The sequence below is a fragment of the Salmo salar genome, chromosome ssa02, assembly GCF_905237065.1.
Source record: "Salmo salar chromosome ssa02, Ssal_v3.1, whole genome shotgun sequence".
NCBI lineage: Eukaryota > Metazoa > Chordata > Actinopteri > Salmoniformes > Salmonidae > Salmo > Salmo salar.
Window position 1 is genome coordinate 77622464 of NC_059443.1, and position 72089 is coordinate 77694552.

A 72089-nucleotide genomic window follows, 5' to 3' on the forward strand; every position below is an offset into this window, starting at 1 on the left:
GTCTCCCCAAAGGTGCATCGTGGGTCTGATGCTTTGAGGATGTCCTGAGCTCTGAGGCAACATACATACTACAGAAGTTTACATACACTTAGGTTGGAGTCATTAAAACTGGTTTTTCAACCACTCCACAAATGTATTGTTAACAAACTATAGTTTTGGCAAGCCGGTTAGGACATCTACTTTGTGCATGACGCAATTCATTTTTCCAACAATTGTTTACAGACAGATTATTTCACATATAATTCACTGTTTCACAATTCCAGTTGGTCAGAAGTTACATACACTAAGTTGACTGTGCCTTTAAACAGCTTGGAAAATTCCAGAAGATGATGTCATGGCTTTAGAAGCTTATGATAGGCTAATTGACATCAACTACTACACTACATGTGGATGTAGTTCAAGGCCTACCTTCAAACTCAGTGCCTCTTCGCTTGACATCATGGGAAAATCAAAAGAAATCAGCCAAGACCTCAGAAAAAAAATTGTAGACCTCCACAAGTTCGGTTCACCCTTGGGAGCAATTTCCAAATGTCTGAAGGTATGACATTCATCTGTACAAACATTAGTACGCAAGGATAAATATCATGGGACCACGCAGCCGTCATACCACTCAGGAAGGAGACACATTCTGTCTCCTAGAGATGAACGGACTTTAGTGCAAAAAGTGCAAATCAATCCCAGAACAACAGCAAAGGACCTTGTGAAGATGCTGGAGGAAATAGGTACAAAAGTATCTATATCCACAGTACAACGAGTCCTATATCGATATAACCTGAAAGGCTGCTCAGCAAGGAAGAAGCCACTGATCCAAAACCGCCATAAAAAAGCCAGACTACGGTTTGCAACTGCACATGGGGACAAAGATCATACTTTTTGGAGAAATGTCCTCTGGTCTGATGAAACAAAAATAGAACTGTTTGGCCATAACGACCATCGTTATGTTTGGAGGAAAAAGGAGGACGCTTGCAAGCCGAAGAACACCATCCCAACCGTGGAGCACGGGGCTGGCAGCATCATGTTGTGGGGGGGCTTTGCTGTAGGAAGGACTGGTGCACTTCACAAAATAGATGGCTTCATGAGGAAGGGAAATTACGTGGATATATTGAAGCAACATCTCAAGACATCAGTCAGGAAGTTAAAATAAAGTGGTGATCCGAACTAACCTAAGACACGGCATTTTTATTAGGATTCAATGTCGGGAATTGTGCAAAACTGAGTTTAAATGTATTTGACTAAGGTGTATGTAAACTTCTGACTTCAACTGTACATATTCTCTCTCTCTCTCTGCCTCTCTCTCTCTGCCTCTCTCTCTCTCTGTCTCTGTCTCTCTCTGCCTCTCAGCGGTGCCAGCTGTGCCTGCAGATGTGCCCTGCTAAGCCATCTGCTGTAAGAAGTGAAAGCTGTCCACAGACAGCCAGATAGACTGAGAGCACGTACATCAGGCTTCTCAGACACACTGTCATGACACACCTAGAGCATCTAATACTCTGGATGACTACCAAATGGAACCTTGTTCCACTACTTATTCAACTATTTATGCCACTACTTATTCCACTACTAATTCCACTATGTATTCCACTACTTATTCCACTATGTATTCCACTACATATCCCACTACTTATTCCACTATGTATTGCACTACTTATTCCACTATGTATTCCACTAGTTATTCCACTACGTATTCCACTACTAATTCTACTATTTATTCCAGAATGTATTCCACTACTTATTCCACAACTCATTCTGCTACATATTCCACTACGTATTCCACTACTTATTCCACAACTAAATCTGTTACGTATTCTGCTACGTATTCCACTACATATTCCACTACTTATTCCACTACTTATTCCACTATTTATTCCACTACGTATTCCACTACTTATTCTACTACGTATTCCGCTACTAATTCCACTATTTATTCCATAGCGTATTCCACTACTTATTCCACAACTAATTCCACTACGTATTCCGCTACTTATTCCACTACATATTCCACGACTTATTCCACAACTTATTCCTCTGTCCACTACTAATTCCGCTACGTATTCCGCTACGTATTCAACTACTTATTCCACTATTTATTCCACTACGTATTTCACTACTTATTCTACTACATATTCCGCTACTAATTCCACTATTTATTCCATAGCGTATTCCACTACTTATTCCACAACTAATTCCACTACGTATTCCGCTACTTATTCCACTACATATTCCACGACTTATTCCACAACTTATTCCTCTGTCCACTACTAATTCCGCTACGTATTCCTCTACGTATTCCACTACATATTCCACGACTTATTCCACGACTTATTCCTCTACTAATTCCACTACGTATTCTGCTACGTATTCCACTACTTATTCCACTACTAATTCCGCTACGTATTCCACATGAGTGCCACTTGGGACGCATACACTGTCATCAAGAAGCTTTACAGAATTTTGACAGAGGCTTAACAGAAGCTTGACAGAAGCTTGACAATCCCCTGAGTTGTTGAGTCATTCAAATACAAGACACTGAGAGACATGTTCAGCAACTCTTAGAAGACAATGAAATAGACTTCAATAGGAATACTTGTTTACTGTTTCCTTGGTAACATGTGTTTTTAACAATAAATAAGCAATGTGTGTTTTTAACAATAAACACGTTTTGGTTAAAGAGGAAGAAAGAAGGAATATAAACAACACAGCTTATGGAGGGATTTTCGTCCCCCAAACCCAACAAAGAGTTTTCTACAAAGAACATCCAAGGCCTCTGGAGACTATGAACCAAGTCTACATCCCAAATGGCACCCTTTTCTTTATGGTCCTTGGTCAAAAAGTAGTGCACTATTTAGGAAACAGAGTTCCATTTGGTTCGTAGTCTTCAGAGGCCTTGGGGATGGTTTCTGTAGTTGTTTTGGTATTGAAATGAGACTTAGAGCATTAGAGGAAGTGGGGGGCTTTAGAAACAAACAAGTAACACAGAGCAGCTGTCAATCAAGATTCTAGTTCCTCTGTTCTCAGGTCATCCAGTTGCTCACTGTTCCTACGGTAACTATAGCACTATACTCCGAGTCGATATTCACATAATATTACGGAATTCCCCTCGACCACAACCACAAATTGAGGGAAAACAAACATTCTTTCCCATTCACCCCCAGTGTAAAAGAGCTAACTTTGTTGTGGATTTTACACTGGGGGTGAATGGTGAAATGCTGCTGTGTTGTTCAATGTACATGTATCCAGGTAAAAAATCCCATACCTACAGATCGCAATGCTCCCAAGTAGGGAAATAGCCTGCGAGAAGAGCATTGCGGTTGCCGGATATTCGGCGTGGGAAATGTAGGGACCCGGTGGCCTAGTAGACTACACGTAGCTATGTGTGTGGAAGACATTACATCACAGGTAAGACATTTAACTTGTCTAGTATAGTTCATTCATAACTCCACTCACTGCTTGTAGCTGTATAGTCCATTTGTTTGCTTTGTTAGTCTTGGCTAACTTAATGTTTCTGGTCGGTAGCTAGCTAGCACTCACTCTCTCACGTGGCTGCTAGCTAGCACTCACTCTCTCACGTGGCTGCTAGCTAGCACTCACTCTCTCACGTGGCTGCTAGCGAGCACTCACTCTCTCACGTGGCTGCTAGCTAGCACTCACTCTCTCACGTGGCTGCTAGCTAGCACTCACGTCTCTCACGTGGCTGCTAGCGAGCACTCACTCTCTCACGTGGCTGCTAGCTAGCACTCAATCTCTCACGTGGCTGCTAGCGAGCACTCACTCTCTCACGTGGCTGCTAGCTAGCACTCACTCTCTCACGTGGCTGCTAGCGAGCACTCACTCTCTCACGTGGCTGCTAGCGAGCACCGTCATGAAAAGGGGTATGAGGGGAATAGGGCTCTGGTCAAAGGTAGTGTTCTATATAGGGAATAGGGCTCTGCAATATGATGTTTTTCTAAGTAGTGAGAACGCTCTGGAGCAGGAAATGTTGACCAGTAATATTAAGACATGTGGTATATTTCTTTAATGTAGTTTTGTAATTGACTAAATCAAGCAGACAACAAGAACATTTTGTTTGAAAAAGATCAAGTTGTGAGCCAATGGGGTAACCACAGGTTGTTTTCCCTACAGGCGGACGTTCTATTTAACAATGACTTGGTCTATCGGACTGTTCCTACGGTAACTATAAAACTATAGGACTGTTCCTACAGTAACTACAGAACTACAGGACTAGTTGTGCAAGAGAGAAAATGTACCGCCCAGCAACAATGATGTCAAATGTTTCCCTTAGAATACACATACACACTCACACAAACTCAAACTCAAACTCTCTCTCACACACACACACACACACACACACACACACACACACACACACACACACACACACACACACACACACACACACACACACCCACACAGAGCCCATAGCAAAAATTAGCCTGTGTTTTAAAGACAGCGAGATCAATGGTTGTGTGATTATTTAGTTTCCTAATAACTAGAGACAGGATCGATAGGTGATTCAACTTCCTGTGAAGACGAGCCCTGGAGCCTGGAACCCTAGACCTTAACCTTATTACACCTATATGGAGATAGGTAGGTGTGTGTGTGTGTGTGTGTGTGTGTGTGTGTGTGTGTGTGTGTGTGTGTGTGTGTGTGTGTGTGTGTGTGTGTGTGTGTGTGTGTGTGTGTGTGTGTGTGTGTGTGTGTGTGTGTGTGTGTGCGTGCGGCTTATAGAGAACACCATTAGACAAACAGCAGTAAAGGGTTGTTTTTAACTGTCATTCAGCCCTCCAGACAACATCCTTGTGTCACCCTACGACCTGCTGTAATCCTTTATCTTACCCTTATGAGCTCTTATGCTGCTCTTGTGTCACCCTACGACCTGCTGTAATCCTTTATCTTACCCTTATGAGCTCTTATGCTGCTCTTGTGTCACCCTACGACCTGCTGTAATCCTTTATCTTACCCTTATGAGCTCTTATGCTGCTCTTATGCTGCTCTTATGTCACCCTATGACCTGCCATAAGCCCTTATGTAACCCTTACGAACCCTTACAAACATAGGTGGGTAAACCGTGATCACTGTTAGCGGTGAGTAAAGTAACGCTCCCTATACTTTCAATGGGTTTACCCTCTACTACCCCACTGCTTACAAACTCTTGTGATACGCTTATGTCACCCTACGACCTGCTATAACCCCTTATGTAACCCTTACAAAACCTTTAAGTCACTCTCATGTCATTCGAGTTCTGCAGGAGTCATAACTTACACTGACCCTGTTAATCTCATTAATAACACTCTTTAGGCCCTGTAGTTCACACACACACACACACACACACACACACACACACACACACACACACACACACACACACACCGTGCTAATTAAATCAAAGGTTCAGTGAAGTGGTTAATAGAGGAAGAGAGGTGGAGGAAGATGAAGAGGAGGAGGATGAGGATGAGGAAGAGATGAAGAGAGGAGGAAGAGAGGAAGAGGAAAAGAGAGGAAGACAGGAACAGGAAGAGATGAGGAGGAAGAGAGGACGAGGATGAGGAAGAGAGGAGGAGGAAGAGATGATGAGAAGGAGGAAGAGAAGAGGGCGAAGAGAGGAAGAGAGGAATAGGAAGAGGAAGAGATGAGGAGGAAGAGAGAAAGATGAAGAGGAAGAGAGGAGTAGGAAGAGAAGGGTGAGGAGGAAGTGGAAGATAGGAAGAGAGGGGGTGAGGCGGGAGAAGAAGAGAGGACATGAGGAGGAAGAAGAGAGGAAGAGAGGAAGAGGAAGAGAGGAGGAGAGAAGGAGGAGAGGTGAGGAAGAGGGGAAGAGAGGAAGAGGAAGAGAGAAGGTGGAGGGGGAGAGGAAGTGAGGAGAGGAAGAGAGCAGGAGGAGAGGAAGAGAGGAAGAGAGGAAGAGGAGGAGGGGAGGAGGAGGAGAGGAAGAGGAGGAGAGGAGGAGGACGAAAGGAGGAGGAAGAGAGGAGATGAAGAGGAATAGAGGAGGAGAGAAGGAGGAGATGAAGAGGAATAGAGGAATAGAGGAGGAGAGAAGGAGGAGAGGAGAGGAAGAGGGGAGAGAGGAAGAGCGAAGGAGAGAAGGAGGAGAGGAGAGGAAGAGGGGAGAGAGAAGGAGAGTAGAGGAAGAGGGGAGAGAGGAAGAGGAAGAGAGGAGAGGAGGAGGAAGAGTGGAGTAGAGGAGGAGGAGGAGGAGAGGTCACAATATTCCCCTCAGATCAGATCCTCACTCTAACCCCCTGCAGAGAATAAATACAATAAACAATACAATAATATCTACATGTCACAGTCACACTTGACTGTGAAATGTTTTTGTCTTACCCTACCTTATTTGAATGCACTGACTGTATGTGGCTCTGGATAAGACATCAAACTGACTGTATGTGGCTCTGGATAAGGCATCAAACTACTTCTACGCTCGCTTCGAGGCAAATAACACTGAAGCATGCATAAGAGCACCAGCTGTTCCTGGAAGACTGTGATCAAGCTCTCCGCAGCCGATGTGAGTAAGACCTTTAAACACGTCAACATTTACAAGGTCGCAGGGCCAGATGGATTACCAGGATGTGTACTGCGAGCATGCACTCACAAACTGGCAAGTGTCTTCACTTACATTTTCAACCTCTCTGTCTGAGTCTGTAATACCAACATATTTTAAGCAGACCACCATAGTCCCTGTGCCCAAGATCACTAAGGTAACCTCCCTAAATGACTACCGACCCGTAGCACTCATGTCTGTAGCCATGAAGGGCTTAAAAAGGCTGGTCATGGCTCACATCAACACCATTATCCCAGAAACCCTAGACCCACTCCAATTTGCATACCGCCCAAACAGATCCACAGATGATGCAATCTCTATTGCACTCCACACTGCCCTCTCCCACCTGGACAAAAGGAACACCTATGTGTGAATGCTATTCATTGACTACAGCTCAGCATTCAACACCATAGTGCCCTCAAAGCTCATCAATAAGCTTAGGACCCTGGGACTAAACATCTCCCTCTGCATCTGGATCCTAGACTTCCTGACGGGCCACCCCCAGGTAGTAAGGGTAGGTAACAACACATCCGCCACGCTGATCCTCAAAACAGGGGCCCCTAAGGGGTGTGTGCTCAGTCCCCTCCTATACTCCCTGTTCACTCATGACTGCACGTCCAGGCACGACTCCAACACCATCATTAAGTTTGCCGATGACACAACAGTGGTAGGCCTGATCACCGACAACGATGAGACAGCATATAGGGAGGAGGTCAGAGACCTGGCCGTGTGGTGCCAGGACAACAACCTCTCCGTCAACGTGATCAAGACAAAGGAGATGGTTGTGAACAACCGGAAAAAGAGGACCGAGCACACCCCATTCTCATTGACGGGGCTGTAGTGGTGCAGGTTGAGAGCTTCAAGTTCCTTGGTGTCCACATCACCAACAAACTAACATGGTCCAAGCACACCAAGAAAGTCCTGAAGCAGGCACGACAAAACCTATTCCCCTCTCTGGAGACTGAAAACATTTGGCATGGGTCCTCAGATCCTCAAAAGGTTCTACAGCTGCACCGTCAAGAGCATCCTGAAAGGTTGCATCACTGCCTGGTATGGCAACTGCTCGACCTCCGACCGCAAGGCACTACAGAGGGTAGTGCGTACGGCCCAGTACATCACTGGGGCCAAGCTTCCTGCCATCCAGGACATCTATACCAGTCGATGTCAGTGTAAGGCCATTAAAATTGTCAAAGACTCCAGCCATCCTAGTCATAGACTGTTCTCTCTGCTACCGCACAGCAAGCGGTACCGGAGCGCCAAGTCTAGGTCCAAGAGGCTTCTCAACAGCTTCTACCCCCAACCAATAAGACTCCTGAACATCTAATCAAATGGCTACGCAGACTATTTGCATTGCCCCCCCAACCCTTACACTTCTGCTACTATCTGTTGTTATCATCTATGCATTGTCACTTTAATAACTCTACCTACATGTACATCTTTCCTCAATTACCTCAACTAACCGGTGCCCCCGCACATTGACTCTGTAATGGTACCCCCCCACCCCCCCCCCTGTATATAGTCTCGCTGTTGTTATTTTACTGCTGCTCATCAATTACATGTTACTTGTATTTCTTATTCTAATTCGTATTAAAAAAAAATCCAACTGCATTGTTGGTTAGGGGCTCGTAAGTAAGCATTTCACTGTAAGGTCTACACCTGTTGTATTCAGCGCATTTGACTAATAATATTTGATTTGATTTGAAGGACTTATAAACTCATACATTTCTGTCCTGTATAATAGATGAAGGATTTATAATCTCGTACATTTATTTTTTCTTATTCCATCTAATATTGAGAGCTTTGCTAAAGGTCTGTTTATATGAAGAGGAGAGGAGAAGAGGAGGAGGAGAGTACAGTCATGGCCAAAAGTTTTGAGAATGACATAAATATTAATTTCCACAAAGTTTGCTGCTTCAGGGTCTTTAGATATTTTGTCAGATGTTAGTATGGAATACTGAAGTATAATTACAAGCATTTCATAAGTGTCAAGGGCTTTTATTGACAATTACATGAAGTTGATGCCAAGAGTCAATATTTGCAGTGTTGACCCTTCTTTTTCAAGCCTTTTGCAATCCACCCTGGCATGCCGTCAACTTCTGGGCCACATTGTGAATGATGGCAGCCCATTCTTGTATAATCAATGCTTGGAGTTTGTCAGAATTTGTGGGTTTTTGTTTGTCCACCCGGTTCTTGAGGATTGACCACAAGTTCTCAATGGGATTAAGGTCTGGGAAGTTTCCTGGCCATGGACACAAAATATTAATATTTTTTCCCCCGAGCCACTTAGTTATCACTTTTGCCTTATGGCAAGGTGCTCCATCATGCTGGAAAAGGCATTGTTCATCACCAAACTGTTCCTGGATGGTTGGGAGAAGTTGCTCTCGGAGGATGTGTTGGTACCATTCTTTATTCATGGCTGTGTTCTCAGGCAAAATTGTGAGTGAGCCCACTCCCTTGGCTGAGAAGCAACCCCACACATGAATGGTCTCAGGATGCTTTACTGTTGGCATGACACAGGACTGATGGTAGCGCTCACCTTGTCTTCTCCGGACAAGCTTTTTTCCGAATGCCCCAAACAATCGGAAAAAGGATTCATCAGAGAAAATGACTTTACCCCAGTCCTCAGCAGTCCAATCCCTGTACCTTTTGCAGAACATCAGTCTGTCCCTGATGTTTTTCATGGAGAGAAGTGGCTTCTTTGCTGCCCTTCTTGACACCAGGCTATCCTCCAAAAGTCTTCGCCTCACTGTGCATGCAGATGCACTCACACCTGCCTGCTGCCATTCCTGAGCAAGCTCTGTACTGGTGGTGCCCCGATCCCGCAGCTGAATCAACTTCAGGAGTTGGTCCTGGTGCTTGCTGGACTTTCTTGGGCGCCCTGAAGCCTTCTTCACAACAATTGAACTGCTCTCCTTGAAGTTCTTGATGATCCGAGAAATGGCTGATTTAGGTGCAATCTTACTGGCAGCAATATCCTTGCCTGTGAAGCCCTTTTTGTGCAAAGAAATGATGATGGCACGTGTTTCTTTGCAGGCAACCAGAGCTGATAGAGGAAGAACAATGATTCCAAGCACCACACTCCTTTTGAAGCTTCCAGTCTGTTATTCGAACTCAGTCAGCATGACCCCATTATTTATATTTCTACTTTGCACTTTCTTCCACTACAAATCTACCATTCCAGTGTTTTACTTGCAATATTGTATTTACTTTGCCACCATGGCCTTTTTTGCCTTTACCTTCCTTATCTCACATCATTTGCTCACTTTGTATATAGACTTATTTTTCTACTATATTATTGACTGTATGTTTGTTTTACTCCATGTGTAACTCTGTGTTGTTGTTTGTGTCAAACTGCTTGCTTTATCTTGGCCAGGTTGCAATTGTGAATGAGAAGTTGTTCTCGACTTGCCTACCTGGTTAAATAAAGATGAAATATATATATTTTTTTTAAATGACAGAGTGATCTCCAGCCTTGTCCTCATCAACACTCACACCTGTGTTAACGAGAGAATCACTGACATGATGTCAAGGCGGCTCAAGGAAGCAGGAGGGGTGAAGTCAAGCGCAGGTGACACAAGTCCGTGAACACACGTTTAATAGGTATCCACTCTGTCCCCAAAACTAGGTTGGGCAGGGCGAAAAATACAAAAGCCCAGAATACCAGCCCACACACAATGTAGGGAAGCAGCACACAATAAACTCTGCAAAACCACAGGCAGAGGGAAACACCTGTTCCTCAGACGAAAATCGTTCTGACGTAAAATAATCACGCACAAACAACAAGCCTACATAGCAAGACTAAATACCCCCCCCTAGTAGGCCGACGACCGCCGAGTGCCGCCCGGGCGAGGAGGGGCACTAGCTTCCGTCGATGTCGTGACACATGTCAGCTGGTCCTTTTGTGGCAGGGCTGAAATGCAGTGGAAATGTTTTTTTGAGATTCAGTTCATTTGCATGGCAAAGAGGGACTTTGCAATTAATTGCAATTCATCTGATCAGTATATGCAAATTGCAATCATACAAACTGAGGCAGCAGACTTTGTGTAAATTAATATTTGTGTCACTCTCAAAACTTTTGGCCACGACTGTAGAAGAAGAGAATATAAGAGAAATGAGAGGAGGAGAGGGGAAGGGTGAACACAAGCACACACACAAATGATCACACATAGACTGGCCTCATACAGTATGTCACGTCATGATAAGAATATTCACTTGGGAATCACCTGGTGTGTGTGTGTGTGTGTGTGTGTGTGTGTGTGTGTGTGTGGGCTTGAGACAAATCTTACACATCTGATTTATTCACTTGGCAGTTTGATTGACTGGATCGGATGAAGGCTGTTGAGATGAGAAACATCATGTTCTCTCCTCTCCACATGCACACACACACACACCAACACACACACACGCACATACAGTTTAAGTCAGAAGTTTACATACACCTTAGCCAAATACATTTAAACTCACTATTTCACAATTCCTGACATTTAATCATAGTAATAATTCCATAATTCAGAGACAGAAACAGCAGTGCAGTATAGATTCTACCCAGGCATCTGCTGTCTCCCTGTTCTTAATGCAAAGAAAGAGAGAAAGACAAAGAATTAGGTAGACAACAGAGAAGGAGAGAGAGAACTGAAAAAGAGAGAGAACGAGAGAGAAAATAACAGAGAAAGAGAGAGAATGAAAAACAAAAACAGGGAGAGGGAAGGAGAGAGAGAAAACAGATATGAGTAGAACAACACCAGGTCTGTAAGGGTCCTGTGTGTAGCTGGTGTAGAGAGTCAGGCGCAGGACAGCAGATATGAGTAGAACAACACCAGGTCTGTAAGGGTCCTGTGTGTAGCTGGTGTAGAGAGTCAGGCGCAGGACAGCAGATATGAGTAGAACAACACCAGGTCTGTAAGGGTCCTGTGTGTAGCTGGTGTAGAGAGTCAGGCGCAGGACAGCAGATATGAGTAGAACAACACCAGGTCTGTAAGGGTCCTGTGTGTAGCTGGTGTAGAGATTCAGGCGCAGGACAGCAGATATGAGTAGAACAACACCAGGTCTGTAAGGGTCCTGTGTGTAGCTGGTGTAGAGAGTCAGGCGCAGGACAGCAGATATGAGTAGAACAACACCAGGTCTGTAAGGGTCCTGTGTGTAGCTGGTGTAGAGAGTCAGGCGCAGGACAGCAGATATGAGTAGAACAACACCAGGTCTGTAAGGGTCCTGTGTGTAGCTGGTGTAGAGAGTCAGGCGCAGGACAGCAGATATGAGTAGAACAACACCAGGTCTGTAAGGGTCCTGTGTGTAGCTGGTGTAGAGAGTCAGGCGCAGGACAGCAGATATGAGTAGAACAACACCAGGTCTGTAAGGGTCCTGTGTGTAGCTGGTGTAGAGAGTCAGGCGCAGGACAGCAGATATGAGTAGAACAACACCAGGTCTGTAAGGGTCCTGTGTGTAGCTGGTGTAGAGAGTCAGGCGCAGGACAGCAGATATGAGTAGAACAACACCAGGTCTGTAAGGGTCCTGTGTGTAGCTGGTGTAGAGAGTCAGGCGCAGGACAGCAGATATGAGTAGAACAACACCAGGTCTGTAAGGGTCCTGTGTGTAGCTGGTGTAGAGAGTCAGGCGCAGGACAGCAGATATGAGTAGAACAACACCAGGTCTGTAAGGGTCCTGTGTGTAGCTGGTGTAGAGAGTCAGGCGCAGGACAGCAGATATGAGTAGAACAACACCAGGTCTGTAAGGTCCTGTGTGTAGCTGGTGTAGAGAGTCAGGCGCAGGACAGCAGATATGAGTAGAACAACACCAGGTCTGTAAGGGTCCTGTGTGTAGCTGGTGTAGAGATTCAGGTGCAGGACAGCAGATATGAGTAGAACAACACCAGGTCTGTAAGGGTCCTGTGTGTAGCTGGTGTAGAGAGTCAGGCGCAGGACAGCAGATATGAGTAGAACAACACCAGGTCTGTAAGGGTCCTGTGTGTAGCTGGTGTAGAGAGTCAGGCGCAGGACAGCAGATATGAGTAGAACAACACCAGGTCTGTAAGGGTCCTGTGTGTAGCTGGTGTAGAGAGTCAGGCGCAGGACAGCAGATATGAGTAGAACAACACCAGGTCTGTAAGGGTCCTGTGTGTAGCTGGTGTAGAGATTCAGGCGCAGGACAGCAGATATGAGTAGAACAACACCAGGTCTGTAAGGGTCCTGTGTGTAGCTGGTGTAGAGAGTCAGGCGCAGGACAGCAGATATGAGTAGAACAACACCAGGTCTGTAAGGGTCCTGTGTGTAGCTGGTGTAGAGAGTCAGGCGCAGGACAGCAGATATGAGTAGAACAACACCAGGTCTGTAAGGGTCCTGTGTGTAGCTGGTGTAGAGAGTCAGGCGCAGGACAGCAGATATGAGTAGAACAACACCAGGTCTGTAAGGGTCCTGTGTGTAGCTGGTGTAGAGAGTCAGGCGCAGGACAGCAGATATGAGTAGAACAACACCAGGTCTGTAAGGGTCCTGTGTGTAGCTGGTGTAGAGAGTCAGGCGCAGGACAGCAGATATGAGTAGAACAACACCAGGTCTGTAAGGGTCCTGTGTGTAGCTGGTGTAGAGAGTCAGGCGCAGGACAGCAGATATGAGTAGAACAACACCAGGTCTGTAAGGGTCCTGTGTGTAGCTGGTGTAGAGAGTCAGGCGCAGGACAGCAGATATGAGTAGAACAACACCAGGTCTGTAAGGTCCTGTGTGTAGCTGGTGTAGAGAGTCAGGCGCAGGACAGCAGATATGAGTAGAACAACACCAGGTCTGTAAGGGTCCTGTGTGTAGCTGGTGTAGAGATTCAGGTGCAGGACAGCAGATATGAGTAGAACAACACCAGGTCTGTAAGGGTCCTGTGTGTAGCTGGTGTAGAGAGTCAGGCGCAGGACAGCAGATATGAGTAGAACAACACCAGGTCTGTAAGGGTCCTGTGTGTAGCTGGTGTAGAGAGTCAGGCGCAGGACAGCAGATATGAGTAGAACAACACCAGGTCTGTAAGGGTCCTGTGTGTAGCTGGTGTAGAGAGTCAGGCGCAGGACAGCAGATATGAGTAGAACAACACCAGGTCTGTAAGGGTCCTGTGTGTAGCTGGTGTAGAGATTCAGGCGCAGGACAGCAGATATGAGTAGAACAACACCAGGTCTGTAAGGGTCCTGTGTGTAGCTGGTGTAGAGAGTCAGGCGCAGGACAGCAGATATGAGTAATCAACGTTCTTTACTCAAAAAGACAAATATACAACGTTACATAACGAGCCCACAAAGATGGACCGAAATACAATAAACAATCACTCACAATCACAACATGGGGAACAGAGGGTTAAATAATAAACAATCACTCACAATCACAACATGGAGAACAGAGGGTTAAATAATAAACAATCACTCACAATCACAACATGGGGAACAGAGGGTTAAATAATAAACAATCACTCACAATCACAACATGGAGAACAGAGGGTTAAATAATAAACAATCACTCACAATCACAACATGGGGAACAGAGGGTTAAATAATAAACAATCACTCACAATCACAACATGGAGATCAGAGGGTTAAATAATAAACAATCACTCACAATCACAACATGGGGAACAGAGGGTTAAATAATAAACAATCATTCACAATCACAACATGGAGAACAGAGGGTTAAATAATAAACAATCACTCACAATCACAACATGGAGAACAGAGGGTTAAATAATAAACAATCACAACATGGGGAACAGAGGGTTAAATAATAAACAAGTAATTGGTAGAGTGAAGCCAGGTGTGTAAGACAAAGACAGAACAAATGGAAAATGGATCGGAGGAGGCTAGAAAGCCGGTGACGTCGACCGCCGAATGCCGCCCGAACAAGGAGAGGGACTGACTTCGGCGGAGGTCGTGCCAAAGTTTTCACACACTACTAATCTCTATCTCTCTCTCTCTCTCTCTCTCTCTCTCTCTCTCTCTCTCTCTCTCTCTCTCTCTCTCCATCCTACTGGATGGTGATATTAGTGATGTAGAACCTACTGGATGATGATGTCAGTGTAGTGATGTAGAACCTACTGGATGGTGATATTAGTGATGTAGAACCTACTGGATGGTGATATTAGTGATGTAGAACCTGCTGGATGGTGATATTAGTGATGTAGAACCTACTGGATGATGATGTCAGTGTAGTGATGTAGAACCTACTGGATGGTGATATTAGTGATGTAGAACCTACTGGATGGTGATATTAGTGATGTAGAACCTGCTGGATGGTGATATTAGTGATGTAGAACCTACTGGATGGTGATGTCAGTGTAGTGATGTAGAACCTACTGGATGGTGATATTAGTGATGTAGAACCTACTGGATGGTGATATTAGTGATGTAGAACCTGCTGGATGGTGATATTAGTGATGTAGAACCTACTGGATGATGATGTCAGTGTAGTGATGTAGAACCTACTGGATGGTGATATTAGTGATGTAGAACCTGCTGGATGGTGATATTAGTGATGTAGAACCTACTGGATGGTGATATTAGTGATGTAGAACCTACTGGATGGTGATATTAGTGATGTAGAACCTACTGGATGGGGATATTAGTGATGTAGAACCTACTGGATGGTGATATTAGTGATGTAGAACCTACTGGATGGTGATATTAGTGATGTAGAACCTACTGGATGGTGATATTAGTGTAGTGATGTAGAACCGACTGGGTGGTGATATTAGTGATGTAGAACCTGCTGGGTGGTGATATTAGTGATGTAGAACCTGCTGGATGGTGATATTAGTGATGTAGAACCTACTGGGTGGTGATATTAGTGATGTAGAACCTACTGGATGGTGATATTAGTGATGTAGAACCTGCTGGGTGGTGATATTAGTGATGTAGAACCTACTGGATGGTGATGTCAGTGTAGTGATGTAGAACCTACTGGATGGTGATATTAGTGATGTAGAACCTACTGGATGGTGATATTAGTGATGTAGAACCTGCTGGATGGTGATATTAGTGATGTAGAACCTACTGGATGATGATGTCAGTGTAGTGATGTAGAACCTACTGGATGGTGATATTAGTGATGTAGAACCTACTGGGTGGTGATATTAGTGATGTAGAACCTACTGGATGGTGATATTAGTGATGTAGAACCTACTGGGTGGTGATATTAGTGAATGTAGAACCTACTGGATGGTGATATTAGTGATGTAGAACCTACTGGATGGTGATATTAGTGATGTAGAACCTACTGGATGGTGATATTAGTGATGTAGAACCTGCTGGGTGGTGATGTCAGTGTTGTGATGTAGAACCTACTGGATGGTGATATTAGTGATGTAGAACCTACTGGATGGTGATATTAGTGATGTAGAACCTGCTGGATGGTGATATTAGTGATGTAGAACCTACTGGGTGGTGATATTAGTGATGTAGAACCTGCTGGGTGGTGATATTAGTGATGTAGAACCTGCTGGATGGTGATATTAGTGATGTAGAACCTACTGGATGGTGATATTAGTGATGTAGAACCTGCTGGATGGTGATATTAGTGATGTAGAACCTGCTGGATGGTGATATTAGTGATGAAGAACCTGCTGGATGGTGATATTAGTGTAGTGATGTAGAACCTACTGGATGGTGATATTAGTGATGTAGAACCTACTGGATGGTGATATTAGTGATGTAGAACCTACTGGATGGGGATATTAATGATGTAGAACCTACTGGATGGTGATATTAGTGATGTAGAACCTACTGGATGGTGATGTCAGTGTAGTGATGTAGAACCTACTGGATGGTGATATTAGGGATGTAGAACCTACTGGATGGTGATATTAGTGATGTAGAACCTGCTGGATGATGATATTAGTGATGTAGAACCTACTGGATGGTGATATTAGTGATGTAGAACCTACTCGATGGTGATATTAGTGATATAGAACCTACTGGATGGTGATATTAATGTAGTGATCAATAAATAATAGTGCTATATTAGTGGTCTCCTCTTTGAGCCATAGTCACACAGAATTAATTTGACTTCTTCTTCCGCTTCGGAGAGTAAGTTTTTGGCAATTTGACAAATCAGGTAGCTCTGAAAGGATTTGCAAGGATACATCAACTTCACCAGCGGTGAGTTAGAGGATTTGAAAAATCGTTTTGAAACGATGCCAAGTCAGACCCTCCAGCTTTTACTTGCTCTCTACTTACCTTTAAAGGGTCCACTGGGATTTTCACAGATGTTTAGTTCTTTTCAAATTACGGAGTGGGACTTTAAGTTAACGTTCCACCTCCATCCTCCTACATACTGGCATGGATATATTTGAATAGATGTATTTTAAACGTAGGGCCAGTTTCCTGGACACAGACTACGCCTAGCCCTTAAAAGCACTTTATATGGAGATTGAGCTTCTGTCATTCAGAAGTAAGTTTAGTCCATGTTCAGGAACCTGGCCATTAAAATACTACTTTAGATACAAGGTTCATGTTGATACATTTATTTTGTTGGTATGATACCTCTTTCTCAGCCCCCCTTCTTTAAGGAAAAACTCTTCCTCCCTTCCTCCTTCCATCCCTCATCCATCTAAGATATACTGTACAGTATTTCCCTTTATTGACACTTATTCAGTCTTTTAATATATATGCTATGTATGTGCATATTGACAGTTGACAAAGAACCCATTTGACAGATGTTTCAACAGTGTAATGTAGTGCTCATATTGACAGATGTTTCAACAGTGTAATGTAGTCTTCATATTGACAGATGTTTCAACAGTGTAATGTAGTGCTCATATTGACAGATGTTTCAACAGTGTAATGTAGTGTTCATATTGACAGATGTTTCAACAGTGTAATGTAGTGCTCATATTGACAGATGTTTCAACAGTGTAATGTAGTCTTCATATTGACAGATGTTTCAACAGTGTAATGTAGTCTTCATATTGACAGATGTTTCAACAGTGTAATGTAGTGCTCATATTGACAGATGTTTCAACAGTGTAATGTAGTGTTCATATTGACAGATGTTTCAACAGTGTAATGTAGTGTGCATATTGACAGATGTTTCAATAGTGTAATGTAGTCTTCATATTGACAGATGTTTCAACAGTGTAATGTAGTGTGCATATTGACAGATGTTTCAACAGTGTAATGTAGTGCTCATATTGACAGATGTTTCAACAGTGTAATGTAGTGTGCTTATTGACAGTTGACAAATAACCCATTTCACAGATGTTTCAACAGTCTAATGTGTCTTTCTCAATGACACTGTCTGTAATATTACTTAACATTCTAATAACAATGAAATGAGCCTCGCTTCAACACACACACACACCTTTTTAGGAAGAATATACTCCTCACTTTCAAACACTGGCAATTGCTTCATAGTAATTTCACACTCCCTGAGCTCTTAAGCGATGGCGTGTGTGTGTGTGTGTGTGTGTGTGTGTGTGTGTGTGTGTGTGTGTGTGTGTGTGTGTGTGTGTTGTGTGTGGTGTGGCATGACCTCATTTTCAAGGCACATTCATATAAAGGTTGATACTATAGTTGTGAAGTACATAGCTACTCTAGGAGACAGGCCATGGTAGCTTAAGGCAATTCCTGATTCAAATGAAAAGCTCAATTAAAGAAGAATGTTAGAACACATCTCTTCTTCTGTGTTAGTTCATAAATACCCCTTGTTAAGATGAGCTGTTTTTTAGGTTAATATTCATTTTTATTTATCCTCTCAGCTATGTTGTTGTTGGTGGGGGTGGTGGAGATGGTGGTGATGGAGATTGTGGTGGTGGAGGTGGTGGAGGTGGTGGTGGAGGTGGTGGAGGTGGTGGTGGGTGTGGGACGGTGGTGGTGGTGATGGAGATGGTTGTGGAGGAGGAGGTGGTGGTGGAGTTGGTGGTGGTGATGTGATGGAGGTGGTGGTAGTAGTGGTGGGAGTAGTGGTGATGGAGGTGATTGTGGTGGTGGAGGTGGTGATGGTGGAGGTGTTGGTGGTGGTGAAGGTGGTGGTGGTAGTGTTGATGGTGGTGGTGGTGAAGGTGGTAGTTTGGTGGTGGTAGTGTTGGTGGTGGTGGTGAAGGTGGTGGTGGTGGTGGTGGTGGTGGTGGTTGTTTTGGTGGTGGTGGTGGTGGTAGTGGTGGTAGTGGTGGTAGTGGTGATGGAGGTGATTGTGGTGGTGGAGGTGTTAGTGTTGATGGTGGTGGTGGTGGTGATTGTGGTGGTGGTGGTGGGGGTGGTGGTGGAGGTGGTTGAGGTGGTGGTGATGGTGGTGGTGGTAGTGGTTGTTTTGGTGGTAGTGGTGCTTGTGGAGTTGGCAGTGGTGGTGGTGGTGGTGTTGGTGGTGGTTGTTTTGGTGGTGGTGGTAGTGGTGGTAGTGGTGGTAGTGGTGGGAGTAGTGGTGATGGAGGTGATTGTGGTGGTGGAGGTGGTGGTGGAGGTGTTAGTGGTGGTGGTGGTGGTGAAGGTGGTGGTGGTAGTGTTGGTGGTGGTGAAGGTGGTGGTGGTAGTGTTGATGGTGGTGGTGATTGTGTTGGTGGTGGAGATGGTGGGGGTGGAGGTGGTTGAGGTGGTGGTGATGGTGGTGGAGGTGGAAGTAGTGGTGGAGATGATGGTAGTGGTGGTCAGGGAGGTGGGGGTGGTGCAGGTGGTGGTGATGCTGGAGGTGGTGGAGGTGGTGGTGGTAGTGGTTTTGGTGTTGGTGAAGGTGAAGGTGGTGGTGGTAGTGTTGGTGGTGGTGGTGGTAGTAGTGGTGGTAGTGGTGGGAGTAGTGGTGATGGAGGTGATTGTGGTGGTGGAGGTGGTGGTGGAGGTGGAGGTGGTGGTGGTGGTAGTGGTGTTCGTGGTGATGGTGGTGGTGAAGGTGGTGGTGGTAGTGGTGGTGATTGTGGTGGTGGTGATGCTGGAGGTGGTGGAGGTGGTAGGGATTTTGGTAGTGGTGGTGGTGGTGGTTGTTTTGGTGGTAGTGGTGGTTGTGGAGTTGGTGGTAGTGGTGGTTGTGGAGTTGGTGGTGGTGGTGTTGGTGGTGGTTGTTTTGGTGGTAGTGGTGGTTGTGGAGGTGGTAGTGGTGGTTGTGGTGGTGGTAGTGGTGGTAGTGGTAGTGGTGGTGGTAGTGGTAGTAGTGGTGGTGGTGGTGGTGGTGGTAGTGGTGGTGGTGGGAGTGGTGGTGGTAGTGGTAGTGGTGGTAGTGGTGGTGGTAGTGGTGGTAGTGGTGGTAGTGGTGATGTTGGTAGTAGTGGTGGTGGTAGTGGTAGTAGTGGTGGTCATGGTGGTGGTCGTGGTCATGGTGGTCATGGTAGTGGTAGTGGTGGTTGTGGTCGTGGTAGTGGTGGTGGTAGTGGTGGTAGTAGTAGTGGTGGTAGTAGTGGTGGTGGTAGTGGTGGTGGTAGTGGTGGTAGTGGTGGTAGTAGTGGTAGTAGTGGAGGTGGTCGTGGTGGTGGTAATGGTGGTGGAGGTGATAGTAATGGTGGTGGTGGTGGTGGTGGTAGTGGTGGTAGTAGTGGTAGTCGTTGTGGTAGTCGTGGTGATTGTAGTAGCAGTAATAATGGTGTTGGTAGTAGCAGTGGTGGTAGTAGTGGTTGTAGTGGTGGTAGTGGGGGTGGTGGGTTGAGGTCAAATGAGGCTTGGCTATTTTGTTCGTCCTACTCTCGCATGCACACGCTTCTACACACACAGGGCCTGTATACGTCAATAGGGACATGAGACAGGGAGGGAATAGAGGGAAGATCAGAGATGAGAAATGGAGAGACGATGGAGTGAGAGAGGGAGGGGAGGAGAGGAGTGAAGGGGAAGGAGTGATGTCTGAGAAAGAAAGATGAGAGAGGAACCTAAAGCTGACACTTATTAGTCAAGTGAGGGATGAGAAAAGAGAGGAGGGAAGGGAGGGAGAAGGACAGAGGGAGAGAGAAATGGATGGGAGAAGGGACTGAGGGAGAGCGAAAGGGAGAGAGGAGGGACGGAGGGAGAGAGAAAGGGAGAGAGGAGGGACGGAGGAAGAGAGAAAGGGAGGGACGGAGGGAGGAGGGACGGAGGGAGAAACGGAGGGAGGAGGGACGAAGGGAGAGTGCAATCGATGATAAGTCTAATGAGAGTCTGCCTTTAGGTTTTAGAGGACAAAAACATTCACAAATACATTCACATCTTTATGTAGTAACATTACACTTGCCACACACACACACTCACACACACACTCACACACACACTCACACACACACACACACACACACACACACACACACACACACACACACACACACACACACACACACACACACACACACACTGGTGTAGAGTTCTTAAGTAAAAAGTACTGCTTAAGTAGTTTTTTAGGGTATCTGTATTTTATAAAACTATTTACATTTTTGACTACTTTTACTTCTACTTCACTACATTCCTAAAGAAAATAATGTACTTTTTACTCCCTACATTTTCCCTGACACCTAAAAGTACTAGTTACATTATGAATGCTTAGCAGGACAGGAAAATTGTCAAATTCACGCACTTATCAAGAGAACATCAGTGGTCATCCCTACTGCCTCTGATCTGGCAGACTCACCAAACACAAATGGATCTTTTATAAATGATGTCTGATTGTTGGAGTGTACCCCTGGCAGTCTTACATTTTAAAAACAAGAAAATGGTGCCGCTTGCTTTGCTTAATAGAAGGAATTTTAAATTACTTACACTTTTACTTTTGATACTTAAGTATATTTTAGCAATTACATATACTTTTGATACTTAAGTATAATTATAACCAAATACTTTTAGACTTTTACTAAAGTAGTATTTTACTGGGTGACTTTTACTTTTACTTGAGTAACTTTCTATTAAGGTATCTATACCGCTAACTTTCTGCAATCACCATCTCCTCACCAAGGTCCTCAGGCATGAGGCATTATTCACACTATCGAATTGGGAAATAATAATTGGAAATCGTCAAAAATGTATCTTATTCAATTATTCATTTTCTCAATGTGTCCCTTACAGGCTGAGTTCAAAGGGTCCCACTCACTTTCACTGTAGGCTTATCTATGGGTCCACAGGAAGCTTAACCCAAACACCAGATGGCAGCCTCTAATTTAATATCAGTCCCAAGGCTCAATCCCCCTGTTCTTCTTGTGACCTTGTATTGAAACTTTGGCTTCTTCAAATGACTAAAATCTAGGACTATTAGAGTGCTATCTGGAAGTCACTAATAACATATTACCATTCACATACTGTCAACACTAATTCAATTTGACATCAACTGATAGACCATGTGTCACGCCTTGATCTGTTTCATCTGTCCTTGTGCTTGTCTCCACCCCCCTCCAGGTGTCGCCAATCTTCCCCACTTATCCCCTGGGTATTTATACCTGTGTTTTCTGTCTGCCTGTGCCAGTTCGTCTTGTTTGTTCAAGTCAACCAGCGGTTTATAATTCCTGTTTTTCCCGTCTCTCTTTTTCTCGTCCCCCTGGTTTTGACCCTTGCCCTTCCTGACTCTGAGCCAGCCTACCTGACCACTCTGCCTGCCCCTGAGCCTGCCTGCCGTCCTGTACCTTTGCCGCCACTCTGGATTAACGGCCCCTGCCTGCCTTCACCTGTCGTTTGCCTGCCCCTGTTGTTGCAATAAACATTGTTACTTCAACACAGTCTGCACTTGGGTCTTATCTGAAACGTGATACCATGAGTACCATGAATCTTTCCACATTACTTTTTTTATCACTGGCTTTGTTACTTTCACTTGTCTCCATATCTGTTTCCTTCAACTCAGACCCTTTACTCTTTCCAATAGGAAAGACCCTCTCAATCACTACTGCTAATACACACGGATCACTCTCAAACTACGTTCGGCTTTTACCCCTGTTGTAAGGTTTAAAAACAAACAAAACGAACATGATAACATCTGTTCACCAGGAGGCCATTGTCCCCTTTTACTTTCTCCTTATTGGAAGGCGTTGTTTGTATTTTAGTCTACCCTAATAGTGTTACTGTATATATTTATTACCCATTTCCGTTGGATATTCACTTCCTGCTTCACACTCATTAATTAAATGTCCATTATTTAGAGATTAATTATGTACTGCGCCAAAATTATAAAAATCATTGGCCAATTCAGAAGGGGAGGGATACACGTTGGAGGGAAATTCCTTTTTAAGGTAATGTAGTTTTTGAGACTAGAGTTTCTTTCCAGGATCAACATTCATTATAACTGGGCTAGCACTGTCTATCAGTCCGCTGTCATTGGAGTGCTCTGTCCATAATGAGTCTGGCACCTGAGACAGAATAGACACAGCCAGTTTCCCACTCCGTCTCGGGGAGTGGTTACATTTTGCCTACTCACAAATTGGTTTAAAACTTCTTTGTTGGGGATATCAATGAAAACTCCATCTGCAGTACTATAAATTGAAGCATTAAGTTAAGTTAACCAGTCTCTACCTAGCAAGTTAAACGGGTGAGTAGGTGAATAGAAAAAAATAATGTTCAACATTCATTGGTCCTATTGAAAACAACAGTATTCTATACTGACCCAACAGTATTCTGTACTGGCCCAACAGTATACTGTACTGGCCCAACAGTATACTGTACTGGCCCAACAGTATACTATACTGGCCCAAAAGTATACTATACTGGCCCAAACATATTCTGTACTGGCCCAACAGTATACTATAATGGCCCAACAGTATACCATACTGGCCCAAACATATTCTGTACTGGCCCAACAGTATACTATACTGACCCAACAGTATACTATACTGACCCAACAGTATTCTGTACTGGCCCAACAGTATACCATACTGGCCCAACAGTACACTATACTGGCCCAAAAGTATACCATACTGGCCCAAAGGTATACAATATTGGCCCAACAGTATACTATACTGGCCCAAACGTATTCTGTACTGACCCAACAGTATTCTGTACTGACCCAACAGTATACTATACTGGCCCAACAGTATACTATACTGACCCAACAGTATACTATACTGACTCAACAGTATTCTGTACTGGCCCAACAGTATACCATACTGGCCCAACAGTACACTATACTGGCCCAACAGTATACTATACTGGCCCAAAGGTATACAATATTGGCCCAACAGTATACCATACTGGCCCAAACGTATTCTGTACTGACCCAACAGTATTCTGTACTGACCCAACAGTATACTATACTGGCCCAACAGTATACTATACTGACCCAACAGTACACTATACTGGCCCAACAGTATTCTATACTGGCCCAACAGTATTCTGTACTGGCCCAACAGTATACTATACTGGCCCAAAGGTATACTATACTGGCCCAACAGTATACTATACTGGCCCAAACGTATTCTGTACTGACCCAACAGTATTCTGTACTGACCCAACAGTATACTATACTGGCCCAACAGTATACTATACTTGCCCAACAGTGTACTATACTGGCATAACAGTATACTATACTGACCCAACAGTATTCTGTACTGACCCAACAGTATACTATACTGGCCCAACGGTATTCTATACTGGACCCAACGGTATTCTATACTGGCCCCAACGGTATTCCATACTGGCCCAACGGTATTCCAAACTGGCCCAACACTCTCCACACCTTAGCACACATCGTTAGACCGCTGTGCCACTTGGAAAGTCAATTAGGCTATTCTAAGAATTGGAAGCAGAGAACAATTGAAAGCGGCAGCTCTAGTCGTTTTATTTTACTACACTTCCATTTTTATAATGTTATTTGAGGATTTATTTTAAATCTGGCTTTAGGCTAAAAACAAACTGCTAACTGCTAGCCTCCGGGCCCAAAACCACCTGTCTCTCATGGCTTCGCTCACCCCTGGATGTACCACCTGCCAGTATCTGAGCCAGAGAGTCGCTGAGCTGGAGGGGAGAGTATCTGTCTTGCGCCAGATCAAGGAGGACGAAGAACTCCTGGACTCCATGGTTGCACAAACCACCTCCAAAATCGACGACGTCACCTGCCCCTGGCTCGGCACCTCAACTTTTGGGGAGCCTGTAAAGGAGAAACTCCATTCGGTTTCCTTAAACGAGCCATGGCCCAGGCTAGGAGCTAAACCGAAGGGCCTGGTCTGTTCCACCCCTTCTGCTCCGCCTCAGGATGCCTGGATTGCTGTCCGGGGAGTAAAGCACTCCAGGAAACGGAATCCATCAAATGTTTCGGAGATGCTACAATTGGGGAGAAGATTCGAGGTCCTGGAAGACCTGGAAGTGCATTCCAATCATACTGTACAGGGTCCCTCCGCTACATCTCTACTGCTGCCGTCTCACTCTCAGGTGGAAGTGCCCAAGCATACTCATCTGCGCTCCTTGCCCGCCGCTAGGTCGTCAGACTCAGCTGCTAGCCCCCCTCAACCTGCTAGGAGGCAGATCACCCGGGAGAGGCCCTGTCATTTACCCAGTAAACCCATCTGTAGTCCTTCCGTTCTCGTAGTGGGTTCATCCATGGTCCGAAACGTTTCCATCCGGAAAGCTGAGACCTTCTGCTACCCTGGCGCTAGGATCCCTGACCTAAATTCCATGCTACCGCTACTTATTAGCAAGCACTCCGCCGCTTCAACTGTCATTGTCCATGTTGGGTCTAATGACATTAAACTCCAGCTGTCAGAGAAATTGAGAGACGATTTTAAAACATTGATAAATACGCTGCTGGAATCTGGGAAGCAGTGCGTTGTTTCCGGTCCATTTCCATCCCCACGCTACACGGATATGGTTTTTAGTCGTATACGCCAATTACACACCTGGCTTAAGGGATACTGCTGCACGATGGGAATTCCATTTGTGGATAACTTTGCAGCTTTTACAGACCGACCAGGTCTATTTCTTCGGGACAATTTACATCTTAACAGGTATGGCTCCAGCATCCTCTCCACCAACATGTCTCTTACTCTTGCCTCATGTAGAGCCTCTGATACCTGACGTTGTGTATTTTCGGGGGTTGACTTTTGGGATTGTACGCTCCCCTATCAGACTACGTTCAATGCTCCTCTCCCAGTTTCATTAATTAGTCCCTCAATTGCAAATATGGAACAAACTACAGTTAACAACCTTTCTGCAATTCCTAGATTATTGTCCAATCACCGTATTGCGAATACTACTCACATGCAGAGAGGTATTGTTAGTAGTAATCTTGTCCCCATAAAATTGAGCTCTGTCAATAGCTCGAAAATGGTTTATTGCTCATCCAGTGCAGCTTCAGGTGCTACCTTGGATACTCCATCTGATATGAATTCCTGTATCAATGGCATTGGAATAATTCATTTGAATGCTAGAAGCCTGATACAAAAGTTGGACTTTATTGAAATTTTGGTCTCACAATCAAATGTTGACGTATTGGTTGTATCTGAATCGTGGCTGTGTGATTCTGTGCCTGATTCAGATGTTCAGTTGACAATATTTATAGAGCTGATAGAGTTGGTAGAGGTGGTGGTATCGCGATTTATGTAAAATGCTGCTTAAATGTTTCTGTGTCCATATCAACCTCTGTCCCAAAGCAATATGAATGTCTAGTTTTAAATTTGGTACTTGGTAATAATGCTCGTTTAACTCTAGGAGGGGTATATCGCCCCCCCTCAGCTCCTCCTTGTACTCTATGCAAATGATCTGATATACTGTCTAATTATGCAAACTCTGAATTACTGATTTTGGGAGATTTTAACCTGGATTGGCTTTCACCAGTATCCGATAAATTAAAAGACATTTGTACTGAGCTAAATCTAACTCAGCTGATAACTAAACCAACCCGTCCCAACTTTAAGAACCCAGTAAAATCTACTCTACTAGACATTATTCTAACAAACACCCCCCATAAATACACAGCCAGTGGGGTTTTTGCAAATGATATCAGTGACCACTGCCCTATTGCTTGTATTAGAGATACCAGGCTGAAACACTCTGATCCCTGTATAATCTCTAAGAGAAATGATAAACATTTCTCACAGCAAGCTTTTACCCTTGACTTATATCACTCTGAGTTTTTATCCACTTGCTGCTTTCTGGACCCGGTTTTAGCCCTTGCTTTTTTCTCTTCTATTGTTACCTCTATGTCTGATAAACATGCCCCGCTTAAGAATCACAGAGTAAGAAACCGAACCAGTTCTTGGTTCTCTCCTGAATTGTCAGGTCTTTTCCTGCAAAAGAATCGGGCCTGGGCCTTGGCGAGGAAAACAGGTACTCCAGCTGATTGGCAGTTTTTTAGGCAATTGAGAAATAAATGTACTGCAGCTGTCAAAAAGGCAAAATCAAATTACTTCCTTAATGCTATGACAGATTCTGCAGGAGATCCTGCAAAATTCTGGAAAACCGTTAATTCACTGAAACGGGGTAATTCTGCTGTTTCTCTTCCTAAGCAAATTACCTCAGATTCCTGTATCCTAAGTGAAAAAAATGATATTTGTGATGCTTTTAATAAGCATTTCATCTCTGCTGGTTTTTTATTTGAAAGGAAAAATGGCCATTGTGGTACTGGCCAGTTAGTTGATTTTTTGTCTTGCTTTTCAACCGTTACTCTGAAAAATGGTAACCCTGTTTTTAGTTTCCAGAAAATAACCGAAGCAGAGGTTCTAGCTGCCCTGCGTGCCATTGATACTAAGAAATCCTTAGGCGCTGACAATTTAGACCCATTCTTACTTAAGTGTGCTGCACCTATCATTGCTGGTTCAGTGACACACATTTTTAATCTAACATTAAGCACAGGAATTATCCCTAAGGTGTGGAAAGCAGCTTTTGTTCTGCCATTACATAAGGGAGGTGACGGTAGTGATTTGGATAACTATCGACCCATCTCTAGGCTCCCTTGTCTGGCAAAGATCCTAGAATCTATAGTCAACAAACAGTTACAGTCTTTTCTTTCTGCTAACAGTATTCTTAGCACCAATCAATCTGGTTTTAGATCTAAACACAGTACCACATCGGCCACTATGCTTGTTGTAAATGATATTGCAAATGCCTTAGATGATAGAAAGCACTGTGCTGCGTTGTTTGTAGATTTGTCAAAAGCTTTTGACACTGTAGACCATGCTATCCTTTTGAGTAAGCTGTCATCTATAGGAGTGGGCACTGATGCCTGCCGATGGTTTTATGACTATCTTAAAGATAGAACTCAGGCCGTCATGGTCGACGGGGTCAAGTCTGACTCCTTACAGTTACTTAAAGGGGTGCCTCAGGGTTCAATAATTGGCCCACTATTGTTCTCACTTTATATAAACAACATTGGTGATGATGTCAAATATTGTAAATTCCATTTATATGCAGATGACACAGTGATGTACTCTATTGCTCCAACAGCGGACCAAGCTTTAATGCAGTTGGAGTCTGATTTTAGGATACTACAGGGGTCTCTTTTACAGCTTAAACTTGTTTTAAACGCTAAGAAAACAAATGTCATGTTTTTTTCTAGGTCTAAACTCTCAGTTAGAAACACTTTTGTAATCACTAGCTTGGATGGTACTCAAATCAAACAGGTCTCTGCATATAAATATTTAGGGGTATGGTTAGATGATAGGCTTTCTTTTAAAAAACATGTTACTGAATTGGGAAAAAAGCTCAAATTCAAGATAGGGTTCCTTTACAGAAACAGGGCTTGTCTGTCCTCCGTAAATAGAAAACAAATTGTGCAGGCTACTTTTATGTCCGTTTTAGATTATGGTGATATTATCTATATGCATGCATCGGCAAACACATTAAAACCACTGGATGCTATTTACCATTGTGCACTCAGGTTTATCACGGGTGATAGTTACAAAACTCATCACTGTATCCTATATCAACATGTGGGTTGGGCCTCTCTATCTGTGAGGCGAGAGCAACATGCTCTCTTGTTTATTTATAAAGCGCTTCTTTTAAAACTACCTCCATATATATCATCATTCATTTCCACTAGATATACAAATTTTAAAACCAGATCACAGATGTGGATTACATTAGAGACTCCTGCGGTCTCCACAGAGTTGGGTAGGACTGCCTTTAGTTCCTTTGCACCTTATTTATGGAACAAACTGCAGATCCAACTTAAGTTAGACACTCTGGTGTCCCTTGCCCATTTCAAAAATGTTATGGAGGATCAATATGATGTTGTCTGTGATTGTTTCTGTTGAATTGTGTCTTTGTTTTGTATGTTTGAAATGTTCTTGTCTGTATGCTAAAACTGTACATGTCAACATGTTTACTCAGGGCACTGCCGTAAAAGAGATCCAGGTCTCAGTCTGTTTTCCCTGTTAAAATAAAGATTTAAAAAAATAAAAAATAAATAATAAATTCTATACTGACCCAACGGTATTCTATACTAGACCCAACGGTATTCTATACTGGCCCAACGGTATTCTATACTGACCCAACGGTATTCTATACTGGACCCAATGGTATTCGATACTGACCCAATGGTATTCTATACTGACCCAACGGTATTCTATACTGACCCTACGGTATTCTATACTGGACCCAATGGTATTCTATACTGGCCCAACGGTATTCTATACTGACCCAACGGTATTCTATACTGGACCCAATGGTATTCGATACTGACCCAACGGTATTCTATACTGGACCCAATGGTATTCTATACTGACCGAACGGTATTCGATACTGACCCAATGGTATTCGATACTGACCCAATGGTATTCTATACTGGCCCAATGGTATTCTATACTGACGCCACAGTATTCTATACTAACCCAACAATATCACTAATCTGCAGGGGAGATCTATCACTAATCTGCAGGGGAGATCTATTACTAATCTGCAGGGGAGATCTATCACTAATCTGCAGGGGAGATCTATTACTAATCTGCAGGGGAGATCTATCACTAATCTGCAGGGGAGATCTATTACTAATCTGCAGGGGAGATCTATCACTAATCTGCAGGGGAGATCTATTACTAATCTGCAGGGGAGATCTATCACTAATCTGCAGGGGAGATCTATCACTAATCTGCAGGGGAGATCTATCACTAATCTGCAGGGGAGATCTATCACTAATCTGTAGGGGAGATCTATCACTAATCTGTAGGGGAGATCTATTACTAATCTGCAGGGGAGATCTATCACTAATCTGCAGGGGAGATCTATTACTAATCTGCAGGGGAGATCTATCACTAATCTGCAGGGGAGATCTATCACTAATCTGCAGGGGAGATCTATTACTAATCTGCAGGGGAGATCTATCACTAATCTGCAGGGGAGATCTATTACTAATCTGCAGGGGAGATCTATCACTAATCTGCAGGGGAGATCTATCACTAATCTGCAGGGGAGATCTATCACTAATCTGTAGGGGAGATCTATCACTAATCTGCAGGGGAGATCAATCACTAATCTGCAGGGAAGATCTACCTCTGATTTCACAGGGAAGAACTCAAAGAATAAATGGCTCCATGTCCCTTATATAGTGGGAGGTAAAAATACAATCACATTGATTACACAACAGTTATTTATACAAGCAACAGTTCCAGAACACAATGGCCTTGTGTTAGGGTGCAGACATACCAGGAGTCTATGAAAGGCATAACATCACAGTCCAACACCGAACATATCCCTTGAGAAGTTACAAAAGCTCACCGCAAATCCTGCCACCGCAGGGCAAAGATAAAAATGTGTAGTTATTTAGCTAATGTCATGCTATTCTACACATTTTTCAATGAGGCCTCCAGGGGCCCCAACCCCTGGTACAACTGCTGCTCTCAGTCTCTAGTCAAAGTTTACTACTGTTACAGGCCCCCATAGTCCAGTCGCTGTCTATATAGTATACTACTGTTACAAGCCCCCATAGACTAGTCACTGTCTACAGGTCTATTACTGTTACAAGCCCTCATAGACTAGTCACTGTCTATAAGTCTATTACTGTTACATAGACTAGTCACTGTCTATAAGTCTATTACTGTTACAAGCCCCCATAGACTAGTCACTGTCTATATAGTATACTACTGTTACAAGCCCCCATTGACTAGTCACTGTCTACAGGTCTATTACTGTTACAAGCCCCCATAGACTAGTCACTGTCTATATAGTCTATTACTGTTACAAGCCCCCATAGACTAGTCACTGTCTATAAGTCTATTACTGTTACAAGCCCCCATAGACTAGTCACTGTCTATATAGTATACTACTGTTACAAGCCCCCATAGACTAGTCACTGTCTACAGGTCTATTACTGTTACATAGACTAGTCACTGTCTACAGGTCTATTACTGTTACATAGACTAGTCACTGTCTATATAGTCTACTACTGTTACAAGCCCCCATAGTCTAGTCACCATCTATAAGTCTATCACTGTTACAAGCCCCATAGACTAGTCACTGTCTGTAGGTCTATTAATGTTACAAGCCCTCATAGACTAGTCACTGTCTGTAGGTCTATTACTGTTACAAGCCCCTGTAGACTAGTCACTGTCTGTAGGTCTATTACTGTTACAAGCCCTCATAGACTAGTCACTGTCTGTAGGTCTATTACTGTTACAAGCCCTCATAGACTAATCACTGTCTATTACTGTTACAAGCCCCTGTAGACTAGTTACTGTCTATAAGTCAATTACTGTTACAAGCCCCCCTAGACTAGTCACTGTCTATATAGTCTATTACTGTTACAAGCCCCCGTAGACTAGTCACTGTCTATATAGTCTATTACTGTTACAAGCCCCTGTAGACTAGTCACTGTCTATATAGTCTATTACTGTTACAAGCCCCCATAGACTAGTCACTGTCTATATAGTATACTACTGTTACAAGCCCCCATAGACTAGTCTCTGTCTACAAGTCTACTACTGTTACAAGCCCCCGTAGACTAGTCACTGTCTATATAGTCTATTACTGTTACAAGCCCCTGTAGACTAGTCACTGTCTATATAGTCTATTACTGTTACAAGCCCCCATAGACTAGTCACTGTCTATATAGTATACTACTGTTACAAGCCCCCATAGACTAGTCTCTGTCTACAAGTCTACTACTGTTACAAGCCCCCATAGTTTAACTGCCTCCCTCTCTCTCGACCCCGTTCTCTCGCCCTCTCTCTCTCTCTCTCTCTCTCTCTCTCTCTCTCTCTCTCTCTCTCTCTCTCTCTCTCTATTCTCTCTCTGTCTCTCGCCCCCTCTATCCATCCATCCATCTCTCTATCTCTCCAACCTCTCCTTCTCTCTCTCGTTTTTTCTCTCCCCCCTCTCGCTTTTTCTCCCCCCCACTCTATATCTCTCTCTCTCATTCTCCCCCTTTCCCTCTCTCTTGCTCTCTCCCCACCTCTCTTTCTCGCTCTCTCTCTCTCTCTCTCTCTCTCTCTCTCTCTCTCTCTCTGATCATCGCTGTGAACCAGAAGTCTCTACCAGCAGGTGTTCCATCTCAGCTACAGTAGGTATCTCTATAAAACATGAGACAGTCTGGTTACTACGACTTTAGTCTGCCCACACACAGCCTGTCTTAGTTGGACTCAACTCCTCTTCCTGTTGTCGTCCTCTCCACTCCCTGTGGAATGAACCACACAACAAGACCAAACTATGGACACTCTTCTTCTTCTATATGAAAAGTGGGACTTGCTGGTTAGAACACGACCTTCTTATCTATGGCTGGTTAGATCATTACCTTCTTATCTATGGCTGGTTAGAACATTACCTTCTTGTCTATGGCTGGTTAGAACATTACCTTCTTATCTATGGCTGGTTAGAACATTACCTTCTTATCTATGGCTGGTTAGAACATTACCTTCTTATCTATGGCTGGTTAGAACATTACCTTCTTGTCTATGGCTGGTTAGAACATTACCTTCTTGTCTATGGCTGGTTAGAACATTACCTTCTTGTCTATGGCTGGTTAGAACATAACCTTCTTATCTATGGCTGGTTAGAACATTACCTTCTTATCTATGGCTGGTTAGAACAGTACCTTCTTATCTATGGCTGGTTAGAACAGTACCTTCTTATCTATGGCTGGTTAGAATATTACCTTCTTGTCTATGGCTGGTTAGAATATTACCTTCTCATCTATGGGTGGTTAGAACATCACCTTCTTATCTATGGCTGGTTAGAACATTACCTTCGTATCTATGGCTGTTATTACATTACCTTCTTGTCTATGGCTGGTTAGAACATTACCTTCTTGTCTATGGCTGGTTAGAACATTACCTTCTTATCTATGGCTGGTTAGTGCATGACCTTCTTATCTATGGCTGGTTAGAACATTACCTTCTTATCTATGGCTGGTTAGTACATTACCATCTTATCTATGGCTGGTTAGAACATGACCTTCTTATCTATGGCTGGTTAGAACATGACCTTCTTATCTATGGCTGGTTAGAACATGACCTTCTTATCTATGGCTGGTTAGAACATGACCTTCTTATCTATGGCTGGTTAGAACATGACCTTCTTATCTATGGCTGGTTAGAACATGACCTTCTTATCTATGGCTGGTTAGAACATGACCTTCTTATCTATGGCTGGTTAGAACATGACCTTATCTATAGCTGGTTAGAACTTGACCTAGATAGTTTTAGGTGTTGAGAAACGCCTAGTTAAATAAAGGTAAAATAAATGTATGCCTTTGTCTTATTGTTCCATGTTCAGTCCAGGGTCTACAGGACAAGTCTGATGGTCCCCTGCACTTCTCTCAGCTTCACCCCAAGTGAAGCCCATAGTCGTGTGTGTGTGTGTGTGTGTGTGTGTGTGTGTGTGTGTGTGTGTGTGTGTGTGTGTGTGTGTGTGTGTGTGTGTGTGTGTGTGTGTGTGTGTGTGTGTGTGTGTGTGTGTGTGTGTGTGTGTGTGGTGTGTGTGTGTGTCTTAACTCCACTCCAGGTGAAACCCATGGTTTTCAGTCCTCTACTGTGTACTGCCCGTGTTGTGTCTTCACAGCAGACCTGGGTTCAAATACTATTTGAAATCTTTCAGATACTGTGAGCATTTGCTGTAGCCTGCCTGGAGTGCCAGGTGGGCGGGGTTTGCTGTAGCCTGCCTGGAGTGCCAGGTGGGCGGGGTTTGCTGTAGCCTGCCTGGAGTGCCAGGTGGGCGGGGTTTGCTGTAGCCTGCCTGGAGTGCCAGATGGGCGGGGTTTGCTGTAGCCTGCCTGGAGTGTCAGATGGGCGGGGTTTGCTGTAGCCTGCCTGGAGTGCCAGGTGGGCGGGGTTTGCTGTAGCCTGCCTGGAGTGTCAGATGGGCGGGGTTTGCTGTAGCCTGCCTGGAGTGCCAGGTGGGCGGGGTTTGCTGTAGCCTGCCTGGAGTGTCAGATGGGCGGGGTTTGCTGTAGCCTGCCTGGAGTGCCAGGTGGGCGGGGTTTGCTGTAGCCTGCCTGGAGTGCCAGGTGGGCGGGGTTTGCTGTAGCCTGCCTGGAGTGTCAGATGGGCGGGGTTTGCTGTAGCCTGCCTGGAGTGCCAGATGGGCGGGGTTTGCTGTAGCCTGCCTGGAGTGCCAGGTGGGCGGGGTTTGCTGTAGCCTGCCTGGTGCCAGTGCGGGGTTTGCTGTAGCCTGCCTGGAGTGTCAGATGGGCGGGGTTTGCTTAGCCTGCCTGGAGTGTCAGATGGGCGGGGTTTGCTGTAGCCTGCCTGGAGTGCCAGATGGGCGGGGTTTGCTGTAGCCTGCCTGGAGTGCCAGGTGGGCGGGGTTTGCTGTAGCCTGCCTGGAGTGCCAGGTGGGCGGGGTTTGCTGTAGCCTGCCTGGAGTGCCAGGTGGGCGGGGTTTGCTGTAGCCTGCCTGGAGTGTCAGATGGGCGGGTTTGCAGATTTGATTGGTTCCATGGTCTCAGGCAAGCTCCAGATATAGTATTTGAAGCCACTTCTTGGCTGTGTTCCATAATCAGGACACACTCAAACACGCACTCAAACACACTCACACACAAACACACACACATACACACACACAGACACGCAGACGCACACACAAACACACACAGACTGTGTTTCTCCTTCAGGACACGGCCAAGCTAGATAACTTGTTGGTGTTGTGAAAAGCCTCCACGCTTGAAGGAAACGGTCAAGAGACACTGATATCCAGAGACAGCTGATAAATAACATGTTAGTCAGACTGTAGGGCCTGTAGTTAGAATACAGTACATAAGGCATCTGTACCAGAGGCTGATAACTACTGTAGAGTCAGATCACATCACTACCACCAAGTGGGATGGAAATAAACACCTGCCGAGATGGATAGATGGACCAACCCTAACCCTAACCTCCCGGCCAGGCAATCCAACCCAAACCCAAACCGCCCAGCCAGACAGACCAACCCTAACCCTAACCACCCAGCCAGACGGACCAACCCTAACCCTAACCCTAACCCTAACCCTAACCGCCCAGCCAGCTGGACCAACCCTAATCCTAACCCTAACCACCCAGCCAGACGATCCAACCCTAACCCTAACCACTCAGCCAGACGATCCAACCCTAACCCTTACCCTAACCGCCCAGCCAGCCAGCCAATCCAACCCAAACCCAAACCGCCCAGCCAGACGGACCAACCATAACCCTAACAACCCAGCCAGATGGACCAACCCTAACCCTAACCCTAAACGCCCAGCCAGACGGACCAACCCTAATCCTAACTGCCTGGCCAGACACACGAATCCTAACCCTAACCTCCCGGCCAGACGGACCAACCATAACCCTAACCTCCCGGCGAGACGGACCAACCCTAACCTCCCGGCCAGACGGACCAACCCTAACCCTAACCTCCCGGCCAGAGGGACCAACCCTAACCCTAACCTCCCGGCCAGACGGACCAACCCTAACCCTAACCGCCTGACCGGATGGACCAACCCTAACCGCCTGACCGGATGGACCAACCCTAACCCTAACCGCCTGACCGGATGGACCAACCCTAACCCTAACCGCCTGACCGGATGTACCAACCCTAACCCTAACCTCCTGACCGGATGGACCAACCCTAACCCTAACCGCCTGACCGGATGTACCAACCCTAACCCTAACCGCCTGACCGGATGGACCAACCCCCTCGGATGGACCAAACCTAACCCTAACCTCCTGACCGGATGGACCAACCCTAACCCTAACCTCCTGACCGGATGGACCAACCCTAACCCTAACCGCCTGGCCGGATGGACCAACCCTAACCCTAACCGCCTGACCGGATGGACCAAACCTAACCCTAACCTCCTGACCGGATGGACCAACCCTAACCCTAACCGCCTGACCGGATGGACCAACCCTAACCCTAACCGCCTGGCCGGATGGACCAACCCTAACCCTAACCGCCTGGCCGGATGGACCAACCCTAACCCTAACCGCCTGACCGGATGGACCAAACCTAACCCTAACCTCCTGACCGGATGGACCAACCCTAACCCTAACCGCCTGACCGGATGGACCAACCCTAACCCTAACCTCCCGGCCAGATTAACCCTAACCTCCCGGCCAGATGGACCAACCCTAACCCTAACCTCCCGGCCAGATGGACCAACCCTAACCCTAACCTCCCGGCCAGATGGACCGTACTACTCCTCTGAGTCTGTCTACTGAGTTGAAACCTCCGTTTGTGTGTATGTGTGTGTGTGTGTGTGTGTGTGTGTGTGTGTGTGTGTGTGTGTGTGTGTGTGTGTGTGTGTGTGTGTGTGTGTGTGTGTGTGTGTGTGCATCAATGTGTGCATCAGTGCATCAGGGTAGTAGTGTATCTCCTCTAAATGCTGACGACAGTCTGACATTTCGCCCATAGGTTGCTTACGAAAATAAAAGTGGCCTGTCTGCTATTAACGATATCTGATTGGTCTTCTGGCTGAGAATAACAAGATTTGATTGGCCGTCCCTGGGTGCATCACGGCCACTTTGGCTAATGTGACCTGACTCCACAACGGGGGACCAAGAGTTCCAAACGTCTGAATGTGTGTGTGTGGGTGTCCTCTCTGCTGCACCCAGCCCTCGCAGTCTCACGTCAGAATTACATGTTCATCCATGTTTCTCAATATAACATTTAGAACTGGTTCCAAATGTCAAATCTGTGTCAAAAATAGTGTTTAAGGTTAAGTTTAGACATTAACTCTGAATTTTTAAGGTTAGGGTTAAGTTTAGGAGTTAACTCTGAAATATTAAGGTTAGGTATTAACTCTGAATGGTTGAGGTAATGGTTAAGGTTTGGGATAGGCTTAAAACAAAAACAGCTGCTTACGCACATCCACCATCCCCGTCCACAATGCTGTAGGAAAACCCAAACCTGCTCTCCCCCCTTCTGACACCCAGGTGGCGACACACATCTCTGTGTGCCTGGCAGATATCGCAACTGGGATGTCAGCCCACAACCTCAAGCTCAACCTCCACAAGACGGAGCTGCTCTTACCCCTGGGGACAACCTGCCCGCTCAAAGACCTCTCCATCACGGTTGACAACTCCACAGTGTCGCCCTCCCAGAGTACAAAAAACCTTGGCGTGACCCTTGACAACACCCTGTCATTCTCTGCAAACATCAAAGCAGTGACCCGCTCCTGCAGGTTCATGCTCTACAACATCCGTAGAGTACGACCCTACCTCACACAGGAAGCGGTGCAGGTCCTAATCCAGGGTCTTGTTCTCTCCCGTCTGGACTACTGCAACTCGCTGTTGGCTGTGCTCCCCGCTTGTGCCATCAAACCCCTGCAACTTGTCCAGAATTCTGCAGCCTGCCTGGTTTTCAACCATCCCAAGTTCTCTCATGTCACACCGCTCCTCCGCACACTCCACTGGCTTCCAGTCTAAGCTCGTATCCACTACAAGACTGGTGTTTACCTACGGAACAGCAAGAGGAACTCCCCCCCCCACCCTCAGGCTATTCCCCAAGCCTACACCCCAACCTGAGCACTCCTATCTGCCACCTCAGGTCTCTTGGCTCCCGCTCAGCTCAGTCCAAGCTCTTCTCTGTCCTGGCACCCAAATGTTGGAACCAGCTTCCCCCTGAAGCTAGGACAGCAGAGACCCTGCCCATCTTCCCCCCTTCTAGCTCTGGCTCTACTGATAGCTACGTTATTGAGGGAAAATGTACTTTCTATGCCTGTGATATGTGGTTGTCCCAACCTAGTAATTTTAGGATGTATGCACTGTAAGTGGCTCTGGGTAAGAGCATCTGCTAAATGACTCACATGTACATGTAAATATACTTGAAGGTAACAGCGCTCACTGTTGCCCCTAGTGGCCATGTTTCACGTCATCTCCCCAAGTCCTCAGACATGGATGGACGTCGAACACTGACTTGTATCACGGGTGACCTGGCTGCCGTCATTAAGGTGGTGATGCATTAAGTGAAGCTGCCATCATTAATGAGGTGATGATGCATTAAGTGAAGCTGCCGTCATTAATAAGGTGGTGATTAAGTGAAGCTCATCAGTATCAGACTGCTCAGCCTGACTGCTGAGTCAAACAGAGAGCAGTCTCACACAAACCCTGAAACCACACACACACACACACACACACACACACACACACTTCTGGAGAACACATGTACTCATACACACACACACACACACACACACACACACACACACACACACACACACACACACACACACACACACACACATACACAGTGATACACACATACACAGTGATACACACATACACTTTTCTCATCTTGTCCGTCTTGAGGACATTGGTCTATCTATCTTTTGGCGCCATGTTCCTAAATGTCGATGCACCCTCTTGCTTACACTAACCTTGTTACTAATCCCTCTATTGAAATCAATGGTCAAGGGAAAAACGCACGCACACACACACACACACACACACACACACACACACACACACACACACACACACACACACACACACACACACACACACACACACACACACACAGTTCCCTGGATATCTTGAGAATACTAATCTCACCCTAGTACGAGTCACTGTAGTGAAGAATGGCAAAGCCATCAGTTCTGGTTGAATGAACTGTGATTTGTGTGTGTGTGTGTGTGTGTGTGTGTGTGACCGGTACTGTTGGGACGTCAAAACACTCAGAACACATCAATCCTTAGGAAGCGTCTAGGAGGGAAGAGACGTCCTCCATTTCAGTACTCTAAATCCTTTTTGCTTTATGGAAGCACATCAATACACCTAAGGCTGGGGAAGGAACACCGAAGCAACTTTTACACAATTCGATTTAAACAGCCAACCAAATTGAAGCTGCTTGTATGAGATTTTACCTGAAATGCACAAGGTCGTCTACTCCGACAATTAATCCACACATAAAACGGTCAATCGAATCGTTTCTAGTCATCTCTCCTCCTTCCAGGCCTTTTCATCTTTGAACTTATATTGTGATTGACATCTAATAGTAGTAGTATTACCACGACAACCGGCAACACAATTCGTCTTTCAATCACCCACGTGGGTATAACCAATGAGGAGATGGCACGTGGGTACCTGCTTCTATAAACCAATGAGGAGATGGGAGAGGCAGGACTTGCAGCGCGATCTGCGTCAGAAATAGGAATGACTTCTATTTTAGCCCTTGGCAACGCAGACGCTCATTGACGCACGCGACGCGAGCGGTGTAGTCAGGGTATTAGAAAGCATTCCACATCCACTACAGTAAAGCCTTTAGGATAGTCTTTAGACCGACTAGTTCTTGGTACACGCTGTTGGACTTCTAAGGAAATAGAATGCTGTCTGCATTCTACAGTCCTTTGTGAAGTCACAGTTCTGTCTACATTCTACAGTCCTTTGTGAAGTCACAGTTCTGTCTGCATTCTATAGTACTTTGTGATGTCACATAGATGATGCTCTTGTTTATCTGCAGTTGTCCACACCTTTCTGTGGTTCCTCTCAGTAGTTGGGATACATGCGGTAAAGAAGTCAATCGAACTCGACCAAAACAATGGATATGCCATGGAAACGCTTGGGGAAAGATGCCGTGGGGGAAAGATTCTCCTCATTGCGCCCCAGCAAAGAAATTAGCCTACATTTAAGCTATTGTTAATATGTGTCTTTCACACTATGTTGAGGTAAAAATCTGAGTATAATGCTTGTATGGATGTCAACCCCAATTCATGTTCATGTCATCATCATCAATCAACTGCGTTACAGTTAAAAACAACTTGGACTAGCACCACCAGCTTATGTGAATGGGAGTTAGCGTTTAGCAGTCTCTTCTTCTTCTAAACCTGAAACAGGTAAACTTTTTAAATGTTATGCAGCAAACACAGCCAAATATTAACAAATCAAACTTTAGCAACCACATTGTGGGCCTGTTCCAATGCATCACGATGGAATTGAAAATATCCACTTTGTTAGATCAGATTTGTTGAATGTGCACCAATCCAGCATCCTTCTTCTATCACCCACGGTCTGTGTTCCATTGACCTCTTTACCACGTCTATAGCATTCATCACCTGTGTGTGTTCCTACAGGGTATCAGGGGGAGTTAGCATGATGCTGTGTTGCTACAGGGTATCAGGGGGAGTTAGCATGATGCTGTGTTGCTACAGGGTATCAGGGGGAGTTAGCATGATACTGTGTTGCTACAGGGTATCAGGGGGAGTTAGCGTGATGCTGTGTTGCTACAGGGTATCAGGGGGAGTTAGCATGATACTGTGTTGCTACAGGGTATCAGGGGGAGTTAGCGTGATGCTGTGTTGCTACAGGGTATCAGGGGGAGTTAGCATGATGCTGTGTTGCTACAGGGTATCAGGGGAAGTTAGCATGATGCTGTGTTATTACAGGGTATCAGGGGGAGTTAGCATGATGCTGTGTTGCTACAGGGTATCAGGGGGAAGTTAGCATGATGCTGTGTTGCTACAGGGTATCAGGGGAAGTTAGCATGATGCTGTGTTGCTACAGGGTATCAGGGGCAGTTAGCATGATGCTGTGTTGCTACAGGGTATCAGGGGAAGTTAGCATGATGCTGTGTTGCTACAGGGTATCAGGGGGAGTTAGCATGATACTGTGTTGCTACAGGGTATCAGGGGGAGTTAGCGTGATGCTGTGTTGCTACAGGGTATCAGGGGGAGTTAGCATGATGCTGTGTTGCTACAGGGTATCAGGGGGAAGTTAGCATGATGCTGTGTTCCTACGGGGTATCATGGGGAGTTAGCATGATGCTGTGTTGCTACAGGGTATCAGGGGGAAGTTAGCATGATGCTGTGTTCCTACGGGGTATCAGGGGGAGTTAGCATGATGCTGTGTTCCTACGGGGTATCAAGAAGGAGTTAGCATGATGCTGTATTCCTACAGGGTATCAGTGGGGAGCTAGCATAGCCCAAACTAAAGCATGGAGGGTGCACTGATGTGGCAACAAATGCTAACCGCTAGTCTATCTGTATAAAATCTGTTTCATTAGGCAGGGTAAAAACGTGTGTGTGTGTGTGTGTGTGTGTGTGTGTGTGTGTGTGTGTGTGTGTGTGTGTGTGTGTGTGTGTGTGTGTGTGTGTGTGTGTGTGTGTGTGTGTGTGTGTGTGTGTGGTGCTAAAGGGTGAACTGGCCACAGTGAGTCTGTCTGTACAGATAAAGAAAAAAGCTCAGAGAGAGAGACAGAGGGAGGGAGAGAAAAAACAAATCCAATGTTGATAAACTCCCATATCTACTGGGTGAAATACCACAGTGTGCAGTCACAGCAGCAAGATTTGTGACCGGTTGCCATAAGAAAAGGGCAACCAGTGAAGAACAAACACCATTGTAAATACAACCCATATTTATGTTTATTTATTTTCCCTTTTGTGCTTTAAACAGCTTGGAAAATTACAGAAAATGATGTCATTGCTTTAGAAGCTTCTGATATGTTAATTGACATCATTTGAGTCAATTGAAGGTTTACCTATGGATGTATTTCAAGGCCTACCTTCAAATGCCTCTTTGCTTGACATCATAGGAAAATCAAAAGAAATCAGCCAAGACCTCAGAAAAAAAATGTGTAGACCTCCACAAGTCTGGTTCATCCTTGGGAGCAATTTCCAAACACCTGAAGGTACCACGTTCATCTGTACAAACAATAGTATGCAAGTATAAACACCATGGGACCACGCAGCCGTCATACCGCTCAGGAAGAAGACGCATTCTGTCTCCTAGAGATGAATGTACTTTGGTGGAAAAAGTGCAAATCAATCCCAGAACAACAGCAAAGGACCTTGTGAAGATGCTGGAGGAAACAGGTACAAAAGTATCTATATACACAATAAAATGAGTCCTATATTGACATAACCTGAAAGGCCGCTCAGCAAGGAAGAAGCCACTGCTCCGAAACCGCCATAAAAAAAAGCCTATGTTGAAGATAAAAAAATTATTTGATGCATTTTTTCACATATTCCATCCAGTTCGCTTTATTTTTATAATATATTACACTGGATCTTTCATGAATAAGTTTCTCCATTTCTTTTTGTTTTTCCTCTAACTTATTCTGTGCCTCTCTGGTACAGTTTTTATTGCTATCTATCTGGACTATGTGTCCCTCTATTTGCTTTGTTAATATGAGTAAACATTAGTTAGTTATATGTTGACATGCCCCCTGGGTGACACACGCACACAACCACACACACACAACCACACACACACAACCACACATGCACAGACCTCCAGGAGATTGGCTGCAGTGCAGTGGTTGCATAAACAAGGTCTCAAACCAATTATCGTTAGAGAAGAACACTGTGGATCAACACACACACACACATCTCTCACTTTATTTCGCTCTCTCTTTCTACTCCACCCTCTCCCTTACCCTCTTTTTTCTTCCAGTGTATTTTGTTCTATATCTCTCCTTTGTTGCATCTCTTCCCTCTGTCCATCTCTTGATGGCCTCTCTCTCTTTCAACTCCTTCCTTTATCTCCCTATCCCCCTCCTTCTCACTCTATATTTGTATCTCTCTCTCCTTTGTTGCATCCTCTCATTTAAAATGTCATATTATGTATATGTTCAGTGTTGTAACAATGTGCAAATGGTTAAAGTACAAAAGGGAAAATAAATAAGCATAAATATAGGTTGTATTTACAATGGTGTTTGTACTTCACTGATTGCCTTTCTCTTGTGGCAACAGGTCACAAATCTTGCTGCTGTGATTGCACACTGTGGTATTTCACCCAGTAGATAAAAATGTGATTTGTTTTCAAGTTCTTTGTGGGTCTGTGTAATCTGAGGGAAATATGTGTCTCTAATATGGTCATACAGTTGGCAGGAGGCTAGGAAGTGCAGCTCAGTTTCCACCTCATTTTGTAGGCAGTGTGCACATAGCCTGTCTTCTCTTGAGAGCCAGGTCTGCCTACGACGGCCTTTCTCAATAGCAAGGCTATGCTCACTGAGTCTGTACATAGTCAAAGCTTTCCTTAAGTTTGGGTCAGTCACAGTGGTCAGGTATTCTGTTTTCTTTTGTTTTCTCATGATTTGGTTGGGTCTAATTGTGTTGCTGTCCTGGGGCTCTGTGGGGTCTGTTTGTGTTTGTGAACAGAGCCCCAGGACCAGCTTGCTTAGGGGACTCTTCTCCAGGTTCATCTCTCTGTGGGTGATGGCTTTGTTATGGAAGGTTTGGGAATCGCTTCCTTTTAGGTGGTTGTAGAATTTAACGTCTCTTTTCTGGAATTTGTTCATTGATCCTGTGGCGCTTATTTTTTTACTTTGCAGTAATGCAACGGTGTCTAGATGGAATTTGTATTTGTGGTCCTGGCGACAGGACCTTTTTTGGAACACCATTATTTTGGTCTTCCTGAGATTTACTGTCAGGGCCCAGGTCTGGCAGAATCTGTGCAGAAGATCTAGGTGCTGCTGTAGGCCCTCCTTGGTTGGGGACAGAAGCACCAGATCATCAGCAAATAGTAGACATTTGACTTCAGATTCTAGTAGGGTGAGGACGGGTGCTGCAGACTGTTCTAGCGCCCTCGCCAATTCGTTGATATATATGTTGAAGAGGGTGGGGCTTAAGCTGCATCCCTGTCTCACCCCATGGCCCTGTTGGAAGAAATGTTAGTTTTTTGCCAATTTTAACCGCACACTTGATGTTTGTGTACATTAATTTTATAATGTTGTATGTTTTTCCCCCAACACCACTTTCCATCAATTTGTATAGCAGACCCTCATGCCAAATTGAGTGGAAGGCTTTTTTGAAATCAACAAAGCATGAGAAGACTTTGCCTTTGTTTTCATTTGTTTGTTTGTTAGTTAGGGTGTGCAGGGTGAATACGTGGTCTGTCATATGATAATTTGGTTAAAAGCCAATTTGACATTTGCTCAGTACATTGTTTTCAATGAGGAAATGTACGAGTCTGCTGTTAATTATAATGCAGAGGATTTTCCCAAGGTTGCTGTTGACGCATATCCCACGGTAGTTATTGGGGTCAAATTTGTCTCCCCTTTTGTGGATTGGGGTGATAAGTCCTTGGTTCCAAATATTGGGGAAGATGCCAGAGCTAGGGATGATGTTAAAGAGTTTAAGTATAGCCAATTGGAATTTGTTGTCTGTATATTTTATCATTTCATTGAGGATACCATTAACACCACAGGCCTTTTTGGGTTGGATGGTTATATTTTGTCCTGTAGTTCATTCAAGGTAATTGGAGAATCCAGTGGGTTCTGGTAGACTTTAATAGTTGACTCTAAGATTTGTATGTGATCATGTATATGTTTTTGCTGTTTGTTCTTTGTTGTAAAGCCAAAAAGATTGGAGAAGTAGTTTACCAATACATCTCCATTTTGGAAAGATAATTATTTGTGTTGTTGCTTGTTTAGTGTTTTCCAATTGTCCCAGAAGTGGTTAGAGTCTATGAATTCTTCAGTTACATTACATAGCATTTCTTAAAATTATTCAGTTCCTTTTGCTTTGATGTCTCATGATTGAGTATTGATCTGTTCAAGTAGACCGTAAATTTGCTGTGGTCTGATAGGGGTGTCAGTGGGCTGACTGTGAACGCTCTGAGAGACTCTGTTTTGAGGTTAGTGATAAAGTAGTCTACAGTACTACTGCCAAGAGATGAGCTATAAGTGTACCTACCTTGGGAGTCCCCTCGAAGCCTACCATTGACTATGTACATACCCAGCGTACGACAGAGCTGCAGGAGTTGTGACCCGTTTTTGTTGGTTATGTTGTCGTAGTTGTGTCTAGGGGGGCATATGGGCGAGGGAATGCTGTCACCTCCAGGCAGGTGTTTGTCCCCCTGTGTGCTGGGGGTGTCAGGTTCTTGTCTGGTTCTGGCATTTAGGTCGCCAAAGACTAGTACATGTCCTGGGCCTGGAGATGATTGATTTCCCCCTCCAGGATGGAGAAGCTGTCTTCATTAAAGTATGGGGATTCTAGTGGGGGATATAGGTAGCACACAGGAGGACGTTTTACTCTGTTAAAGGCGCAGTCAACTTTGTATATGTAAACTTCTGACCCACTGGAATTGTGATACAGTAAAATTATAAGTGAAGTAATCTGTCTGTAATCAATTGTTGGAAAAATGACTTGTGTCATGCACAAAGTAGATGTCCTAACCGACTTGCTAAAACTATAGTTGTTAACAAGAAATTTGTGGAGTGGTTGAAAAACGAGTTTTAATGACGCCAACCTAAGTGTATGTAGTCTTCAACTGTATACAAATATATACATATATTTACCAAAAAGTATACGGGGGATTGGAAAGGATGGGGATAATTACATTGATAGAACTCACAATCTATCTGCATTATAAAAGCAGATCTCTCTCTCTCTCTCTCTCTCTCTCTCTCTCTCTATATATATATATATATATATATATATATATGTCTACTAATTTGTCATGCGTACCTGAGATCCAATCAGAGGTAACCTCCCTGTAAGGTCATTATGGAAACCAGGAAGATAACCGTGGTGTTGAGTTTGATGGGCTCTGACACTTTTTGTATCCTGTCATGCCCATATTTGGACAGTTATATAAAGTATGCATGAATATTTGAAGATTGCTGTTTAAATAATTTAATAGTTTCATTTAAGACATTTTTCTCTGAGATTAAATGAAAGTGGGAATTCCATCGCAATCTAGGGAATGAATCATTTCAACATATATACTACATATACTACCATCACCATCACCATCTAGGGAATGAATCATTTGAACATATATACTCCATATATGTCACAGCGTCCACGGAAGGTGGCGCCCCTCCCCGGTCGGGCGGTGCTCGGCGGTCGTCATCGCCGGCCTACTAACTGCCACCGATCTACGTTTCTGTGTCTTTTGGCTTTGTCTGTCTGTGTTAACGGACCTCATTCTCCTGCATTTGACTCTGCCCCTTTCCTGCTACCAAGGATATCTTTGACAATATACTACCATCACCATCTAGGGAATGAATCATTTGAACATATATACTCCATATACTACCATCACCATCTAGGGAATGAATCATTTGAACATATATAATACACTCCATATACTACCATCACCATCTAGGGAATGAATCATTTGAACACATATACTCCATATACTACCATCACCATCTAGGGAATGAATCATTTGAACATATATAATACACTCCATATACTACTATCACCATCTAGGGAATGAATCATTTGAACATATATAATACACTACATATACTACCATCACCATCTAGGGAATGAATCATTTGAACATATATAATACACTCCATATACTACCATCACCATCTAGGGAATGAATAATTTGAACATATATAATACACTCCATATACTACCATCACCATCTAGGGAATGAATCATTTGAACATATATAATACACTCCATATACTACCATCACCATCTAGGGAATGAATCATTTGAACATATATAATACACTCCATATACTACTATCACCATCTAGGGAATGAATCATTTGAACATATATAATACACTCCATATACTACCATCACCATCTAGGGAATGAATCATTTGAACATATACACTACATATACTACCATCACCATCTAGGGAATGAATCATTTGAACATATACACTACATATACTACCATCACCATCTAGGGAATGAATCATTTGAACATATACACTACATATACTACCATCACCATCTAGGGAATGAATCATTTGAACATATATAATACACTCCATATACTACCATCACCATCTAGGGAATGAATCATTTGAACATATATAATACACTCCATATACTACCATCACCATCTAGGGAATGAATCATTTGAACATATATAATACACTCCATATACTACCATCACCATCTAGGGAATGAATCATTTGAACATATACACTACATATACTACCATCACCATCTAGGGAATGAATCATTTGAACATATATAATACACTCCATATACTACCATCACCATCTAGGGAATGAATCATTTGAACATATATAATACACTCCATATACTACCATCACCATCTAGGGAATGAATCATTTGAACATATACACTACATATACTACCATCACCATCTAGGGAATGAATCATTTGAACATATACACTACATATACTACCATCACCATCTAGGGAATGAATCATTTGAACATATACACTACATATACTACCATCACCATCTAGGGAATTAATCATTTGAACATATACACTACATATACTACCATCACCATCTAGGGAATGAATCATTTGAACATATACACTACATATACTACCATCACCATCTAGGGAATGAATCATTTGAACATATACACTACATATACTACCATCACCATCTAGGGAATGAATCATTTGAACATATATAATACACTCCATATACTACCATCACCATCTAGGGAATGAATCATTTGAACATATATACTCCATATACTACCATCACCATCTAGGGAATGAATCATTTGAACATATACACTACATATACTACCATCACCATCTAGGGAATTAATCATTTGAACATATACACTACATATACTACCATCACCATCTAGGGAATTAATCATTTGAACATATATAATACACTCCATATACTACCATCACCATCTAGGGAATGAATCATTTGAACATATACACTACATATACTACCATCACCATCTAGGGAATTAATCATTTGAACATATATAATACACTCCATATACTACCATCACCATCTAGGGAATGAATCATTTGAACATATATAATACACTACATATACTACCATCACCATCTAGGGAATGAATCATTTGAACATATATAATACACTCCATATACTACCATCACCATCTAGGGAATGAATCATTTGAACACATATAATACACTACATATACTACCATCACCATCTAGGGAATGAATCATTTGAACATATATAATACACTACATATACTACCATCACCATCTAGGGAATGAATCATTTGAACATATATAATACACTACATATACTACCATCACCATCTAGGGAATGAATCATTTGAACATATATAATACACTACATATACTACCATCACCATCTAGGGAATGAATCATTTGAACACATATACTCCATATTTATGATATATATTACACACACACACACATGCAGGTAAAAACGACAGCTTGTGTTTTAATTATGAGATATGAAGTTAAAATGACCTGGCACTGAGGTAAGAAAGAAAGTTGTGACATTAAAAAAGCAGCAAGACCTGCTGAACTAAATTGGAGTCAAATGTTTGACCTGTTGCTAAGAAACGAAGTGTGAGAAAAAATAAGAAAGTGAGAGAGGGAGAGAGAGAGAGCGAGAGAGAGAGAGAGAGAGAGAGAGAAAGTGAGAGGGGGCAAGGAGAGAAGGAGAGAGGAGAAGATTAAAAAAAGAGAGCGAGAGAAAGAGACACATTTTTCCCTCAGATTACACAGACCCACAAATAATTAAAAACAACTCCCATATCTATTGGGTGAAATACCACAGTGTGACATCACAGCAGCAAGACTTGTGACCTTTTGCCACAAGAAAAGGGCAACCAGTGAAGAACAAACACCATTGTAAATACAACCTAGATTTATGTTTATTTATTTTCCCTTTTGTACTTTAACTATTTGCACGTCATTACAACACTATAAATAGACATAATATGACATTTGAAATTTCTTTATTCTTTTTGAACTTAGTGTAATGTTTACTGTCAATTTTGTTTATTATCTATTTCACTTGCTTTGGCAATGTATAGATATGTTTCCCATGCCAATAAAGCCCTTAAATGTAATTGAGAGAGAGAGAGAGCAAGAGGACAGAGAGAGGATAGAGAGAGAGAGAGAAGAACCAACACTATTGTAAATACAACTCATATTTATGCTTATTAATTTTCCCTTTTGTACTTTAACTATTTGCAATGTAAACATATGTTTCCCATGCCAATAAAGGCCTTAAATGGAATTGAAATTGAGAGAGAGAGAGAGAGAGAGAGAGGGCAGGGAGAGAGAAGCAGAGAGAGGGCAGAGAGAGAGAGGAGGGAGAGAGAGAGAGGAGGGAGAGGGAGAGAGAGGGCAGGGAGAGAGAGAAGCAAAGTTAAATTCTATTCTTATCCGTGTCTTTCTCTCCAGTCTCTCTGTAGCCACAACAATGATGACGCAGTAACAACCTGCAAACACTGCTATGGTATGACAGTCACGACGGAGAGAGAGGGGAGAGAGAGGGATGGGAGCGAAGGGGAGAAGGTGGGGAGGGAGGGATGGGAGGGAAGGGGAGAAGGTGGGGAGGGAGGAATGGAAGGGAAGGGGAGAAGGTGGGGAGGGAGGGATGGAGGGATTGAGAAAGAAAGGGGGAAAGGGAGAGGAGGGGGAGAGAGAGAGGGCAGATACAGAGTGAGGAGCAGGTGGAGAGGGTGTGGCGGAGGGAGAGAGAAAAAGGGAGCTAGGGGGCATGAATACAGAGAGAGAGGGAGGAGATGATGAAAAGGGTTGGGAGAGGTAAAGGGGAGGGAAAGAGAGAGAAAGGGGGAGAGTGAGGAAGGAGAGAGGGAGAGGGATAGAAGGTGATAGAACTAGAGAATTCACAAAATGGGACAAACACCAGATTGAGACTCTGCATGCAGAATACCTGACCACTTTGACTGACCCAAATATAAGGAAATCCTTTGACTATGTACAGACTCAATGAGCATAGCCTTGCTGCTGAGAGAGGCCGCCGAAGGCAGACCTGGAATTACAGATGACACACACACAAACACACACATCATAGGCAGACCTGGCTCTAAAGAGAAGACAGGCTATGTGCACACTGCCCACAAAATGAGGTGGAAACTGAGCTGCACTTCCTAGCCTCCTGCCAAATGTATGACCATAATCGAAACACATATTTCCCTCAGATTACACAGACCCACAAATAATTTGAAAACAAATCACATTTTACCTACTGGGTGAAATACCACAGTGGGTCATCACAGCAGCACGATTTGTGACCTGCTGCCACAAAAAAAGAGAAACAAGTGAAAAACAAACACCATTGTAAATACAACCCGTATTTATGTTTATTTATTTTCCCTTTTGTATATTTGTTTAGTTCACTTTTGTTTATTATCTATTTCACTTGATTTGGCAATGTAAACATATGTTTCCCATGCCAATAAAGCCCTTTGAATTTAATTGAGAGGGGGGAGAGGGAGAAAGAAGAGGAGAGAGAGAGATAGTGATAGAAAGTGAGAAAGAAGAGGAGAGAGAGAGATAGTGATAGAAAGGGAGAAAGAAGAGGAGAGAGAGATAGTGATAGAAAGTGAGAAAGAAGAGGAGAGAGAGATAGTGATAGAAAGGGAGACATGCTCATCTGAAGCCTGAGGTGTTGTTATTATTCCACTGCATCAAGAGCGCTTGTGTGTGTGTGTGTGTGTGTGTGTGTGTGTGTGTGTGTGTGTGTGTGTGTGTGTGTGTGTGTGTGTGTGTGTGTGTGTGTGTGTGTTGGTCTCCCAGGCCTTAACAACAACAGGTACCTGTAGAAACCCTGTAGGACCAGGGCTGTTGTCTAGTCTACTGTAGAACCTGTTGGTCTCCCAGGCCTTAACAACAACAGGTACCTGTAGAAACCCTGTAGGACCAGGGCTGTTGTCTAGTCTACTGTAGAACCTGTTGGTCTCCCAGGCCTTAACAACAACAGGTACCTGTAGAAACCCTGTAGGACCAGGGCTGTTGTCTAGTCTACTGTAGAACCTGTTGGTCTCCCAGGCCTTAACAACAACAGGTACCTGTAGAAACCCTGTAGGACCAGGGCTGTTGTCTAGTCTACTGTAGAACCTGTTGGTCTCCCAGGCCTTAACAACAACAGGTACCTGTAGAAACCCTGTAGGACCAGGGCTGTTGTCTAGTCGACTGTAGAACCTGTGGAACCTGCACTTCACTTTAAAGAAACAATCCTTTTAGACTCAGCCATGGACAATCCCTTAGATACACAAACTACTCTGTACTCTGCATGCAGGCTATTTACACACACATACAAACACACACACACACACACACACACACACACACACACACACACACACACACACACACACACACACCATGCATGCAGGCCACACACACACAGCAATTTGAAACAGCAGCTGCATATTACTCTGTACGTGGAGCCTCAGGACTCAACAATTTAAGACAAAACCTTTGAGAGACAGAAAGGGTGCATGAGAGATAAGCGAGAGAGAGAGAGAGAGAGAGAACCAAAAGAGAGGTAGAGATAGAGAGAGGGAAATATAGATTGAACCAAAAGAGAGGTAGAGATAGAGAGAAAAGTAGGAGAGAGAGAGAGAGAGACGAGACGATGGATAAAAGGGATTGTTATATGTCGTAGAGCATAAGCTTACTCCTTTATACAGGTAGTGACCACACACACACACGCACACACACACACACACACACACACACTTGATTTTAGAGACACATGGAATAATCTTGTCAAAGGAGACGAGGATACAAACCCTGTTTGATGCTGTAGTGTTCTGACCAGTGTTTCTCATTAAAGTGTGTGTGTTTTTGTTACCCAACAAAGACAGATGTTATCATCCACAGTTGCTTCCGCCAACAACGTCTGATCTCAGGTGGTGTGTGTATTTGTATGCGTGTGTGTATCCTCTCCTCGCTTGATGTTATCGTTGCCATTCAGCCATGTCAGGGTGACTCTGTTCTCTGTCGTCTATCTGGCCACCCTGGGAAGGACAGACGCAAATCTGATTTCAACACCACATATAACCCACACCTCCCCTCAACATTACCCTCACACCAGCATTATCATCACCTCGACATTACCATCACATCAACCTCACCACCGAATTTACCCTCACCCCAACATTACCCTCACCTCCACCCAACATTAAATATACAAGAAATGGACTACATTTACATTTTAGTCATTTAGCAGACGCTCTTATCCAGAGCGACTTACAGTAGTGAATGCATACATTTCATACATTTTTTTTCTTTCCGTACTGGTCCCTCGTGGGAATCAAACCCACAACCCACAACCCTGGCGTTGCAAACACCATGCTCTACCAACTGAGCCACACGGGACCGTTATCAACCTTTATCAACAATGGCCTTGCCCGATTACCCATACTTGCGTTCTGAAGAGTAGGTATTTTAGGTATGAAAAAATAGAACGTTTTACAGTATGTGAAATGTAGAAAATCAAGTAGTCTTTATTAAAAGCTCCCACCACAGGGCAATGCCGCCCCTATTTCAACATCATTCCTGCCCTAGAGCAGAAATACTTATTCAGGTTCCATCTCTTAAAAATTAAAGAGGCTGTGTTTAGACAGGCAGCTCAATTCTGATCTTTTTTTCACTCATTTGTATTTTAACTAATCAGAAACGAGATATGATGTGATTGGTCAAAAGACCAATTAGTGTAACAAATATCAGAAATGGGCTTATTTCTTATTTTTTATTCAACATCATATAGTAAGTACTGCACATGCTCAAGGGATACCACAGTGTGTAGTATAGTATTCTACAGTATACTACTACAACATCATATAGTAAGTACTACACATGATCAAGGGATACTACAGTGTGTAGTATAGTATTCTACAGTATACTACTACTACAACATCATATAGTAAGTACTACACATGATCAAGGGATCCTACAGTGTGTAGTACAGTATTGTACAGTATACTACATGTTCTATAGAATTCTATGGTAAGTACTATAGGCTGTATCACATCCGGCCGTGATTGGGAGTCCCATAGGGCGGCACACAATTGGCCCAGCGTCGTCCGGGTTTGGCCCGGGAAGGCCGTCATTGTTCTGTAAATAAGAATTTGTTCTTAACTGACTTGCCTAGTTAAATAAAGGTTACATTTTAAACAACTTTTTTAAAAACTGTGGTATTCTATAGTAAACTGTAGTATTTTCTATGTGGGTGGGGACGCGCTGTACCCAAGTGAACGAATGGCAGGAATCAACGCATTTGAGCATTTGATGACACATTCTCAGTATGGGTGAGCAGTATGTTGATATTTGGTGCTTACTGCATTCGTTTTTTCTATACAGTACATTCTAAATAGTATGTAGTACAATTAGTAGTACACAGTACGTAGTTTTAGTAAGTGGTAGGCAGGACAGATTTCAGACACGGCCAATAATAATGCCACCTTTGTCCTCTAGCATGACCATCTAGTGACTCTCCTCTCATCATTGGCTAGTGTCTGTTGTGTTGGGTTGTAATCTCATGGCTTCCAATTCTATCATTCTAACATTTTACTGTATCATTTTAACATTCTAGTATTCCAACATTCTGACATGCTAACAGATGAGGTCACAAATGGTTTATTTTCACCCCAACACTGATACCACACAATAATACGTTGCAGTTGTAGCAGATATTTAATCTGGACACAGGACAGAACATAATAATAAGTCATGTTCAGTTGAAATGAATCACATCCGGTTTGGTTCTCTGCTGCTGTCTGTCAGCATGGTAACAGAATGAGTCCTCTGCTGCTGTCTGTCAGCATGGTAACAGAATGAGTCCTCCGCTGCTGTCTGTCAGCATGGTAACAGAATGAGTCCTCCGCTGCTGTCTGTCAGCATGGTAACAGAATGAGTCCTCCGCTGCTGTCTGTCAGCATGGTAACAGAATGAGTCCTCCGCTGCTGTCTGTCAGCATGGTAACAGAATGAGTCCTCCGCTGCTGTCTGTCAGCATGGTAACAGAATGAGTCCTCCGCTGCTGTCTGTCAGCATGGTAACAGAATGAGTCCTCCGCTGCTGTCTGTCAGCATGGTAACAGAATGAGTCCTCCGCTGCTGTCTGTCAGCATGGTAACAGAATGAGTCCTCCGCTGCTGTCTGTCAGCATGGTAACCGAATGAGTCCTCCGCTGCTGTCTGTCAGCATGGTAACAGAATGAGTCCTCCGCTGCTGTCTGTCAGCATGGTAACAGAATGAGTCCTCCGCTGCTGTCTGTCAGCATGGTAACAGAATGAGTCCTCCGCTGCTGTCTGTCAGCATGGTAACAGAATGAGTCCTCCACTGCTGTCTGTCAGCATGGTAACAGAATGAGTCCTCCGCTGCCGTCTGTCAGCATGGTAACAGAATGAGTCCTCCGCTGCTGTCTGTCAGCATGGTAACAGAATGAGTCCTCCGCTGCTGTCTGTCAGCATGGTAACAGAATGAGTCCTCCGCTGCTGTCTGTCAGCATGGTAACAGAATGAGTCCTCCGCTGCCGTCTGTCAGCATGGTAACAGAATGAGTCCTCCGCTGCCGTCTGTCAGCATGGTAACAGAATGAGTCCTCCGCTGCTGTCTGTCAGCATGGTAACAGAATGAGTCCTCCGCTGCTGTCTGTCAGCATGGTAACAGAATGAGTCCTCCGCTGCCGTCTGTCAGCATGGTAACAGAATGAGTCCTCCGCTGCCGTCTGTCAGCATGGTAACAGAATGAGTCCTCTGCTGCTGTCTGTCAGCATGGTAACAGAATGAGTCCTCTGCTGCCGTCTGTCAGCATGGTAACAGAATGAGTCAGATAATCACACAGTGTTTCGATCAAACATGTCCCCAGTCATTAGTCACAGTGTTACAATCAAACATGTCCCCAGTCATTAGTCACACAGTGTTTACGATCAAACATGTCCCCAGTCAATAATCACACAGTGTTTACAATCAAACACATTCCCAGTCAATAATTACACAGTGTTACGATCAAACGCGTCCCCAGTCAATAATCCCACAGTGTTATGAATAATGTATTTCCTTTGTGATAGAATGTGACCCAGTGCTGCGGTAAGCCTACCAGACAGACAGAAAGATCCCTGCCTGGATAAAGTGACAATACGGGGCAGCAATGACAATCTATGGATGCGTCTCAAATGACACCCTATTTACTATGGGCCCTGGTCAACAGTAGTGCACTATATAGGGAATAGGGCCCTGGTCAAAAGTAGTGCACTATGTGTGCACTATGTAGGGAATAGGGACCTGGTCAAAAGTAGTGCACTATGTAGGGAATAGGGCCCTGGTCAAAAGTAGTGAACTATGTAGGGAATAGGGCCCTGGTCAAAAGTAGTGCACTATATAGGGAATCGGGTGCCATTTGGGATGCACATTATCCCTACTAACGGAGGAGAAACTGCTTTGTAAACACCAGTGGGCAGGATCACCGTGGGCTGTCAATCACAGGCAGTGAGCCAATGGGAGTAGTTTCCCAACTGTCTGTAGGGAGAGAGATGGGTCCCACTGTGTTGATGATACAACAGACAGTCTATCGATTCAGGATGTGTGTGAGTGTGTATTTATCCCTCCCAGTGATCATCTCCCCTATAGATTGGTGATTACCTCCAAGGCCTCTCTGTCTCTCTCTCTGACGTCATCTGACAATCCACAGAGTTCACAGGCTTGTTATATGGTCTGATATAATGTCCGCAGAGTCTCGACTTAAAGAAGAGGTGTCCCCTCTTAAAGGGAGGCTGTCTGTTTTCTCACCCCCACCATCTGGTCTTAAAGGCGAGGTGTCCACTCTGTCCACAGAGACAGTGCTTAAAGGGAAGATGTCCAAGATTCGCCTTAAAGGGAGGTGTCCAATCTGGGTGTCCAATCTGTCCCCAAAGGCCGGTCTTAAATGCAAGGTATCTCTTCTGTCCGCAGATGCTAAAGGCCATAAAGGGAGGGTGTCCCCTCGTTCGTCCTCAGAGTGTCTTCTTAAAGGGAGTGTGTCCTTCCTACCCCCACAGTCTCTATTTAAAGGGGTGGTGTCCATTATGTCCCCACAGACGGTCCGTATAGAGAGTGTTTGTGGCCTGTCAGGATGACTGGTTAGTAGGGAGTTCTCACACACACTGGGGCTGGACTTGTACCAGTCAGACAGACTGTTATCAAACCCGTCCTCCATCTTGCCTGGCCCCCCTGCCCCCCTGGAGAAGGTAAACAACTTAGGAATGGCTGCTGTGGACGCGGCCACGGTTGCCGCGGCTAGTCCTCCCTCGGCGGCGGTGGTCGTGGCGGAGTTGGCGAAAGAGGAACCAAAGAGAGCAGCGATCCGGCGGTGGTAGTGGGTACGAAACACCTTGGCCCCACGGTGGAGATCACCTGTGAAGGGATAGGATAACATAGAAGAAGAAGACGAAGGGGTCAGGACAGGACAGGACAGGACAAACAGGATGTTATTTTGGGAACAGATGCATTAAAAAGAACATTCCAACATCTAAATACCAACTGAGACTACATCAAATGAACGCTGGCTGTTTTTCACTTCTGGAATGGATATTCATTAATTCATTCATGCATTTCAATGAGTTATGAATGAGGACGCAGCAGAGTCCTACCTATGAAGCAGTAACAGATAGGATTGAGGCTGGAGTTGGTGAGGCCCAGCCACTGGGCAAAGGGCTGGGTCTGCATGAGCCAAGATGGCGGATGCTGCACTCGGTCGATCCAGAACTCAGCCAGATACAGGGGCAGCCAGGAAACTGCAAACAGCAGCACCAGGGCCACCACCATTTTGGCGATCTTCTTCCTCGTCTTGAGGCGCTCAGTGTGCAGCGCTCGGCTTCGAGAGTCGAGTTCCGTAAACGTCCGCTTCCCGTCCCCCCAGAGCCGGCGGCCAGTCAGGAAGCCGATGGTGAGGTTAAAGGTCACGGGGATGCAGTAGAGCGCCACGAAGAGCAAGACGGTGTAGCCCTGTTTCAGACGCGGCCCCGGCCACACCTCCTGGCACACAGGGATCACAAACGACGCCCCCAGGCTGATCTCATCTCGCCGGTTCATGAACACCAATGGGGCGCAGATCGCTGATGACACCACCCACACCACGGCGACCGTCACTAGGATCCGGCGGCGGGTAAAGAGGGAGCGGGCACGGAGCGGGCAGCGTACACTGAAGTAACGATTGACGCTGATGACCGTAAGCGTTAGCACGCTAGCCGACACGGAGACGGCCTGGGTGAAGGGGACCGCTCGGCAGAGGAAGTCCCCGTAGACCCAGGCCGAGTAGATCTGGTGACCCAGCGTTATGGGCATGCAGACACATACCACGGCCAGGTCACACACCGCCAGGTTAACCAGGAGGTACCGTGTGGCGCTGACCGCGGCTAGCCTCTCGCTACGTCGGTTGGTCAACACCTTCATTGACATGATGTTCCCTACGAACCCCACCAGGAAGGACAGGCAGTACATGAGTGTCAGAGCCACCGTGGTCGGCTCATGGACTGTCCATAACAAACTGGTCAGCTCTGAATCATCAGGAGGGAGGATGGATGAGGGGAAGAGGGACGAGGAGGAGGAGAAGAGGGGAGGATCAGGAGGGTAGAGAGAGGAAGACTGGAGGAGAGAGTCAGGAGGAAGGAGGGATGAGGAGGAGGATGAGGGGAGGAGGAGGGAGTCGTAGAAGCTGTAACTGTTGTTGAGTCTGGCCTGTGTGGCGTTCTCAACATGCAGCAGAGGAGTGAAACTGAGCTGGGCTGATAACTGGTCCAGGGTCAGCTTCATGGTGCTGTCTTGTCCCCTCAAGGCTTGCTCTATCTGTCAACACTGACCTCAGTACAGCCCTTATATAATGCTACTTAATACACTGCAGCAGCAGTAGAGGATTGTATCATCAGAATTTATGCGCAAGGTTAGGGGTAAATCCGAGCTACTTGAGCTATTTGTTCTTAACGTGGGATAAGGATAAGGGATAAAAGGTCAAAGTTACTTAGGGTAAGGTTAGGGGTAAGATTAGCAACTGGCTCTATCTTCAGAAAAAAACAGCAACACCCTTCTCCTTATCTTACTATCACTAGCATGTCTTATCTTACTAGCACGTCTTCTCTGACTAGCGCTAGCACGTCTTCTCTGACTAGCGCTAGCACGTCTTATCTTACTAGTGCTAGCACGTCTTATCTTACTAGCACTAGCACATCTTATCTTACAAGCACGTCTTATCTTACTAGCACTAGCATGTCTTATCTTACATGCACGTCTTATCTTACTAGCGCTAGCACATCTTATCTTACTAGCGCTAGCACGTCTTATCTTACTAACACTAGCACGTCTTATCTTACAAGCATGTCTTATCTTACTAGCACTAGCACGTCTTATCTTACTAGCACTAGCACGTCTTATTTTACAAGCACGTCTTATCTTACTAGCGCTAGCACGTCTTATCTTACTAGCACTTCTTATCTTACTAGCACGTCTTATCTTACTAGCACTAGCGCGTCTTATCTTACTAGCACGTCTTATCTTACTTGCGCGTCTTATCTGACTAGCACTAGCACGTCTTATCTTATTTGCACATTTTATCTTACTAGCACGTCTTATCTTACAAGCACTAGCACATCTTATCTTACTAGCACTAGCACGTCTTATCTTACTAGCACTAGCACGTCTTATCTTACTAGCACATCTTATCTTACTAGCATGTCTTATCTTACTAGCACTTCTTATCTTACTAGCACTAGCGCGTCTTATCTTACTAGCACGTCTTATCTTACTAGCACGTCTTATCTTACTAGCGCTTCTTATCTTACAAGCACTAGCACATCTTATCTTACTAGCACTAGCACTTCTTATTTTACTAGCATTAGCACGTCTTATCTTACTAGCACATCTTATCTTACTAGCGCTAGTGCGTCTTATCTTACTAGCACGTCTTATCTCACTAACACATCTTAGCTTACTAACTTGTCTTATCTTACTAGCACCTGCACGTCTTATCTTACTAGCACATCTTATCCTACTAGCACTGACTTTGCAGAAATCTGCTTTATTGAGGAAACATTTGATTTACTAGAACAGTGAGAGGTGGTTGTCTCACCTAGCTACCTTAAAATGAATACCCTCTCTGTCAATAACTGGGGATAAGAGCGTCTGCTAAATGACTGACATGGTCATGGACATTTATGAGCAAGTACACAAGGTATTTGTTCTTCATTTTCAGTAGAGGACACAACCTGTGATGACTGTGATATGTGGTTGTTTTACCTACCTTATGCTAGTTGAATGCCCTGACTGGGTAAAAGCGTCTGCTGTTATCAATCAATGTAAATGTAAAAGTGTTTGTATTGTCAGAATCTATGAGCAAGTAGTACACAAGCTATTCGTTCTTGATTTGGGTACAGGTTTAAAAGTATGGAGTTAAGGCTAAAGTCAGGGGGTTAGATTAGGTAAGATTAGGAAAGCATTAAGGTTAGGGTTAGGGGGTAAGATTAGATTAGATTAGGAAGGGTTAAGGTTAGGATTAGGGAGTAAGATTAGATAGGATTAGGAAGGGTTAAGGTTAGGATTAGGGGGTTAGATTAGATTAGGAAGGGTTAGGATTAGGGGGTTAGATTAGGTTAGATTAGGAAGGGTTAAGGTTAGGGGTAAGAATAGGTAAAATTAGGAAAGATTTAAGGTTAGGGTTAGGGGGTAAGATTAGGTAAGATTAGGAAAGGGTTCAGGTAAGGGTTACGGGGTAAGATTGGGTTTAGATTCGGAAAGATTTAAGGTTTGGGTTAGGGAGTAAGATTAGGTTAGATTAGGAAAGATTAAGGTTAGGTTTAGTGTCTAGAATCTCATTTGTGGTGGTAAAGTGCCATAGTACATCCGTACATATATGGTGACCAGACGATGATGACCATCACTGATTCTAGGTCAGGTTCATGGTGTCCTCCAGCTCCCGTTTGACCATGTTTCTCTGTCAGAACTGATCTCAGTGCAGCCCTTATGCAACCAACACATTACTATTCTTCAGCGGTGCGCTCTGATCTAGGACCAGATCCTGATGGTCCTCGTCATCACCCTCAGGGCAGGTGGTCGCAGTCCTTCTGGGTTCATTTCTTTCTCATTACCTCATTTTCTTGTTTTCTCTCTCTCTCTATGTCCCTCTCTCCTCTCTCTTTTTTTCTCTCTCTCTCTCGTTCCCTCTCTCTCTCCCTCTCTGTCTTTTTCTCTCTCCCCTAAGGGATGATGGTATTAGCCCCTCAGTTTCTTTTTATCACTTTCTCCCAAACCTCCAGGGAGGATGTCTATTCTTCCTATTTTTCCTCGTTCCCTCTCTTCTTCTCTCCTTCCTCCCACCTCCAGGGTTGATGAAAGCAGTCAATGTATCTGTGGACAGAGGGAGAAACAAGCACAGGCGGTTAGCACCTCTCTTCATTTAAACACACAGGCGGTTAGCACCTCTCTTCATTTAAACACACAGGAGGTTAGCACCTCTCTTCATTTAAACACACAGGCTGTTAGCACCTCTCTTCATTTAAACACACAGGCGGTTAGCACCTCTCTTCATTTAAACACAGGCGGTTAGCACCTCTCTTCATTGAAACACACAGGCGGTTAGCACCTCTTCATTTAAACACACAGGCGGTTGGCACCTCTCTTCATTTAAACACACAGGCGGTTAGCACCTCTCTTCATTTAAACACACAGGCGGTTAGCACCTCTTCATTTAAACACACAGGTGGTTAGCACCTCTCTTCATTTAAACACACAGGCGGTTAGCACCTCTCTCCATTTAAACACACAGGCTGTTAGCACCTCTCTTCATTTAAACACACAGGCTGTTAGCACCTCTCTTCATTTAAACACACAGGCGGTTAGCACCTCTCTTCATATAAACACACAGGCGGTTAGCATCTCTCTCCATTTAAACACACAGGCGGTTAGCACCTCTCTCCATTTAAACACACAGGCGGTTAGCACCTCTCTTCATTTAAACACACAGGAGGTTAGCACCTCTCGTCATTTAAACACACAGGCGGATAGCACCTCTCTTCATTTAAACACACAGGCGGTTAGCACCTCTCTTCATTTAAACACACAGGCGGTTGGCACCTCTCTCCATTTAAACACACAGGCGGTTAGCACCTCTCTTCATTTAAACACACAGGCGGTTGGCACCTCTCTCCATTTAAACACACAGGCGGTTGGCACCTCTACATTTAAACACACAGGCGGTTAGCACCTCTCTTCATTTAAACACACAGGCGGTTAGCACCTCTCTTCATTTAAACACACAGGCGGTTGGCACCTCTTCATTTAAACACACAGGCGGTTAGCACCTCTCTTAATTTAAACACACAGGCGGTTAGCACCTCTCTTCATTTAAACACACAGGTGGTTAGCACCTCTCTTCATTTAAACACACAGGCGGTTGGCACCTCTTCATTTAAACACACAGGCGGTTAGCACCTCTCTTCATTTAAACACAGGAGGTTGGCACCTCTCTTCATTTAAACACACAGGTGGTTAGCACCTCTCTTCATTTAAACACACAGGCGGTTGGCACCTCTTCATTTAAACACACAGGCGGTTTGCACCTCTCTTCATTTAAAACACACAGGCGGTTAGCACCTCTTCATTTAAACACACAGGCGGTTGGCACCTCTTCATTTAAACACACAGGCGGTTTGCACCTCTCTTCATTTAAAACACACAGGCGGTTAGCACCTCTTCATTTAAACACACAGGCGGTTGGCACGCCTTCATTTAAACACACAGGCGGTTAGCACCTCTCTTCATTTAAACACACAGGCGGTTAGCACCTCTTCATTTAAACACACAGGCGGTTGGCACCTCTTCATTTAAACACACATGCGGTTGGCACCTCTCTTCATTTAAACACACAGGCGGTTAGCACCTCTCTTCATTTAAACACAGGCGGTTAGCACCTGTCTTCATTTAAACACACAGGCGGTTGGCACCTCTCTTCATTGAAACACACAGGCGGTTAGCACCTCTTCATTTAAACACACAGGCGGTTGGCACCTCTCTTCATTTAAACACACAGGCGGTTGGCACCTCTCTTCATTTAAACACACAGGCGGTTAGCACCTCTCTTCATTTAAACACAGGCGGTTAGCACCTCTCTTCATTTAAACACACAGGCGGTTAGCACCTCTCTTCATTTAAACACACAGGCGGTTGGCACCTCTCTTCATTTAAACACACATGCGATTAGCACCTCTTCATTTAAACACACAGGCGGTTAGCACCTCTCTTCATTTAAACACACAGGCGGTTGGCACCTCTCTTCATTTAAACACACAGGCGGTTAGCACCTCTTCATTTAAACACAGGCGGTTGGCACCTCCCTTCATTTAAACACAGGCGGTTAGCACCTCTCTTCATTTAAACACACAGGCGGTTAGCACCTCTCTTCATTTAAACACACAGGTGGTTAGCACCTCTCTTCATTTAAACACACAGGCGGTTAGCACCTCTCTCCATTTAAACACACAGGCTGTTAGCACCTCTCTTCATTTAAACACACAGGCTGTTAGCACCTCTCTTCATTTAAACACACAGGCGGTTAGCACCTCTCTTCATTTAAACACACAGGCGGTTAGCATCTCTCTCCATTTAAACACACAGGCGGTTAGCACCTCTCTCCATTTAAACACACAGGCGGTTGGCACCTCTCTTCATTTAAACACACAGGAGGTTAGCACCTCTCTTCATTTAAACAAACAGGCAGATAGCACCTCTCTTCATTTAAACACACAGGCGGTTACCACCTCTTCATTTAAACACAGGCGGTTGGCACCTCTCTTCATTTAAACACAGGTGGTTAGCACCTCTCTTCATTTAAACACACAGGCGGTTAGCACCTCTCTTCATTTAAACACAGGCGGTTAGCACCTCTCTTCATTTAAACACAGGCGGTTAGCACCTCTCTTCATTTAAACACACAGGTGGTTGGCTTCTCTCTCCATTTAAACACACAGGCGGTTGGCACCTCTCTTCATTTAAACACACAGGCGGTTGGCACCTCTCTTCATTTAAACACACAGGCGGTTAGCACCTCTCTTCATTTAAACACACAGGCGGTTGGCACCTCTTCATTTAAACACACAGGCGGTTAGCACCTCTCTTCATTTAAACACACAGGCGGTTAACACCTCTCTTCATTTAAACACACAGGTGGTTAGCACTTCTCTTCATTTAAACAGACAGGCGGTTGGCACCTCTCTTCATTTAAACACACAGGCGGTTAGCACCTCTCTTCATTTAAACACACAGGCGGTTGGCACCTCTCTTCATTTAAACACACAGGCGGTTACCACCTCTTCATTTAAACACAGGCGGTTGGCACCTCTCTTCATTTAAACACACAGGCGGTTAGCACCTCTCTTCATTTAAACACACAGGCGGTTAGCACCTCTCTTCATTTAAACACAGGCGGTTAGCACCTCTCTTCATTTAAACACACAGGCGGTTAGCACCTCTCTTCATTTAAACACACAGGTGGTTGGCTTCTCTCTCCATTTAAACACACAGGCGGTTGGCACCTCTCTTCATTTAAACACACAGGCGGTTGGCACCTCTCTTCATTTAAACACACAGGCGGTTAGCACCTCTCTTCATTTAAACACACAGGCGGTTGGCACCTCTTCATTTAAACACACAGGCGGTTAGCACCTCTCTTCATTTAAACACACAGGCGGTTAACACCTCTCTTCATTTAAACACACAGGTGGTTAGCACTTCTCTTCATTTAAACAGACAGGCGGTTGGCACCTCTCTTCATTTAAACACACAGGCGGTTAGCACCTCTCTTCATTTAAACACACAGGCGGTTGGCACCTCTCTTCATTTAAACACACAGGCGGTTGGCACCTCTCTTCATTTAAACACACAGGTGGTTAGCACCTCTCTTCATTTAAACACACAGGCGGTTAGAACCTCTTCATTTAAACACACAGGCGGTTTGCACCTCTCTTCATTTAAACACACAGGCGGTTAGCACCTCTTCATTTAAACACACAGGCGGTTGGCACCTCTTCATTTAAACACACAGGCGGTTGGCACCTCTTCATTTAAACACACAGGCGGTTAGCACCTCTTCATTTAAACACACAGGCGGTTGGCACCTCTCTTCATTTAAACACACAGGTGGTTGGCACCTCTTCATTTAAACACACAGGCGGTTGGCACCTCTTCATTTAAACACACAGGCGGTTAGCACCTCTCTTCATTTAAACACACAGGTGGTTGGCACCTCTTCATTTAAACACACATGCGGTTGGCACCTCTTCATTTAAACACACATGCGGTTGGCACCTCTCTTCATTTAAACACACAGGCGGTTGGCACCTCTTCATTTAAACACACAGGCCGTTGGCACCTCTCTTCATTTAAACACACAGGCTGTTAGCACCTCTCTTCATTTAAACACACAGGCTGTTAGCACCTCTCCTCATTTAAACACACAGGCGGTTAGCACCTCTCTTCATTTAAACACACAGGCGGTTAGCACCTCTCTCCATTTAAACACACAGGCGGTTAGCATCTCTCTTCATTTAAACACACAGGAGGTTAGCACCTCTCTTCATTTAAACACACAGGCGGTTAGCACCTCTCTTCATTTAAACACACAGGCGGTTGGCACCTCTCTTCATTTAAACACACAGGCGGTTAGCACCTCTTCATTTAAACACAGGCGGTTGGCACCTCCCTTCATTTAAACACAGGTGGTTAGCACCTCTCTTCATTTAAACATACAGGCGGTTAGCACCTCTCTTCATTTAAACACACAGGTGGTTAGCACCTCTCTTCATTTAAACACACAGGCGGTTAGCACCTCTCTCCATTTAAACACACAGGCTGTTAGCACCTCTCTTCATTTAAACACACAGGCGGTTAGCACCTCTCTTCATTTAAACACACAGGCGGTTAGCACCTCTCTCCATTTAAACACACAGGCGGTTAGCACCTCTCTCCATTTAAACACACAGGCGGTTGGCACCTCTCTTCATTTAAACACACAGGCGGTTAGCACCTCTCTTCATTTAAACAAACAGGCAGTTAGCACCTCTCTTCATTTAAACACACAGGCGGTTACCACCTCTTCATTTAAACACACAGGCGGTTGGCACCTCTCTTCATTTAAACACAGGCGGTTAGCACCTCTCTTCATTTAAACACACAGGCGGTTAGCACCTCTCTTCATTTAAACACAGGCGGTTAGCACCTCTCTTCATTTAAACACAGGCGGTTAGCACCTCTCTTCATTTAAACACACAGGTGGTTGGCTGCTCTCTCCATTTAAACACACAGGCGGTTGGCACCTCTCTTCATTTAAACACACAGGCGGTTAGCACCTCTCTTCATTTAAACACACAGGCGGTTAGCACCTCTCTTCATTTAAACACACAGGCGGTTGGCACCTCTTCATTTAAACACACAGGCGGTTAGCACCTCTCTTCATTTAAACACACAGGCGGTTAGCACCTCTCTTCATTTAAACACACAGGTGGTTAGCACCTCTCTTCATTTAAACACACAGGCGGTTGGCACCTCTCTTCATTTAAACACACAGGCGGTTAGCACCTCTCTTCATTTAAACACACAGGCGGTTGGCACCTCTCTTCATTTAAACACACAGGCGGTCCTCAACACTGGCACCTCTCTTCATTTAAACACAGGTGGTTAGCACCTCTCTTCATTTAAACACACAGGCGGTTAGCACCTCTCTTCATTTAAACACAGGCGGTTAGCACCTCTCTTCATTTAAACACAGGCGGTTAGCACCTCTCTTCATTTAAACACACAGGTGGTTGGCTTCTCTCTCCATTTAAACACACAGGCAGTTGGCACCTCTCTTCATTTAAACACACAGGCGGTTGGCACCTCTCTTCATTTAAACACACAGGCGGTTAGCACCTCTCTTCATTTAAACACACAGGCGGTTGGCACCTCTTCATTTAAACACACAGGCGGTTAGCACCTCTCTTCATTTAAACACACAGGCGGTTAACACCTCTCTTCATTTAAACACACAGGCGGTTTGCACTTCTCTTCATTTAAACACACAGGCGGTTGGCACCTCTCTTCATTTAAACACACAGGCGGTTAGCACCTCTCTTCATTTAAACACACAGGCGGTTGGCACGCTCTCTTCATTTAAACACACAGGCGGTTGGCACCTCTCTTCATTTAAACACACAGGCGGTTAGCACCTCTCTTCATTTAAACACACAGGCGGTTAGCACCTCTTCATTTAAACACACAGGCGGTTGGCACCTCTCTTCATTTAAACACACAGGCGGTTAGCACCTCTCTTCATTTAAACACACAGGCGGTTGGCACCTCTTCATTTAAACACACAGGCGGTTGGCACCTCTCTTCATTTAAACACACAGGCGGTTAGCACCTCTTCATTTAAACACACAGGCGGTTGGCACCTCTCTTCATTTAAACACACAGGCGGTTGGCACCTCTTCATTTAAACACACAGGCGGTTGGCATCCTCTTCATTTAAACACACAGGCGGTTAGCACCTCTCTTCATTTAAACACACAGGCGGTTGGCACCTCTTCATTTAAACACACAGGCGGTTGGCACCTCCTTCATTTAAACACACATGCGGTTGGCACCTCTCTTCATTTAAACACACAGGCGGTTAGCACCTCTTCATTTAAACACACAGGCGGTTAGCACCTCTCTTCATTTAAACACACAGGCGGTTAGCACCTCTCTCCATTTAAACACACAGGCTGTTAGCACCTCTCTTCATTTAAACACACAGGCTGTTAGCACCTCTCTTCATTTAAACACACAGGCGGTTAGCGCCTCTCTCCATTTAAACAAACAGGCGGTTGGCACCTCTCTTCATTTAAACACACAGGAGGTTAGCACCTCTCTTCATTTAAACAAACAGGCAGATAGCACCTCTCTTCATTTAAACACACAGGCGGTTGGCACCTCTCTTCATTTAAACACACAGGCGGTTACCACCTCTTCATTTAAACACAGGCGGTTGGCACCTCTCTTCATTTAAACACAGGTGGTTAGCACCTCTCTTCATTTAAACACACAGGCGGTTAGCACCTCTCTTCATTTAAACACAGGCGGTTAGCACCTCTCTTCATTTAAACACACGGCGGTTGGCACCTCTCTTCATTTAAACACACAGGCGGTTGGCTCCTCTCTCATTTAAACACACAGGCGGTTGGCACCTCTCTTCATTTAAACACACAGGCGGTTGGCACCTCTCTTCATTTAAACACACAGGCGGTTAGCACCTCTCTCCATTTAAACACACAGGCGGTTAGCACCTCTCTTCATTTAAACACACAGGAGGTTAGCACCTCTCTTCATTTAAACACACAGGCGGTTGGCACCTCTCTTCATTTAAACACACAGGTGGTTGGCACCTCTCTTCATTTAAACACACAGGCGGTTGGCACCTCTTCATTTAAACAGCAGGCGTTTGGCACCTCTCTTCATTTAAACACACAGGCGGTTAGCACCTCTCTTCATTTAAACACACAGGCGGTTAGCACCTCTCTTCATTTAAACACAGGCGGTTAGCACCTCTCTCCATTTAAACACACAGGCGGTTGGCACCTCTACATTTAAACACACAGGCGGTTAGCACCTCTCTTCATTTAAACACACAGGCGGTTAGCACCTCTCTTCATTTAAACACACAGGCGGTTGGCACCTCTCTTCATTTAAACACACAGGCGGTTGGCACCTCTCTTCATTTAAACACACAGGCGGTTAGCACCTCTCTTCATTTAAACACACAGGTGGTTAGCACTTCTCTTCATTTAAACACACAGGCGGTTGGCACCTCTCTTCATTTAAACACAGGTGGTTAGCAGCTCTCTTAATTTAAACACAGGAGGTTGGCACCTCTCTTCATTTAAACACACAGGTGGTTAGCACCTCTCTTCATTTAAACACACAGGCGGTTGGCACCTCTTCATTTAAACACACAGGCGGTTTGCACCTCTCTTCATTTAAACACACAGGCGGTTGGCACCTCTCTTCATTTAAACACACAGGCGGTTGGCACCTCTTCATTTAAACACACAGGCGGTTTGCACCTCTCTTCATTTAAACACACAGGCGGTTAGCACCTCTTCATTTAAACACACAGGCGGTTAGCACCTCTCTCCATTTAAACACACAGGCGGTTAGCACCTCTCTTCATTTAAACACACAGGCGGTTAGCACCTCTCTCCATTTAAACACACAGGTGGTTAGCACCTCTCTTCATTTAAACACACAGGAGGTTAGCACCTCTCTTCATTTAAACACACAGGCGGATAGCACCTCTCTTCATTTAAACACACAGGCGGTTGGCACCTCTCTTCATTTAAACACACAGGCGGTTAGCACCTCTTCATTTAAACACAGGCGGTTGGCACCTCTCTTCATTTAAACACAGGTGGTTAGCACCTCTCTTCATTTAAACACACAGGCGGTTAGCACCTCTCTTCATTTAAACACACAGGCGGTTAGCACCTCTCTTCATTTAAACACACAGGCGGTTGGCACCTCTTCATTTAAACACACAGGCGGTTAGCACCTCTCTTCATTTAAACACACAGGCGGTTAGCACCTCTCTTCATTTAAACACAGGCGGTTAGCACCTCTCTTCATTTAAACACAGGCGGTTGGCACCTCCATTTAAACACAGGCGGTTGGCACCTCTCTTCATTTAAACACACAGGTGGTTAGCACCTCTCTTCATTTAAACACACAGGCGGTTTGCACCTCTCTTCATTTAAACACACAGGCGGTTGGCACCTCTCTTCATTTAAACACACAGGCGGTTAGCACCTCTTCATTTAAACACACAGGCGGTTGGCACCTCTCTTCATTTAAACACACAGGCGGTTAGCACCTCTTCATTTAAACACACAGGCGGTTGGCACCTCTTCATTTAAACACACAGGCGGTTGGCACCTCTTCATTTAAACACACAGGCGGTTAGCACCTCTTCATTTAAACACACAGGCGGTTAGCACCTCTCTCCATTTAAACACACAGGCGGTTAGCACCTCTCTCCATTTAAACACACAGGCGGTTAGCACCTCTCTTCATTTAAACACACAGGCGGTTGGCACCTCTTCATTTTAAAGCAGGCTTCTGCAGCAACAAACAGCAACAGACATTTTTTTCCTAAAAAATAAAGACAGAGAAATGCTTTCCTCATCACATCATTTACTCAAATTTGTTAAAACAGTTGTAGAAGGACCTGTGTTTCAATACAAGACAGATGAGAGATTGTTATCCTATGAAACAGTTTGAGAGCAGGAAAATAATCCTGCATCAACTGGAAATATAAATTATTATGTGGATTATAAGAAATATTTTGATCGGACAAATTAAGTCTGAAATTGGAAATTATAAACTTTAGAAGCCTTTTTAAAATCTCAAATACACTACACGTTTGCATTTCCTGCCTAGCAGGATTATTCTCAGCAACAAAAGGGTGATCCAGTTAAGGATGTAACATCTGTAGAAGGACCTGTGTTTCAGTACAGGACAGAGGAAGGTTAGTCTATGCTGAATGTACTGTATGTCATGTCACAGTTCTGTCTGGGATACTATGAATGCATGTGAGGTAGTTTGCTCCGTTTTTTTATATTTTTTGCCACTGGCTGTATGTGTGTTTCCATTAATTATCACAACCCATCTGTCCCTTGGTGGATAGATAGAGGCTATGTACCCAAGATAGAAGGTACAGCATTGATAGAGGCTATGTACCCAATATACAGGGTACAGCATTGATAGAGGCTATGTACCCAAGATACAGGGTACAGCATTGATAGAGGCTATGTACCCAAGATACAGGGTACAGCATTGATAGAGGCTATGTACCCAAGATAGAGGGTACAGCATTGATAGAGGCTATGTACCCAAGATAGAGGGTACAGCATTGACAGAGGCTATGTACCCAAGATAGAGGGTACAGCATTGATAGAGGCTATGTACCCAAGATACAGGGTCCAGCATTGATAGAGGCTATGTACCAAGATACAGGGTACAGCATTGATAGAGGCTATGTACCAAGATACAGGGTCCAGCATTGATAGAGGCTATGTACCAAGATACAGGGTACAGCATTGATAGAGGCTATGTACCAAGATACAGGGTCCAGCATTGATAGAGGATATGTACCAAGATACAGGGTACAGCATTGATAGCTGGAGTTATTCAGTCTTCTCCTCCTATAATACAGACCTGGGTAAAATAGACCAGTTACCAGTTATGTAAAAATGACGGTTAAATTAGACATATGCAGCTGTCATCATCATCAATATTTTTAGTATGAAAAAAAACAACGAGCCTAAATGTGATTAAAAGATACATATTTCCTTTAAATGATTCCCCAAAAATGACCTTGCTGTACTGAACAGCATTTTAATGGAATTCATTTCATTAATGATTTTTTTTTTTAAACATTCTATCCTATATATTCCTAAAGACGCTACTGACCGATCAAAATGCAGTCGTTCACTGAGTTGTCCACGTCACATAAACGCTACGAGGCTGAGCAGAAGAAAGGATGCCAGAAAAAAGGAGATAAAAGTTGCCTCCCGGTGCTGCTACAATCACTCGACCATCCCTTTAATATTCCTGTCAAATAGGGGTTACTATACAAGCTCTCTGTGTCTTTCTCTCTCTCTCTCTTTATTTTCATCCAGGAGCTATATTCCGGTTTTCAGTTACCTGCCTCGGTAGTTCGGGACTGTTGTCACACCGCGTGCTGAACAGAGCAGAGCAACTCCAGTGGTTGTGAACGCAGCAAGCCGAGGAACGCTCAACTCCGTTCTCTTATATCGAGGCGGAGTTGGGATTTGCTAGCAACAACATTGAGTCACCATCAGTCAATTCTTGTAAAATGTCAATTCTGAAAATGTTTACATGTACCTATGTTTGTCCCGTACAACTGCGGTGTTTCGCGGGGAAATAATAACGTTTATTAAATACACCCGCCGGACTTTTTTTTTTTTACACAATTTGTTTTGCTCAACTGAGCACGAATGTGCACGTACATTCCAATTGAATCTCAGTTCACATAGTTTGTGTGCGCAACACAAATGAGGGAAAGGTCGGTGGTTGTATTCGATGTTTTTATTAAAAGTAAGAATTTCAGCACCCTACGGAAGGACCGCGGGTGTACAGGACAAACAGAGCCAGGTAAGCATACAGTAAATCTAGTGATGTTGAATCGTCTTTTTTTTTACCCGACGTTTAACCTAAATCCATTGACGTTATGAATTGCTCTGTTGCTTTCACGTTAGTTTACAACTCAACCAAATGTAAATCAAAACTAGATGTTGAACTGACGTCTTTGCATAGTTGGCTATGTCAAGATCAGTCCCCCTCATTATGCAGGCAGACGTCAAACGTGATTAAAAGGTCTTGTCTCGAGGCAATGCCTTGACCTCGCACTCCGATGATTCATCTAATCAATTAATGGTGATAATGAATACATTTTCTCAATAATTGATCAACTAATTGCCAGCGTGATCCTGGTTTTACATCTGAAAAGCTCCTGGAGCTCCGGGATGTGGCGTTTCACTACCCCTGTGTCTCTGGCTACTCTTCTCTCTCTCTCTCTCTCTGCTTCTCTCTCTCTCTCTCTCTCTCTCTCTGCTTCTCTCTCTCTCTCTCTCTCTCTCTCTCTCTCTCTCTCTCTCTCTCTGCTTCTCTCTCTCTCTCTCTCTCTCTGCTTCTCTCTCTCTCTCTCTCACTGCTTCTCTCTCTCTCTCTCTGCTTCTCTCTCTCTGCTTCTCTCTCTCTCTCTCTCTGCTTCTCTCTCTCTCTCTCTCTGCTTCTCTCTCTCTCTCTCTCTCTCGCTGCTTCTCTCTTTCTCTCTGCTTCTCTCTCTCTCTGCTTCTCTCTCTCTGCTTCTCTCTCTCTCTGCTTCTCTCTCTCTCTCTCTCTCTGCTTCTCTCTTTCTCTCTCCGTGTCTTCTGCACCTCCAGTCAGTCACCTTCCTCATCCTCCACTATCCTCTCCAGTCAGTCACCTTTCTCATCCTCCTCTAGCCTCTCCAGTCAGTCAGCTTCCTCATCCTCCACTAGCCTCTCCAGTCAGTCACCTTTCTCATCCTCCTCTGGTCTCTCCAGTCAGTCACCTTTCTCATCCTCCTCTAGCCTCTCCAGTCAGTCAGCTTCCTCATCCTCCACTAGCCTCTCCAGTCAGTCACCTTCCTCATCATCCTCTAGCCTCTCCAGTCAGTCAGCTTCCTCATCATCCTCTAGCCTCTCCAGTCAGTCACCTTTCTCATCCTCCTCTAGCCTCTCCAGTCAGTCAGCTTCCTCATCCTCCACTAGCCTCTCCAGTCAGTCACCTTCCTCATCATCCTCTGGCCTCTCCAGGCACCCACTTCAAATAGCCTACTAACACCAGCCTAATTACAAATGATCAAACTACAAGCACATAGTGATATTTATGTCTGTGTATTCTACTCAGGTCTACTTGAAATGTAGACCCACCTACATATTTGGCATGTGAAGGCAGATACAGAGGGGAGGGGATAAGAGGGGAGGAGGGATGGCGAGATATGAGGAGGAGGACACGAAAGGAGGAGGGAGAGGAGAGTTAGGAGGACGGGAGAGGAGGAAGAGGAAGAGGAGAGAAGGAGGACAGGGGAGCGGAGGAGGACAGGGGAGCGGAGGAGGGAGAGCAGAGAAGGAGGACAGGGGAGAGGAGGAGGACAGGGGAGAGGAGGAGGAGAG

The 72089-nt window shown here is 44.6% G+C and overlaps 1 protein-coding gene across 1 annotated transcript; it reads right to left on the minus strand.

Annotated features, from left to right (window-relative positions):
* Positions 1-18241: 18241 nt before the first annotated feature.
* On the minus strand, positions 18242-57126 carry LOC106564140 (basic proline-rich protein). The gene is given in 8 exon segments (XM_045713287.1): positions 18242-18346; positions 18349-18412; positions 18454-18548; positions 18551-19725; positions 19867-19978; positions 55478-55728; positions 55965-56870; positions 57036-57126. Coding segments are annotated over 8 exon segments (2799 nt in total).
* Positions 57127-72089: the final 14963 nt, after the last annotated feature.